Source organism: Triticum aestivum, chromosome 2A (assembly GCF_018294505.1).
Source record: "Triticum aestivum cultivar Chinese Spring chromosome 2A, IWGSC CS RefSeq v2.1, whole genome shotgun sequence".
Lineage (NCBI taxonomy): Eukaryota > Viridiplantae > Streptophyta > Magnoliopsida > Poales > Poaceae > Triticum > Triticum aestivum.
Window position 1 is genome coordinate 179,147,963 of NC_057797.1, and position 72,089 is coordinate 179,220,051.

The 72,089-nt window shown below is 44.9% G+C and overlaps 1 non-coding gene across 1 annotated transcript; it reads left to right on the forward strand.

Annotated features, from left to right (window-relative positions):
* The first annotated feature begins 36,307 nt into the window (after positions 1 to 36,307).
* LOC123038412 (small nucleolar RNA SNORD96 family) lies at positions 36,308 to 36,399 on the forward strand. Its single transcript, XR_006417857.1, has one exon. It is a non-coding gene; the product is annotated as a small nucleolar RNA SNORD96 family (small nucleolar RNA).
* Positions 36,400 to 72,089: the final 35,690 nt, after the last annotated feature.

Here is a 72,089-nt window from a genome sequence, read left to right on the forward strand (position 1 = left end):
ACTAAGGAAAACAGCAAAGCTAAAAGTGATGGTGATACGATACCGGGGCACTCCCCCAAGCTTGGCAGTTGCCAAGGGGAGTTCCCATACCAGATACTCAGTTCTTCTTTGTTGGTGAAGAAGGTGATGGTTTTGTTGATGGCGTAGGCTTGTTCCTTAATTTGCGCTTGCGGGCAGAATTTTGGTCCCTTAGGTCATTTATCTCCTGCTCCAGGCTCAGTATCTTTTTGCATAATTCCTGTTTGTTTTCCTGCAAGAGGTGAAAAGGGATAAACTCGATCTTAGGTTTCTTTACTCTATCCGGGAGGCTTGACTTTTTGAACTCCACATGCATGTCCCCAGGTTGAGGTAGTGGGACTTCATCTTCTTCTGAGCTCGTCTCCTCCTTTCCCTTGGGTTCATAGTCCTCTTCTTCTTCCGTAGTCCAACCATAATGCTCCACATCCCCAAAGACCTTAGGATCTCCAAGGTAATCAGCCACATAGCTTTCTCCTTCCGAATCCTGGGACAACATGTTGCTCTAATCTGCAGCAGGACAGCTCGAAACAAAGACGGGAGATATTTGCGTGATACGGTGGTCAAAACCTTCGGGAGATTATATAATGAATTTTTACCGACTAAAAGAAGTATCGTGCAAGAAAACGGAGTACGGAAAGCGCACGAGGTGCCCACGAGGCAAGGGGCGCGCCCAGGGGGTAGGGCGCGCCTCCCACCCTCATGGAAGCCTCGTGTCCTTCCCGGACTGCTTCTTATTTTCCTATTTTTCTAAATATTCCAAAACAGAGAAAAATTGCCATTAAAACTGTTTTGGACTCGGTTTACTTACCGTACCATGTACCTATTCCTTTTCGGAGTCTGAAACGTTCCGGAAAGTGTCCCTTATGTATTCCTCCGGGGTTATGGTTTCAGTAATATTAGTTTCAACATTTATAGGATTACCTGAGATATAATGTTTAATTCTTTGACCGTTCACCACCTTCGGATTTGTGCCTTCGAAGTTGTTGATTTTTATGGCACCGGAACAATAGACCTCCTCGATAACGTAAGGAACTTCCCATTTAGATAGAAGTTTGTCTGCAAAAAAAATCTTAAACGAGAGTTGTATAGCAATACATAATCACCTACGTTGAACTCACGCTTTTGTATCCTTTTATCATGCCATATTTTAACTTTTTCTTTAAACAGCTTGGCATTTTCATAAGCTTGGGTTCTCCATTCATCAAGTGAGCTAATGTCAAATAACCTCTTCTCACCGGCAAGTTTGAAGTCATAGTTGAGCTCTTTAATGGCCCAATATGCCTTATGTTCTAGTTCAAGAGGTAAGTGACATGCTTTACCATAAACCATTTTATACGAAGACATACCCATAGGATTTTTATATGCAGTTCTATAGGCCCATAATGCATCATCAAGTTTCTTGGACCAATTCTTTCTAGATCTATTAACAGTCTTTTGCAAAATTCATTTGAGCTCTCTGTTACTCAATTCTACTTGACCGCTAGTCTGTGGGTGATAAGGAGATGCAATTCTATGATTAACGTCATACTTAGCAAGCATTTTACGAAAGGCACCATGAATAAAATGTGAACCACCACCGGTCATTAAATATCTATGGACTCCAAACCTTGGGAAATAACTTCTTTAAGCATCTTAATAGAGGTGTTATGACCAGCACTACTAGTTGGAATAGCTTCTACCCACTTAGTAATGTAATCAACAGCAACTAAAATATGTGTATACCCATTAGAGGAAGGAAAAGGTCCCATATAATCAAAGCCCCAAACATCAAATTGTTCAATAACAAGTGAATAATTCATAGGCATTTCTTGACGTCTACTAATATTACACAATTCTTTGGCATTCATCACAAGACAAGATAAACTTACGGGCATCCTTGAAGAGAGTAGGCCAATAAAAACCGGATTGCAATACCTTATGTGCAGTTTTATCTCCAGCATGGTGTCCTCCATAAGCCTCGGAGTGACATTTGCGTAGGATTTGTTCTTGTTCATGCTCAGGTGCACAACGTCTAATAATACCATCTACTCCTTCTTTATAAAGATGTGGGTCATCCCAAAAGTAATGTCTCAAATCATAGAAGAACTTTTTCTTTTACTGGTATGTGAAACTAGGTGGTATGAATTTAGCAACAATATAATTAGCATAATCAGCATACCATGGAGCAGTTCGAGAAGCATTTATGACATTTAGTTGTTCATTAGTAAAGCTATCATCAATAGGTAGTGGGTCATCAAGAACATTCACTAACCTAGACAAGTTGTCTGCAACGGGGTTCTCAGCTCCCTTTCTATCGATGATATGCAAATCAAATTCTTATAGCAAGAGAACCCATCTAATAAGTCTAGGTTTAGCATCTTTCTTTTCCATAAGGTATTTAATAGCAGCATGATCAGTGTGAATAGTTACTTTAGAATCAACAATATAAGGTCTGAACTTATCACAAGCAAAAACAACTGCTAAAAATTGTCTAGGCATTGTCTAGAGTTTTACTAGCATATTGAATAACATTTAATTTCTTATCAACTCTTTGCCCTAGAACAACACCTATAGCATAATCACTAGCATCACACATACTTTCAAAGGGTAAATTCCAATCAGGTGGCTGAACAATAGGTGCAGAAATCAATGCTTTCTTAAGTATTTCAAATGCTTCTACACAATCATCATCAAAGACAAAAGGAATATCTTTTTGTAACAGATTAGTCAGAGGCCGAGAATTTTTTGAGAAGGCCTTAATGAACCTCCTATAAAAACCAGCGTGACCGAGGAAGCTTCTTATACCTTTGATGTCCTTGGGACACGGCATCTTTTCAATAGCATCAACTTTAGCTTTATCAACTTCAATGTCTCTTTTAGAAATTTTATGCCCCAAGACAATACCTTCATTAACCATAAAGTGACATTTCTCCCAATTCAGAACAAGATTAGTTTCTTCACATCTCTGCAAAACTCGCTCAAGGTTGCTTAAGCAATCATCAAAAGAGGATCCATAAATGGAGAAATCATCCATGAAAACCTCACATATCTTTTCACAAAAGTCAGAGAATATAGCCATCATGCATCTTTGAAAGGTAGCAGGTGCATTACATAAACCAAAAGGCATACGTCTATAAGCAAAAGTACCGAAAGGGCAAGTAAAAGTGGCCTTTGATTGATCATCAGCTGAGACGGGTATTTGAGAGAAACCAGAGTAACCATCTAGAAAACAAAAATGTGTATGTTTGGATAATCTTTCTAGCATTTGATCAATAAAAGGTAAGGGGTAATGATCTTTTTAGTAGCCTTATTTAATTTGCGGAAATCAATTACCATCCTATAACCTGTAATAATTCTTTGCGGAATCAATTCACCTTTATCATTAGGAACAACAGTAATACCTCCCTTCTTAGGGACACAATGGACAGGACTTACCCACTTACTATCAGCAACGGGAAAAAGTATATCTGCCTCAAGGAGCTTTAATATTTCCTTTCTTACCACTTCTTTCATCTTAGGATTCAGCCATCGTTGATGATCAATAACTGGTTTGGCGTCTTCCTCCAAATTTATTTTGTGTTGACATAGAGTGGGACTAATGCCCTTAAGATCATCAAGAGTATATCCAAAAGCAGCACGGTGCTTCTTCAGAGTTTTCAATAATTTCTCTTCCTCCTTCTCTAAAAGGTTAGCACTAATAATAACAGGATATATTTTCTTTTCATCAAGATAAGCATATTTAAGAGTATCAGGTAATAGTTTAAGCTCAAACACGGGATCACCCTTGGGTGGAGAAGGATCCCCTAGGATTTAAATAGGAAAGTTGTGTTTCGGAATAGGTTCCTGTTTAAAGAATACTTCATCTATTTTCCTTCTTTCATTCATGAACATATCATTTTCATGGTCTAGCAAATATTGTTCTAATGGATCAGTAGGAGGCATGGCAATAGAAGCAAGACCAATAGTTTCATCTTTACTAGGCAATTCTTTATCATGGGGTTGTCTACGAAATTTAGAAAAATAAACTCATGAGAGATATCCCCTAAACCAATAGAAATAATATCCTTATTGCAGTCTATCTTAGAATTAACAGTGTTCAAGAAGGGTCTACCAAATATAATGGGACAAAAGCTATCGTGTGGGGAACCCATAACAAGAAAATCAGCAGGATATTTAACCTTCCCACACAAGACTTCAACGTCTCTAACAATCCCAATTGGTGAAATAGTATCTCTATTAGCAAGCTTAATGGTAACATCAATACCTTCTATTTCAGCTGGTGCAATATCATGCATAATCTCTTTGTATAAGGAAATAGGTATTGCACTAGCACTAGCACCCATATCACATAAGCCATGATAACAATGATCTCCTATTTTAACAGAAATAACAGGCATGCCTACGACAGGTGTATGTTTATCTTTAGCACCAAGTTTAGCAATTCTACCAGTCTCATCACAAAAGTAAATAACCTGCCCATCTATCGGCCAAGAGATCTTTAACCATATTAACATTAGGTTCAAATTTAACTTGCTCAGGGGTTTAGGTGTCTTAATATTGCTTTTGTTGACCACATTTGAAGCTTTAGCATGATTCTTTATTCTAACAGGGAAATGTGGTTTCTCAACATAAGCAGAAGGAACAGTAGGATCATTATAAGTGATAGTCTTTTCTTCAACTTTAATAGGTGCAACTACTTTTACTTCAATGGGAGGATTATATTTAAACCACTTCTCCTTGGGGAGATCAACATGAGTAGAAAAGGATTCACAGAAAGAAGCTACTATCTCAGAGTCAAGTCCATATTTAGTGCTAAATTTACGGAAAACATCGGTTTCAATAAAAGGTTTAACACAATCAAACTTAGGTGTTATACCTGACTCTTTACCTTCGTCGAGATCCCAATCTTCAGAGTTGTGTTTAATTCTCTCCAATAAATTCCATTTGTATTCAATAGTCTTCATCATAAAGGAACCAGTACAAGAAGTATCGAGCATGGAGCGATTGTTGTCAGAAAGCCGAGCATAAAATTTTTGAATAATCATTTCTCTTAAGAGCTCATTATTGGGGCATGAATATAACATTGACTTAAGTCTCCCCCAAGCTTGAGCAATGCTTTCTCCTTTGCGAGTTCAAAAATTATATATATAATTACGATCACGATGAACAAGATGCATAGGATAAAACTTCTGATGGAATTCCAATTTCAACCATTTGTAGTCCCATGATCCCATATCATCACATAGCCTATACCATGTCAATGCATCTCCCTTCAAAGATAAAGGGAAGACCTTATTCTTGATAACATCATCGGGCACACCTGCAAGCTTAAATAATCCACAAACTTCATCCACATAGATTAAGTGTAAGTTGGGATGCAATGTTCCATCTCCTGCAAAAGGATTAGCTAGCAGTTTCTCTATCATACCCTAAGGAATTTCAAAGTAAACATTTTCATTTTCAGTAGGTTGAGTAGGTTGAGGAGCAACTATTTGCTCTACTGGTTGAGGTGAAGATACCCCGAACAAGCCCCTCAAAGGATTACTTTCCATAGTAACAAGTGACAGTAAATTTCAGCATACTATATAAACTTTTCCTTACCAAATTCCACCTACCAAAGGCGCTTCACTCCCCGGAAACGGCACCAGAAAAGAGTCTTGATGACCCACAAGTGTAGGGGATCTATCATAGCTTTTCGATCAGTAAGAGTGTTGAACCCAACGAGGAGCAGAAGGAAATGATAAGCAGTTTTCAGTAAGGTATTCTCTGCAAGCACTGAAATTATCGGTAACAGATAGTTTTGTGATAAGGTAATTTGTAATGAGTAGCAAGTAATGAAAGTAAATAAGGTGCAGCAAGATGGCCCAATCCTTTTCATAGCAAAGGACAAGCCTGGAAAAACTCTTATATGATGTAAAGCGCTTCCGAGGACACATGGGAATTATCGTCAAGCTAGTTTTCATCACGATCATATGATTCACGTTCGGTACTTTGATAATCTGATATGTGGGTGGACCGGTGCTTGGGTACTATCCTTACTTGGACAAGCATCCCACTTATGATTAACCCCTATTGCAAGCATCCTCAACTACAACAGAAGTATTAAGGTAAACCTAACCATAGCATGAAACATATGGATCCAAAGCAGCCCCTTATGAAGCAATGCATAAACTAGGGTTTAAGCTTCTGTCACTCTAGCAACCCATCATATACTTATTACTTACCAATGCCTCCCTCTAGGCCCAAACAATGGTGAAGTGTCATGTATTCGCCGTTCACATGACACCACTAGAGGGATGACAACATGCATCTCATCAAAATATCGAACGAATACCAAATTCACATGACTACTAATAGCAAGACTTCTCCCATGTCCTCAGGAACAAACGTAACTACTCACAAAGCATATTCATGTTCATAATCAGAGGGGTATTCATATGCATAATGGATCTGAACATATGATCTTCCACCAAGTAAACCAACTAGCATCAACTACAAGGAGTAATCAACACTACTATCAACCCACAGGTACCAATCTGAGGTTTGGATACAAAGATTGGATACAAGAGATGAACTAGGGTTGGAGAGGAGATGGTGCTGGTGAAGATGTTGATGGAGATTGACCCCCTCCCAATGAGAGGATCGTTGGTGACGACGATGGTGATGATTTGCCCCTCACGGAGGGAAGTTTCCCCGGCAGAATAGCTCCGCCAGAGCCCTAGATTGGTTCCGCCAAGGTTCCGCCTCGTGGCGGCGGAGTCTCGTCCTGAAAGCTTGCTTATGATTTTTTCCTCGACGAAAGACTTCATATAGCAGAAGATGGGCATCGGAGGGCCACCAGTGGGCCCACAAGGCAGGGGGCGCGCCCAAGGGGGTAGGGCGCGCCCCCACCCTCGTGGATGGTGGGTGGACCCCCTCTGGTACTTCTTGCGCTCAGTATTTTTTATATATTCTGGAAATAACTTCTGTGAAGTTTCAGGACTTTTAGAGTTGTGTAGAATAGGTCTCTAATATTTGCTCCTTTTCCAGCCCAGAATCCCAGCTGCCGGCATTCTCCCTCTTCATGTAAACCTTGTAAGATAAGAGAGAATAGGCATAAGTATTGTGACATAATGTGTAATAACAGCCCATAATGCAATAAATATCGATATAAAAGCATGATGCAAAATGGACGTATCAGGGAAACGTGTCCCCCTTGTGGGTGAAACGATAATCACTGCCTATTTTCGCCTTGTATTTTGTTCTACGGGCAACATGGAATGACAGGATATCTGTGCTGAAATTTAAACTTATTCAGGGTTCGTTTGGCCTTTTTATACACTAATTGAGTTTCCTAGGCATTTAATGTTCATAATTCAAATCTGAACTTCAAATACATGCTCCAGTTCACCAAAATGGCTAGAACAATTATACATGTGTCTTTGGGTGCATGTTTAGGTCCCATGCCAGGAATGGGAATGAATTACAACCACACTGGCGTCCTGGCTCGTCCTCAAACATTTGGAATCCCGGTTTTTATATCCCCGTTAATCCTAAACTCACTAGAAAGTCATGAAAGTTGGCATTGTGTCACGTCATGGCACATATATGTCGTGGCAAAAACATTGTCCAATTTGGGCCAAGCTTTATTACAAACCTCTTATGAATCGGAGCTTCTCTCAAAGAAGCCTCGTGGTTCCGATAGGGAAACATTTTCCCCTTGTGGGCGATACGTAATCACTGCCTCTTTTCGCCTTGTATTTTCTTCTATGGGCAACATGAAATGACATGATATATGTGCTAAAATTTAAACTTATTCAGGGTTCGTTTGGCGTTTTTATACACTAATTGAGTTTCCTAGGCATTTAATGTCCATAATTCAAATATGAACTTCAAATACATGCTCCAGATCACCAGAATGGCTAGAAAAATTATGCATGTGTCCTTGGGTGCCTGTTTAGGTCCCATGCCAGGAATGGGAATGAATTACAACCATATCGGCGTCCTGCCTCGTCCTCAAACATTTGGAATCTCGGTTTTTAAATCCCCGTAAATCCTAAACTCACCAGAAATTCATGAAAGTTGGCATGGTGTCACGTCATGGCACATATATGTCGTGGTAAAAACATTACCAATTTGGACCAAGATTTATTACAAACCTCTTACAAACCGGAGCTTCTCTCAAAGAAGCCTCATGGTTCTGATAGGGAAACGTGTTCCCCTTGTGGTGAAACATAATGACTGCCTCTTTCGCCTTGTATTTTCTTCTACAGGTAACATGGAACAACAAGATATCAATGCTGAAATTTAAACTTATTCAGGGTTCATTTGGCCTTTTTATACACCAACTGAGTTTCCTAGGCATTTAATGTCCATAATTCAAATCTGAACTACAAATACATGCTCTAGTTCACCAAAATGGCTAGAAAAATTATACATGTGTCCTTGGGTGCATGTTTAGGACCCATGCTAGGAATCGGAATGAATTACAACTATACCGGCGTCCTGGCTCATCCTCAAACATTTGGAATCTCAGTTTTTAAATCCCCATAAATCCCAAACTCACCAAAAAGTCATCAAAGGTGGCATGGTGTCACATCATGGCACATATATGTCATGGTAAAAACATTGCCAATTTGGGCCAAGCTTTATTACAAACCTCTTACAAACCGGAGCCTGTCGCAAGAACCCTCGAGGTTTCGATAGGGAAACGTGTCCCCTTGTGGCGAAACGATAATCGCTCCCTCTTCTAGCCTTCAATTTTCTTCTCCACGCAACACAGAAAAACAGGAGATTCATGCTGAACTTCGAAATTATTTAGGGTTTGTTTGACCTTTTTTATTTATTAATTGAGTTTTCTAGGCATTTAATGTCCATAATTCAAATCCGAATTACAAATACATGCTCAAGTGCACCAAAATGGCTAGAAAAAATGTCCATGTGTCCTTGGGGTGCATGTTTAGGTCCCATGGAACGAATGGGAATGAGTTCAACCATCTCGCCGTCCTGGCTTGGCCACAAACATTGCGAATCTCGGTTTTTAAATCTCTATAAATCCAAAACTCACCAGGAAATCATGAAACTTGGCATGGTGTTACTACGTGGTACATATAATTGTCCAATTTGAGCGAAGCTATATTACAAGCCTCTTACAAACCCAAACTTCTCGCAACCCTCGTGGTTCCGGTAGGGAAACATGCCCCCTCATAGTCCATAATTCAAATTTGAACTAAGAGCACATGCTCCAGTGAAGCAAAATGGTTGGGAAATCGTACATGTGTCATTGGGTGCATGTTTAGGTCTCATTTAAGGAATGGGAATGAATTACAAGCTTCTTGTCATCTTGGAACATTGAGAATCTTGGTTTTTAAATCCTAGTAAATTGAAACTCACCGAAAAAACATGAAACTTGGCATGGTTTCATGACATGGCACATATATGTCATGGTAAAAAATCGTCTAGTTTGAGACAAGGTGCACACATTAATAGCCAACGAAGTCCTTTTTGAAACAAATAGCTGACACATTAATATCACAAAAAGTTGTATTATATGAACCGTGTCAAAATTTAACCATACTCGGTGGCATGCGTGCAGCTGTTTGATTAGATGGGACGAGTGTAAGAAGTTCGCTGTGCAGGCTCGACGAGACGCGTGCGAGCAGTCCGCCATGCAGGCTCGACAGGACGCATGCATCCTGTCCACCTCGCAGGCTCGACAGGACTCGTGCGAGTAGCAAGGCTGCCCATGCTCATTAGGAAGCAAGCTCTTTGACTTCCATCCACCAGCCGTCGCCCGCCTTGCTCACAACTTCTCCATTAATGGGTTAACTAAAGCACCTGGATGGAGGGTGTTTGCTTGTGATCCCATGGCAACATTTGCTTTCTTCGTGTTTTCAACTCGTATTCCAGCCTAATTTAAATTGCCACATAGGCACCGGATAATTCGACGACAAATAAAATGGCAACGGATAATACAACGACAAATTTACAATGGCGCAGATAATAATTCTCTTACATATTTCGGATAATTTAAAATGCCACATGCGGCAAAGCCCGGAAGACACGGGGGCAAGAGAAGAAGGAAATCGCAGACAACGATCTGGGTCACTACTGTCTCTACTCGTCGATGGATCCCGGGCGATGACATCCTCCAGCTCCTTCTTCAATTCCTCACGACTTTGCTTGAAAGCAGCCACGGATTCCTCCACCTCCTGCTCGCGCTCGATTCGGAGCTTCCTCAAGTCACCTATCAGTTCCTCGACGACCGCTGTCAGGGTCATCCCCGAGGCACTTCTCTGCTCATGCAGCATCTTCCAGCCGGCGGCCTCCTCCTCCTCGGTGAGCGCCTTGAGGAGCTTCGCATTGTCACCCATGAGTTGCTCGACAAGGCTGGTCGCCTTGTCAACCGAGGCATCGCTGATCTCGAGCAGCTTCATCAAGCCGTCGACCAGCTCCTACTGCTTAATGAGGCCATCGAGAATGTCATCGTCACCGGCCAAGGACTTCAGCAATGCTAGCTTGTCGTGATCGCTAACGCGGCGAGTGCACTTGTGAGAGCCCTCATGTTCCCGTGAGAGCTCGTTCGAGGGATCTGCGGCATGCCGGGACATCTCTGATGCGGCTGCCGCTTCACGGCGGGACCTCTCTAGTGCACCCGCGGCCTTGGTCTTTGTTGCCTGGTTATATGTCCACCCGAAACTCCTCCTACTGTTCATGGCGGAATGACTTGATAGGAAAGACCAGTTTTGTGGGTGATGAGGAGATGAACTGTGAAGTAATTTTCGAGTGGGTAGTTTTTATAGCCCGGTGCTAAGTGTGAACACATATTAGTTTGATCAGTGTGAACACATATTAGTTTGTTCGGTGTGAACACATATTAGTTTGATATGTGTGAACAGATTTGCAATTACTTATTGCGTTGTAATCTGCAATGTGACGAGAAACAAAGTCAAAATTTATTGATGGTTCTAGGCCTACAATGGAAATGGTTAATAATTGACTTACAAATTCAGGATAATTTAAAATGCCACATGCGGCAAGGCAAAAATCACTCACGACCTACTTATGCATACAATTATAATAAAATATAGGCTAAAAGGCTGAGCCGACAGCCTTCCGACGACGGTCTTCTCAGACTCCATGAACGCATATCACCCTTGCGGCCATTCATTATGTGTAACTTACTAATCATCGCACATGATTACTAGCAGACGCATCGTGTGTGATACTACTAGCCACCGCAAGCAACTAGTTTGCATTTTTCAAAGTTTTTTGTACAAACAGAATCGCACACAAACTTACTATAGTAACCATCTGTGTTATAATTTCTCATCGCAAACAGTTCATCCGAGTGGGTTGTTTGCTCCGTATCACACACATCTTGTTGACATGAATCGTTTGTGTTCTTTTGGCTCATCTCAAATGCTGCATATCACACACATCTTGTTAAATTGAACCATTTATGTTCTCTTCCCTAATCGAAAACAGTTTGTCCGAGTGAACTGTATGCCGTATATCACACACGCCTTGATCTGGCTAACCATTTCTGTTGCATTCCCTAATAGCACACAGTTCATCAGAGCGAATTGTATGTCGTATATCACACACACATTGATATGGATGCCTGTTTCTGTTGTTCTGCCTCATCACAAACAGTTCTGCTGGATCAACCATATGCCCAACATCGCACACGTAACTAAAATCTGTACCGTGTTTGATGTCTCCACCATCGCAAACGTCTTCCATATTTTTTGATGGTTTTTTACATCCTAGTTTGCGATTAGTGCATCACACATAGTTTTGTTAAAGGGTCTCTGATCGTAGTGTCGCGGTAGCAGCATCCTGTAGTAGTGCATGCATATAAGAATTCAGAAAAGACTCAAATAATATTCATAGATAATCTGATCATAAATCCACAATTCATCGGCTCTCGACAAACATACCGAAAAGGAATATTACATCGGATAGAACTCGAAGAACATCGAGGAGAACATGGTATTGAAGATCATAGAGAGAGAAGAAACCATCTAGCCACTAGCTATGGACCCGTAGGTCTGTGGTAAACTACTCACACTTCACTGGAAGGGCAATAGAGTTGATGTAGATGCCCTCTGTGATCGAATACCCCTCTAGCAGGGTGCCGGAAAAAGGCCCCAAGATGGGATCTCACGGGAACAGAGGCTTGCGGCGGATGAAAATTATTTTTGTGGATGCTTCTGGTGGTTTGGGAATATTTTAGGATTTATAGAGCTGAGATTGTGGTCGGTGGACTCCCGATGGGCCCACAAGCATGCCCCCCTAGGGTGTGCCCTGAGGGCTTGTGGTGCCCTCGGGACTCTTCTGGACTCACTGGTACAGCGACGTGCTATACAAACGGTTTTTAATCCCTTTTCACGACAGCATTTGGAACCGTCGCCAAGTGAGTGTGGGCGATAGGGGGGGTCCTTCCCACACGACCCAGAAATCATCGGGGATAGGCCCTCGTGGGACACAGGCTGGGGTCGTGTGCGATCGGGCGAGGCTTCGAAACCCAATCATTTCCGTAAGTATGTACATCCCACATGGTAATCCAAGAAAAACATTTCCGTAGGTATGTACATCCCACACAGTGAATCCCAGAAAATCATTTCCATAGGTATGTACATCCCACACGGTGAATCCCAGACAATCATTTCCGTAGGTATGTACATCCCACACGGTGAATCCTAGAAAAAAATTTCCGTAGGTATGTATATCACACACAGTTCTTTGTGTGGAAACGTTTGTGCAAGGTGGCCTAACGCAAACAGTTCGCTGTCGGAAGCCGTGTGTGATTGTTAGTTGATCGAACATGCCTACTTTCTAGAAACCGTGCGGTTTGTTTAACTTCATCGCCCATGGTGTTGTCTGAGTAACCGTCTGCAATAGAAAACCCCAATAAGCAGGGTAATTAGCATATTATTGATAATCCATGTACTAATAAAACTGATCTTTCTTATAAAACACGCCAGATATTTCATATCCGTATAAAAGCAACCAGGATTTCATAATCAAATTACATCAGATAGCTTTGGCACTCAGTTATGCCATTACACAACAGCACCAAGTTTCACATGTAGCATCAAAAACCTTTGGAAAGTAGCATCATACACGTTAAATAGACAGATGAATCTCATCTGGGAAACTGCAGAAGCGGAAGGCAAATATTGAGCCTTCAGTGATGTTGAATGTCTTTGCAACTTTAGGCCAGTGGCTATGGATAATTGCCTGCCCAACCTTCGTCCTCTTCAGAAAGACTTCAATATTGTACCGTGGGTGTTGAATGAATACCTTCCTCACCTCTTGACCATGCAGGTGGTTTGAGAGGCAATCATTGGTGAACTGCTTTGAAAAGTACTGAAAACAAAGCTATGCATAAATCATTGTTGTAGATTTTGAACTGGCGCAAGGGGTAAAAACAAGGTAAAAGAGTCGGTACCATCCTATAGTTGACTGATGTCTTCTTCATTGTGTGAACAAAGATCTTGCTGTTATTTGTTGCAAGTTTCTTCATCCTAACAATCTTTCTGAGTTTCTTGACTTGACTGATATTCATGGACATCTCATTTCCCCATATGCAAAATGGGTCGAACAGTGGGTCTAAGCCTCTGACAGCAGGACCTACATGTGCAAGAACAAATTGTAAGAAACCTAAATATTAGAGTGATTCCTGCAATTGCACAATAATGTGCTAGTAGCCAAAGGACCCTGCTTGAACAAACCTCGATGGTAAACCGCAGTGTCTCCCATTGTTTCCCCGCAACACACATAAGGAAGATCTTGATCAGGTTAACTGAGAGTTGCCATACTATTAGTAGAATATGTATTGAGTACAGCGAAATTTGATTGGTCTCACATGCATAACAATACAAAATTGTACCCAGAGCAAATGAAAATCAAATTGCAGAACTGAACCAAACAGTTAAATGGACAGTAGACCAAATGAACCAAAATAGTTAACTGAGCACGACATTGCAGAACAGAAACATGTACTAGAAGATAAGACAGTTAACAAAACAAAGAATGCTTGAGAACAGTACTACGAAATGTAGCAATTGTTGGACCGAAGTGTTAACTAAACACTACATTTCAAAGGACCAAACTGTTAACTGAACATCAGATTGCATATTAACATTACAGAGGACAAATCACTAGAAGGCACTGGCAGTGGCCTCGAGAAAACAACACGAACTGTATTTTAAAGTAGACAACCGCGTGGCTGTGTCGACGATGGCCTCGAAGACGAGGTGCTCCTCCAAGATCTGGCGGTCGACACGCATGGCAGCCATAGCGACCTCGTGCGCGCGTGCGGCCGCATGCTATTGAGCTCCACGTTATACTGCATGTAAAATGGCTGTGGGCGACGCTCAATTGGAGGAGGGGGCAGTGATTTCGGTGGAAGGTGTTGCGCCGTCAGTCGGGGCATGCGGGACGGGAAAGGAGGAGGATGGTGTGGGTGGGATGTGGATTACCTGACCATATCGACGAGGCCGCGCAGCAAGAAGAACTGTCAGCGTCGAGGAGACCGCGCAGTAAGAAGAAGGGTCGCCGGCGAAGAGGCGGCGCTGCAAGAACAAGGGTCACCGGCGAATAGGCGGTGCTGCAAGAAGAAGGGTCGCCGGCGAGGAGGCTGCGCTGCAAGAAGAAGGGTAGCCGGCAAGGAGGCGGCGCTGCAAGAAGAAGGATCGCCGGCGAGGAGGCTGAGCTGCCAGTAAGCAGCAATGAAGGATTAAACTTGGAAAGCAAAGAGGAATAGTGGAAATGTGGCTTTTGGTAGGAGGGAGGGGTCGGGGAGATAGATATTTCTACGGTGGCAAAAAAATTCACTCGGTGCCGCGGGAAACTAGCGCGCAAGTGTGGTTCAAGCGGGGGCGGTGGACTGTAGATGACAAAGCTTCCTACGTAAGCCAGACAAGACGGTGCGCCAAGATATTTTATATCGCATCCCACACGAATCTTTCAAGTAAACAATTTGTGGTATACCTGATTTTTTTTCATTATGTTTTGAAAGAAAAAATGGTGTTATGGAGGGAAAGGATGGTGTTTTAATTGCTAGAACATTCATGTACAGTGAACATGCAACTAGTACATGAGTGTCGTGTTTAAATTTGGAATTATTCTGGGTTCATTTGGCATTTTTATGCATTAATTGAGTTTCTGCACATTTAATGTGCATAATTCAAATTTGAGCTGCAAGCACATGCTCCAATGCACCAAAGTTTGTTGAAAAATCACATGTGTGTCTTTGGGTGAATTTATAGGTCCCATGGAAGAAATGGGAATGAAATTCAAACATCTGGGCTTGTGGCTCAGCCGAAAAGATTGAGAAACTTGGTTTTTTAATTCCTATAAATCCAAAACATGCCTGAAAATCATGAAACTTGGCATGGTGTCATGACATGGCACCAACATGTTGCAGTAAATTTTTTGGCCGAATTGGGACAAGCTTTGGTGTAAACTTCTTGCAAACCGGAGCTTCCCTCAAGAAGGCTCGTGCTTCCGAGAGGGAACATGTCACCTCCGTGTGCGAAACGAGATACGTACACTGCCTTCTCCCGCCTTAATTTTTTTACGCAGACAGATTAGACCACTAGAAGTAACGTGCTAAATTTTGGAATTATTCCGGGTTCGTTTGGCCTTTTTTATACATTAATTGAGTTTATGCGCATTTAATGTGCATAATTCAAATTTGAACTACGAGCACATTCTCCAGTGCACCAAAGTTGGTTGAAAAATCACATGTGTGTCTCTGGGTGAATTTACAGGTCCCATGCAAGAAATGGGAATGAAATTCAAACTCTGGGCCTTGTGGCTTGGACGAAAAGATTGAGAAACTTGGGTTTCTATTTCCTGTAAATCCAAAACACGCCTGAAAATCATGAAACTTGGCATGGTGTCATGACATGGCACCAACATGTTGCGGTAATTTTTTTGGCCGAATTGGGACAAGCTTTGGTGTAAGCTTCTTGCAAACCGGAGCTTCCCTCAAGAAGGCTCGTGGTTCCGAGAGGAAAGTATCACCTCTGTGTGCGAAATGAGATACGTACACTACCTTCTCCCGCCTTAATTTTTTTACACAAGCAGATTAGACCAAATAAAAGTATCGTGCTAAATTTTGGAATTATTCTGGGTTCGTTTGGCCTTTTTTATACATTAATTGAGTTTATGTGCATTTAATGTGCATAATTCAAATTTGAACTACAAGCACAGGCTCCAGTGCACCAAAGTTGGTTGAAAAATCACATGTGTGTCCTTGGGTGAATTTCTAGGTCCCATGCAAGAAATGAGAATGAAAATCAAACATCTAGGCGTCGTGGCTCGGCCGGAAAGATTGAGAAACTTGGTTTTCTAATTCCTGTAAATCCAGAACACGCCTGAAAATCATGGAACTTGGCATGGTGTCATGACATGGCACCAACATGCTGCGGTAATTTTTTTGGCCGAATTGGGACAAGCTTTCGTGTAAGCTTCTTGCGGAGCTTCCCTCAAGAAGGCTCATGGTTCCAAGAGGGAACGTGTCACCTCCGTGTGCGAAACGAGATACATACACTGCCTTCTCCTGCCTTAATTTTTTTACATAGGCAGATTAGACCAAATAGAAGTATCGTGCTAAATTTTGGAATTATTCCGGGTTCGTTTGGCCTTTTTATACATTAATTGAGTTTCTACGTATTTAATGTGCATAATTCAAATTTAAACCACAATCACAGGCTCTAGTGCACCAAAGTTGGTTGAAAATTCACATGTGTGTCCTTGGGTGAATTTCTAGGTCCCATGCAAGAAATGGGAATGAAATTCAAACATCTGGGCGTCATGGCTCGGCCGAAAAGATTGAGAAACTCGGTTTTTTTAATTCTTGTAAATCCAAAACACGCCTGAAAATCATGAAACTTGGCATGGTGTCATGACATGGCACCAACATGCTACGGTAAATTTTTTGGCCGAATTGGGACAAGCTTTGATGTAAGCTTCTTGCAAACCGGAGCTTCCCTCGAGAAGGCTCGTGGTTCCGAGAGGGAACATGTCACCTCCGTGTGCGAAACGAGATACATACACTACCTTCTCCCGCCTTAATTTTTTACACAGGAAGATTAGACCAAATAGAAGTATCGTGCTAAATTTTGGAATTATTCCGGGTTTGTTTGGCCTTTTTTATACATTAATTGAGTTTTTGCGCATTTAATGTGCATAATTCAAATTTGAACTACAAGCACAGGCTTCGATGCACCAAAGTTGCTTGAAAAATCACATGTGTGTCCTTGTGTGAATTTCTAGGTCCCATGCAAGAAATGGGAATGAAATTTAAACATCTGGGCGTCGTTGCTCGGCCGGAAAGATTGAGAAACTTGTTTTTTTTAATTCCTATAAATCCAAAACACGTCTAAAAATCATGAAACTTGGCATGGTGTCAGGACATGGCACCAACATGATGTGGTAATTTTTCTGTCCGATTTGCGAAGGCGCACATATTAACAATCAACAAAGTCATTTTGGAACAAGTGTTGTCACATTACTAATCGGAAACACAAGTATTATTGAAACCGTGGGTGTTCTACATACCAATTACGTGTCGCCACACGTCCCCTTTTTTATTGTCTAGGAGGTGTTGTGCGGGGTAGCTATTTGAGTACGGGAGGCGTGCGATCAGACCCCTGCGCGTGCTCATCGGGAGGAGAGCCCTTTGAACACTACCCGCCGCGCACCTCCCTCCCAACGTCTCCATTAATGGCGCCCGAGCCCCTGTTCTACGGCGTGCCTATATGTCTGACTTGACTGAGATTTAAGAGAGAAAAATGAAAATCTGAAAAGAAAGTTTTGCACGGATGTTGATGTAAGATCTAACGGACCTATATAGCATCGACTGCGACTTATAGCAAGCATGATGAATATAAGGACGATGACAATGGATAATAATTGTCTTACATATTTAGGAACATAATTAAAAAAAGCCACATGCGGCAACGCCCAAAATACACAAGGGAAAAACAAGAAGGAAGACAACGATCTGGCTCGTTGATCTCTATGTTGCTGCAGGCCACGGGAACTAGTCTCTACGGCGAGTAGCGATGATCTCTCTCTTGTCCTCAAGATGCTCCTTGAGAGCATCCACAAATTCCTCCACCAGACTTCTGCGCTCGATGCAGCATGGCATTCTCGTCCAAAAGTTTCTCGACAATGACGCCGGTCCTCTTCAACAAGGCAGCGGTCTCCTCCTGCTGCTCCGCACTTCTGATAATCTTCGCCCTCAGCAGGTCACGCTCGGCACGGAGCTTCGCATTACTCTCATTTAGTTGCCAGATGACGCCGGCAAAAGAGGCTTTCATGTCATCCTGCAACCTCGCCCAGCCAGAGATCTGATCCATCTGGCTATGGACGATCGCATGCATGCGCTTGTAAGAGTCCTCGCCTGCCCGCGAGACATTTTCCCAGGCTATCGCGGTGCGGGAGGACATCTCTATTGCATTCGCGACGCGGCGGGACATCTCTTCTGGTTTCGGGGCGCGGCCGGCCCAGTCTGCTGCATTGACGGCGCGGCAAGACCTACGTGCTGCTTTAGCGGCGCGACAGGACCTCTGTGCTGCTATGGCCGCGCAGCGGGACATGCCGGCTGCGTTCGCGGCGAGGCGGGACATCTCTCGTGCTTCCGCTTCCATGCTCGCATCTCCCTGGTGGCAATCTCTCGACCCAGAACTCACGCTGGCCATGGCAGACGCAAAGGGAACGATGATGAATGACTTTGTTTTGTGGATGAGCAGCTAAGGAGGAATGTGCAGTCATCTTAGAGTAGTAGTATTTATAACCGAGTAGTAATACGCTCCTAAGTGGGAAATCGTTTAGGTTTTGATTGGTGTGAACAGGTTTGCAATTTGGAATGTGACGGGACGCATGCTCAAAATTTACTGACGGTTATAAGTGTGGCACTACTCCCGGAAGGCGTAACGTGGGCACGCATGCCTTCTCGGCCGCGTACGTGGTGTTTGCACCATAGGGTGCACCACAATAGGCAATGTCAGCACACATCTTGTTCCAACAACCATGTGTGCTCGTTATTACCATCGCGCATGCTTCTTTTAATTAGAATGTGTGTGCCCGTCTAGCGCACACACGTTGATCTATTAACTGTTTCAGTTTGTTGTGGCTAATCGCAAACAGTTCATCCATGTGAAGTGTATGCCATCAATCACAGACACTTTGATCTGGCTGACTCGTTTATGTTATGTTGCCTAATCATAGACAGTTAATCCTTTTGAAGTGTATACCGTCAATCACACACACCTTGATCTGGCTGACCATTTCTTTTGTGTTGCCTAATCACAAACAGTTCATCCGAGGGAACCGTATGCTGTATATCGCACACGCCTTCATCAGGCTGCCCATTTCTTTTGTTCCGCCTCATCGCAAACAGTTCATTGGATTGAACCATATGCCCTGCATCGCACACGTAACTAAAATCTGAACCGTGTTTGATGGCTCCGCCATCGCTAATGTTTTGCACCTTTTTTGACGGTTCTTTTACACCACCGTTTGCGATTATTGCATCGCACACAGTTTTGTCGAAGGGTCTCTGATCGTAGTGTCGCGTTAGCAGCATCCTGTAGTAGTGCCTCCTCCCCAAGTCTGTTGGGTGTTTCTGGTCCAAGAAACATCATTGCGGAAGTTTTATTTCGTTTGGACTCAGTTTGATACTCCTTTTCTGTAAAACTCAAAACAAGGAAAAAAACAGAAACTAGCACTAGGCTCTAGGCTCTAGGTTAATGGGTTAGTCCCAAAAATAATATAAAATAGCATATTAATGCATATTGAACATCCAAAACAGATAATATAATAGCATGGAACAATAAAAAATTATAGATACGTTGGAGACGTATCAAGCGTCTCAATCTATCTCTATAGATCTTGATGCCTAATATGAAAGCAGCTTCTCCTAGGTCCTTCATTGAAAAACTCTTGTTCAAATATTCCTTCATATTTTCCAAAAGTTCTATATTGTTTCCAATCAACAATATGTCATCCACATATAATATTAGAAACGCTATAGAGCTCCCACTCACTTTCTTGTAAATACAAGATTGTCCAAAAACTTGTATAAACCCAAACGCTTTGATCACCTCATCAAAGCAAAGATTCCAACTCCGAGATGCTTGCACCAGTCCATAAATGGATCGTTTTAGGTTCAAGCTTTTCTGGCTGAAGCCTTTTGACATAACCATCGCAACCCCAAACCTTAAGAAACGACAACTTAGGTTTCTTGCCAAACCTCAGTTCATACGGTGTTGTCTCCACAGACTTAGATGGTTCCCTATTTAAAGTGACTGCAGTTATCTCTAACGCATAACCCCAAAATGATAGTCGCAAATCGGCAAGAGACATCATAGAACGCACCATATCCAATAGGGTACGATTACGACATTCGGACACACCATTGCGTTGTGGTTTTCCAGCTGGTGTCAACTATGAAAAAATTCCACGTTGTTTTAATTGATTGCCAAACTCATAACTCAGATACTCCCCCCCTCGATCAGATTGTAGGAATTTAATCTTCTTGTTACGATGATCCTCAACTTCACTCTGAAATTGCTTGAACTTTCCAAACGTCTCAGACTTGTGCTTCATTAAGTAAATATACCCATATCTACTCAAATCATCGGTGAAGGTGGGAAAGTAATGATATCCACTACACGCGTCAATTCTCATTGGACCGCACACATCACTATGTATGATTTTCAACAAGTCACTTGCCCGTTCCATTGTTCCGGAAAATAGGGTCATAGTCATCTTGCCCAGGAGGCATGGTTCGCATGTGTCAAGTGATTCAAAATCAAGTGACTCCAAAAGTCCATCAGCATGGAGTTTCTTCATGCGCTTTAGACCAATATGACCTAAGCGGCAGTTCCACAAGAAAGTGGTATTATCATTATCAACTCTACATCTTTTTTCATCCATGTTATGAACATGTGTATCATCACTATTGAGATTCAATAAGAATAAGCCCCTCACAATGGGTGCATGACTATAAAAGATGTTACCCATATAAATAGAACAACCATTATTCTCTTATTTAAATGAGTAACCATCTCGCACTAAACAAGATCCAAATATAATGTTCATGCTCAACACAGGCACTAAATAACAATTATTCAGGTTCATCACTAATCCCGATGGTAATCGAAGAGCGAGCGTGCCGACAGCGATCACATCAACCTTGGAACCATTTCGCACATGCATCATCACTTCGTCCTTCGCCAGCCTCCATCTATTCCATAGTTCCTGCTTTGAGTTGCAAATGTGAGCAACTGAACCGGTATCAAATACCCAGGCACTACAACGAGAGTTGGTAAGGTACACATCTATAACATGTATATCATATATACCTTTGTTGACGTTGGCCCCCTTCTTGTCAGCCAGATACTTGGGGCAGTTTCGCTTCCAGTGGCCAGTTCCCTTGCAATAGAAGCACCCAGTCTCTAGCTTGGGTCCAGCCTTGGGTTTCTGCATGGGAGGAGCAACTGCTTTGTCACCTTTCTTGAAGTTTCCCTTCTTTCCCTTGCCTTTATTGAAACTAGTGGTTTTATTCACCATCAACACTTGATGCTCCTTCTGGATGTCTAACTCAGAGACTTTCAGCATCGTGAATAGTTCGGAGACTAACTTGTTCATCCCTTGCATGTTATAGTTCAACACAAAGCTCTTGTAGCTAGGTGATAGCGATTAAGTAACTCTGTCAGTGACAGCCTCTGGCGGGAGCTCAACTCCCAACTCAGCCAGACGGTTGTAATACCCAGACATTCTGAGTATGTTCTCACTGATAGACCCGTTCTCCTCCATCTTGCAGGCATAGAATTTATCAGAGGTCTCATACCTCTCGATCCGGGCATTCTTCTAAAAGATAAACTTCAACTCCTGGAACATCTCATATGCTCCATGACGTTCAAAACGCCTTTGTAGTCCCAGTTCTAAGCCATAAGAATGCCACACTAAACTATTGAGTAGTCATCAATACATGACTGCCACGCGTTCACAATGTACACAGTCGCTGGAGGGGGTGGCATACCAAGCGGTGCATCAAGGACATTAGACTTTTGGCCAGCCATGAGGATAATCCTCAGATTATAGGCCCACTCTACAATGTTGCTTGAATCATCTTTCAGCTTAACTTTATCTAGGAATGCATTGAAATTCAAGGGAGCTACTGCACGAGCCATTGATCTACAAAATAATTTGCAAAGATAGTTTAGACTATTGTTCATGATAAATGAGTTCAATTAATCATATTACTTAAGAACTCCCACTCAAATCAACATCCCTCCGGTTGTCTGAGTGTAACACGATCCAAATTCACCAACCCAAGTCCGATCATCACATGAGATGAGGTGGTTTCAAAGGTGAACATCTCCATGTTGATCATATCTACTATATGACTCGTGTTTGACCTTTCGGTCTCTTGTGTTCCGAACCATGTCTGTACGTGCTAGGCTCATCAAGTTTAACCCAAGTGTTCCGCATGTGCAAAACTAGCTTGCACCCGTTGTATGCGAACGTAGAGTCTATGACATCCGATCATCACGTGGTGCTTCGAAACGATGAACTTTTGCAACAGTGCACACTTGGGGAGAACACAATTTTTATCTTGAAATTTTAGTGAGGGGTCACCTTATAATGCTACCATCATCCTAAGCAAAATAAGATTCATAAAAGGATTAACATCACATGAAAATCATAAGTGACATGATATGTCCATCATCTTGTGCTTTTGATCTCCATCTCCAAAGTACCGGTATGATCTCCATCGTCACCGGCAAGAGACCATGATCTCCATCATCGTGTCATCATCGGGGTTGTCACGCCAACCATGCTTCTACAACTATTGCTACCATTTAGCGATAAAGTAAAGCATTACATAGCGCTTAATGATTGACACACATGTCATACAATAATTAAGAAAACCCTACGGCTCCTGCCGGTTGCCATATTCATCGACACGCAAGTCGTGATAAACTATACAAAACATGATCGTCTCATACGTCAAATATATCTCATCATGTCTTTGGCCATATCATATCACAACATACCCTCAAAAACAAGTTAGACGTCCTCTAATTTATTGTTGCATGTTTTACGTGGCTGCTATGGGTATCTAGCAAGAACGATTCTTACCTACACAAAGCCACAATGGTGTATGCAAGTTGCTATCTATTTAACCTTCTATAAGGACCACCTTTGTCGAATCCGATTCAACTAAGGTGGGAGAGACAGACACCCGACAGCCATCTTTATGCAACAAGTTGCATGTCAGTCGATGGAACCGGACTCATGTACGTGGACATGTAAAGTTGGTCTCGGCCGCTTCATCCCACAATACCGTTGAATCAAGAAAATACCAAGGAAGGAAGCAATGTGAATATCAACACCCACAAACTCCTTCGTGTTCTACTCGTGATGTCATCTACGCAAGACCTAGCTCATGATGCCACTGTAGGGGAACGTTGCATGGGAAACAAAAAATTTCCTACGCTCACCAAGATCAATCTAGGGGATGAACATCTACGAGATGAGATATTGCATCTACATACCCTTGTAGATCGCTAAGCAGAAGCGTTAAGAAGCGTGGTTGATGCAGTAGAACATCTTCACGATCCAATCACGATCCGTCCCGCAAATTCCCGATCCAAGTGCCAAACGGATGGCACCTCCGTGTTCAATAGACATACGGCTTGGTGACGCCCTCACCTCCTCGATCTAGCGAGCGAAGGTGAAGTAGTAGCTTGAGTCCTCCGGTAGCACGACTGCGTGATGCAGTGGTGGTGGAAAATCTCGCCAGAGCTTCGCTAAGTTGTGTGGAGAGAAGATGGACTACGAGGGAGAGGGAGGGCAGCGCCGTGGCATATATGGGCTGTGGCTGCCCTCCCTCTACCCCTCTATATATAGGGGGGAGGGAGGAGGAGGGGCGCCATAGGGTTTCCCCTATGGGGGAGGGGGCGGCCACCATAGATGGGGGTGCCCCTAGGGAAACCCTAGAGTGGCTTGCCCCCGAAGCCAGGTGGAGGCAGCCCTAGGGGGCACCCCACCTCCCCTGGTGATCCTGGAAAGGGGTGAGGGGGCGCACACCCCTTAGTGGGCTAGTGTGCTCCCTCCCCTTGGCCCATGAGGCCCCCAACACTTGTCGGGGCCCCCGAAACCCTTGGTTCTCCTGGTCATTACCCGGTACCCCCGGAACACTTCTGGACTCCGATTCCCTTCGTCCTATATATCGATCTTCACCTCCAGACCATTCCGGAGTTCCTCTTCATGTTCGAGATCTCATCCGGGACTCCAAACAACCTTCGGTTACCACCATAACAAGTCAATTAGACTTATATCGTCACCAAACATTAAGTGTGTATACCCTGCGGGTTCGAGAACTATGCAGACATGACTGAGACACCTCTATGGCCAATAACCAATAGCGGGACCTGGATATCTGATACGTCTCCAACATATCTATAATTTTTTTTATTGTTCCATGTTGTTATACTATCATTCTTGGATGTTTTATAATTATTTTATAGCAACTTTATTTCATTTTTTGGGACTAACCTATTGACATAGTGCCCAGTGCCAGTTGTTGTATTTTGCTTGTTTTTTACTTCGCCGAAAATCAATGCCAAACGGAGTCCAAACACAGCGAAACATTTTGGAGAATTTTTCTGGGCCAGAAGACACATGATGGGACAAAGAAGTACCAGAGGGATGCCCTAAGAGGGGCACAACCCACCTGGGCGCGCCTAGGGGCCCAGGCACGCCCTAGTGGATTGTGCCCACCTCGCCGGCCTCCCACACTGCCTCTTTGCTCTATAAATACCCCAATATTCCAAACACCCCAGGGGAGTCGACGAAACACAATTCCAGCCACCGCAAGTTCCAGAAACCACAGATCCAATCTAGACACCATCTCGGAGGTGTTCATCATCCTCATTGGTGCCTCTCCAATGATGTGTGAGTAGTTCATTGTAGACCTACGGGTCCGTACTTAGTAGCTAGATGGCTTCCTATCTCTCTTTCGATTCTCAATACAATGATATCTTGGAGATCTATTTGATGTAACTCTTTTTGCGGTGTGTTTGTTGGGATCCGATGAACTTTGAGTTTATGGTCAGATCTATGTTTTTATCCATGAAAGTTATTTGAGTCTTTTGATCTCTAGTGTGCATGATTACTTATAGCCTCGTATTTCTTCTTCGAATCTTTGGTTTAGTTAGGCCGACTATATTCATTTTTCTTGCCATGGGAAGAGGTGCTTTTTGATGGGTTCGATCTTACGGTGCTCAATCCCTGTGACAGAAGGGGAAATGACAAATATGTATCGTTGCTATTAAGGATAAAAAGATGGGGTCTATTCCTACAAGAATAGATTTAGTCTACATCATGTCATTGTTCTTATTGCATTACTCCATTTCTCTATGAACTTAATACACTAGATGCATGCTGGATACCGGTCGATGTGTGGAGTAATAGTAGTAGATGCAGGCAGGAGTCGGTCTACTAATCTTGGATGTGATGCCTATATAATGATCATTGCCTCGATATCATCATAATTATTTGAAGTTCTATCAATTGCCCAACAGTAATTTTTATACCCACAGTATGCTATTTTTCTCGAGAGAAGCCACTAGTGAAATCTACGGCCCCCGGGTCTCTTCTCTATCATATTTGCCTTCGAGATCTATTTTTATTTGCTTTTATTTTCAGATCTATTAATCCAAACAACCAAAAATACCTTGCTGCAATTTATTATTATTTATTTTATCTCGCGTTCCCGCGAGATCTATTTATCCAATCTACTATGATTTTACCTATCTTTTACCCGGGAGTGATTGAAAACCCCTCTTTTACGTTGGGTTGCAAGTATTTGTTCTTTTTGTGTAGGTGTCGTTTACATAGTGTTGCGTGGTTCTCGTACTGGTCCGAAAACCTTGGTCTCGTCACTGAGGGAAATACCTATCGTGGTTGTGTTGCATCATCCCTTACTCTTTGGGGAAATATCGACGTAATTCAAGCCGCATGAAAAGGAATTTCTGGCGCCATTGCCAGACAGACATCATCAGCATCTATCAGGTTCCTAATCACAAACCTCATCTCCTTGCAATTTACATTATTTGCCATTTGCATCTCATTTTCATCTCCCCCACTTCACGAAAAAATGCCGTTTTATTTGCCCTCTTTTTCATTTGCCTTTTTCTCGTTAGATCTCTTGTTTGCTACTTTGCTTGTGTTGCCATGTTTCTTCTATTTGCTTGCATCTTTTATTGCTAAAAATCTATTGATATGGATCCTCATCCACTTGCTAATATTTTCAAAATATCCAATTATGATGAATCAATTGATAGTGAATTGTGTTCACTAGATTATCTTTATGAAGTTTTGCTTGAGATTCATGAATCTGAAAATTGTGATGAAGTGTTAAATGAAGAAATTTATAAAGTGATTCATGATAGCTCCTTGAATGAAAACATGATTGCAATGATGTTATTATGAATTCTATTAATGTCAATTGTGTTAGTGATATGGAAAACCCCAATCTTGGGGATGCTAATTTTGATATGTCCACTACTTATTGCAATGATCATGATTGAGGTGATTCTTCTATGATCTTGAAAATTTATTTAAGCCTCACGATGAATATGAAATTGATAATAATGTTTTCAATATTATTGAAAGTGGGTTTGTAAGAGTGTCAACTCTAGGGAAAAAGAATCCCGCATATTTGGAGAGTTTTCAATCTTATGATTTTTTAATAAAAGTGGGTTTGGAGAGGTCATGAATTTATTTGATGATAATCCCACTATTTTGAAAGAGTGTCAACTTTGCATGCATGTGGATCATGATGAGAAAAATTTATATGATAGCTACATTGTTGAATTTGATTATGATCCTACCTATAATTATTATGATAGAGGGAAATATGGTTGTAGAAATTTTCATGTTACTAAATTACCTCTTGTTGTGTTGAGATTTTCAATGTCGTATTCTTCTTCTTTGCATATGTTAGATGTTTCTTGTCTTGATAATTTGTTTGCTTATAAACTTCCTATGCAAAGGAAGTATGTTAGATTTAAATTTGTTTGTCATATATTTCATGATGATCTTTTTGTGTTTCAGTTCTCATCTTTCGTGTGAGCATCATTGAAATCTTATGCCTAGCTAGGGGCGTAAAATGATAACGCTTGTTGGGAGGCAACCCAATGAATAAAATTTATTTTTGTCTTTTATTTCCGTTCTTGAGTGTTTTCACAATTATTCTACTGTTATGGTTGTGTTTTTCATGTTTTAATTAGTGTTTGTGCCAAGCAAAGCCTTCGGGATCATGTTGGGTGATGGTTGATTTGATCTTGTAGAAAAACAGAAATTTTTGCGTCCAGTAAAACAATTTTAATTTTTAACAGAAGCACGATAAAATCCTGATTTTTTATAAAAGATTGTTGTACAAATTTCCTATGTTTTCCTAATTTTTCAGAATTTTTGGAGTTACAGAAGTATATGAAGTTTTCAGATTACTACAGACTATTCTGTTTTTGACAGATTCTGTTTTCTTTGCATTGTGTGCTTATTTTGATGAATGTATGGTTTGTATTGGAGGGTATAAGCTATAGAAAAGTTGGAATACAGTAGATATAATGTAAAAATAAAATATGAATGGGTTTGCAAAAATACTTAGAGTAGTGATTTGCTTTGTTATACTAACGGATCTCACGAAGGTTTTGTTGAGTTTTGTGTGATTGAAGTTTTCAAGTTTTGGGTGAGATCACAATGGATGAAGGAATAAGGAGTAAGAATATCCTAAGCTTGGGGATGCCCATGTCATCCCAAGCTATTATCTAATAGAGAAGCAAGCAACTAAGCCTGGGGATGCCCGAGTGGAATCCCCTCTTTCTTCTAACGACCATCGGTATTTTACTTGGACCTATATTTTTATTCGTCACATATCATGAGTTTTGCTTGGAGCGTCTTGTATTATATGAGTCTTTGCTTGTTTTGCTTTATGTTTTCATCTATACTTGCTGGACACAGCTATTTGATAGAGCCAAAACTATGCTATGATTTGTTAAGAATTGCTCTCTATGCTTCACTTAAATCTTTTTGAGCTATGGAATTGCTCTAGTGCTTCACTTATATCTTTTTTAGCACTTTGTGCTTTAGTATTTTTGAAGAAAATGCTCTCATGCTTCACTCAGATTTATTTGAGAGTTAGTAAAAAATTTAGAACTTCTCTCATGCCTCACTTAAATTATTTTGAGAGAACAAAAAATTTATGGTCATGTTCTTTACTTAGATTTGTTTGAGCTATCAAAAAGAAACATATGAAACTAGTCCCAAAGTGATAGATATTAAAAAGGGATATAATAAAAACTTTCATGAAGATCATTGGACAAAATAAACTTGATTCTTTGTAATATTTTTGTGATATGATGATATAATATGTGGGCCATGTTAATGAGTAATTATGCTTTAGTAAGAATATTGATGTTAAGGTTTGTGATTCCCTATGCGAGCATGAAAGTCAATAGTTATGCAATGAAATTATATCCTGCTTATGGTGAATTATTCGGTGTTAGTTATGGTTAATGCTCGCTTATGAGATTTTTCGTTTCTTGGTTGGATGCTTCTCAATCTTTTGCTAGCCTTCACTTGCACTAAGTATGGTCACTGCTTGTGCATCCAAAATCCTTAAACCAGTTTTGCCATATGAGTCCACTATACCTACCTATATGTGGTATTCTTTTGCCGTTTCTAAGCAAATTTGTATGTGCCATCTCTAATCTTCAAAATAAATTTCCTTTTTGCGTGCTCATACCGCTCATGAAACGGTAGGGGGTGGCTGATATTTTTCCATGCTAGATATGTTATTCTCAAGATGAGTATTTATTCACTTGTCATTGCACGAGAGTACGCCAAAGATATTAGGGATGCCTAGTCCCGAAATGAAAAATGAATTTAATTTATGTTGTCAAATAATAAATTCCTTGGAAAGTGTTGGTATGGATGGCACCCGTGGATTCGGTTAGCCGTGGAATATGAAAGTATGGTGAAAAAAGGAATAAAGTTTATTTCTATCTGGGAACCACCTATGATATATCTAGCGTGGAAAGTATTGGGAACTACTCGATCATTTTGTTGACAGGAAAAGCATGCAACCCAAAATGTTTTTATATCTATATTTTTCGCTTTGAGCTCTCGCACCTCTACACCTACTTCCCTCTGCGAAGGGCCTTTCTATTACTTTATGCAATTTTTATTTTTATTTGAGTCTCCATCTTCCCCTATAAAGCACCAACTAAGGGGCACTATGATCGTACATGAGATTGGGTGTAGCTAATATGCGAGTGTGTTTCAAGAATGGATCAATGATTGAGCATAATGGGCTAGGGATAACTTGCTTTAGTGTTGATATTTTGGAAGACATGGTTGCTTGTTGATATGCTTGAGTATTGGAGTTTTCATGTCAAAACTAGACTATTGCTTTGAATCATATAAAAGTCCAAATGTCCATGCTACAAAGAAATAAATATGTGATGAATATGTTAGGCAGCATTCCACATCAAAAAATCTGTTTTTATCATTTACCTACTCGAGGGCGAGCTGAAATTAAGTTTGGGGATGCTGCTACGTCTCCAACATATCTATAATTTTTGATTGCTCCATGCTGTTATACTATCATTTTTGGATGTTTTACAATCATTTTATAGCAACTTTATATCATTTTTTGGGACTAACCTATTGACATAGTGCCTAGTGCCAGTTGTTGTTTTTTGCTTGTTTTTTACTTCGCAGAAAATCAATACCAAACGGAGTCCAAACGCGGCGAAACTTTTTGGAGAATTTATCTGGGCCAAAAGACACAAGATCGGCCAAAGAAGTACTAGAGGGGTACGCTGAGGGGGGCACAACCCACCCGGGCGGCCGTGGGCCCCCAGACGCGCCCAGGTGGGTTGTGCCCACCTCGGTGGCCTCCCTCGCCGCCTCTTTGCTCTATAAATACCCCAATATTCTGAAAACCCTAGGGGAGTCGACAAAACACAATTCCAGCCACCGCAAGTTCCAGAAACCAAAGATCCAATCTAGACACCATCACGAAGGGGTTCATCATCCTCATTGGTGCCTCTCCGATGATGCGTGAGTAGTTCATTATAGACCTACGGGTCCATAGTTAGTAGCTAGATGGCTTCCTATCTCTCTTTCGATTCTCAATACAATGATATATTGGAGATCTATTTGATGTAACTCTTTTTGTGGTGTGTTTGTTGGATCCGATGAACTTTGAGTTTATGGTCAGATCTTTGTTATTATCCATGAAAGTTATTTGAGTCTTTTGATCTCTTATATGCATGATTACTTATAGCCTGGTATTTCTTCTTCGAATCTTTGGTTTAGATAAGTCGACTAGATCGATTTTTCTTGCCATGGGAAGAGGTGCTTTGTGATGGGTTCGATCTTACAGTGCTCAATCCCAATGACAGAAGGGGAAATGACACGTATGTATTGTTGCTATTAAGGAAAACAAGATGGGATCTATTCCTACATGAATATATCTTGTCAACATCATGTCATCATTCTTATTGCATTACTCCGTTTCTCCATGAACTTAATACACTAGATCAGTGCTGGATAGCGGTCGATGTGTGGAGTAATAGTAGTAGATGCAGGCAGGAGTCGGTGTACTAATATTGGACATGATGCCTATATAATGATCATTGCCTGTATAACGTCATAATTATTTCAAGTTCTATCAATTTCCCAAGAGTAATTTGTTTACCCACCGTATGCTATTTTTCTCGAGAGAAGCCACTAGTGAAATCTACAGCCCCCTGGTCTCTTCTTTGTCATATTTGCGTTCGAGATCTATTTTCATTCGCTTTTATTTTCAGATCTATTATGCAAAAACCCAAAAATACCTTGCTGCAATTTATTATTATTTATTTTATCTCGCATTCTCGTGATATCTATTTATCCAATCTACTACAATTTTACATATCTTCTACCCGGGAGGGATTGACAACCCCTCTTTTATGTCGGGTTGCAAGTAGTTGTTCTTTGTGTGTAGGTGCCGTTCACGTAGTGCTGCGTGGTTCTCCTACTGGTTCGATAACCTTGGTCTCATCACTAAGGGAAATACCTACCATAGTTGTGCAGCATCATCCCTTACTCTTTGGGGAAATACCGATGTAGTTCAGGCCGCATCAATGTCCATATTGGTTCCTACATATTCTACGAAGATCTTTATCGGTTGAACCTTGATGTTAAGGATTCAGATAATCCCATATGCAGTTCCCTTTTTCTATCGATATGTTACTTGCCCGAGATTCAATCGTCGGTATCACCATACCTAGTTCAATCTCATTGTCGGCAAGTCTCTTTACTCGTTCTGTAATACAATATCCCGTGGCTAACCCATTAGTCACATTGCTTGCAAGCTCATTGTGATGATGTATTACCGAGTGGGCCCTGAGATACCTCTTCGTCACACAGAGTGATAAACCCCAGTCTTTATCCATGCCAACTCAACAGACACCCTCAGAGATACCTGTAGAGCACCTTTATAGTCACCCAGTTACGTTGCAATGTTTGGTACACATAAGGTACTCCTCCGGTGCCAGTGAGTTGCATGAGCTCATGGTCATAGAAACATATACTTGACATGCAGAAAATGATAGCAATAAACTTGACATGATCATATGCTACATTCATAGTTTGGGTCTTGCCCATCACATCATTCTCCTAATGATGTAGTCCCGTTATCAAATGACAACTCATGTCTATGACTAGGAAACCATAGCCATCTTTGATCGACGGGCAAGTCCAATAGAGGCTCACTAGGGACATGTTGTTGTCTATGTATCCACACATGCATTTGAGTTTCCGATCAATACAATTATAGCATGGATAATAAACATTATCATGAACAAGGAAATATATAATAATAACCACTTTATTCTTGGCTCTAGGGCATATTTCCAACAACTATCGATTGTATCGGTGGTATAAGCCATGGAGAAGTTATAATACAGTAGCTACAATGCAAAAACAAAATATGAATGGTTTTGTAGCGATACTTAAAGTAGTTATTTGCATTAGTATACAATCGGGTCTTATCGAGCTTCCTATTGAGTTTTATGTGGATGAAGTGTTCAAAGATAGAGGAGGTCTCGATATGGGGAGAAGGAGGAGAGGCAAGAGTTCAAGCTTGGGGATGCCCAATGCACTCCAAGTAAATATTCAACGAGACTCAAGCGTCTAATCTTGGGGATGCCCCGGAAGGCATCCCATCTTTCTTCAACAAGTACTGGTATGTTTCGGTTTTCGTTTCATTCATGTGATATGCGTAAATCTTGGAGCGTCTTTTGTGTTTAGTTTTCATTTTTCTTTTATGCACCATCTTGGTATGAGATAGTCCTTGGTTGATTTATAGAATGCTCATTGCACTTCACTTATATATTTTAGTATGGCTTTATAGAATGCTTCATTTGCTTCACTTATATCATTTGAAGTTCGGATTGCCTATTTCTCTTCACATTGAAAACCGTTAATTGTAGAATACTCTTTTGCTTCACTTATATTCATTAGAGCATGATCTTTTGTAGAAAGAATTAACCTATCATGCTTCACTTATATCTATTTAGAGGAGTCAACGGGAATTGGTCATTTGCATGGTTAGTCATAAAATCCTACATAAAACTTATGGATCACTGAATATGATATGTTTGATTCTTTGCAATAGTTTTGCGATATAGAGATGGAATATGTGGGAGGTACTAGTAAACGGTTGTGGTTAGTAAAAATATTGGTGTTAAGGCTTGTGATTCCCGAAGCATCCACGTATAGTCTCTCATTATGGTATGAAATTAGAGCATGATTTATTATTGATTGTCTTTCTTTACGTGGAGGTTGTGGGCGCGCGATGGTTAAATCCTACCAACTTCCCCCCTAGGGGCATGCGTAGTAGTACTTTGCTTCGAGGGCTAATAAACTTTTGCAATAAGTATATGAGTTCTTTATGACTAATGTGAGTCCATGGCTTATACGCACTCTTACCTTTTCGCAATTTGCTAGCCTCTTTGGGACCGTGCATTGCCCTTTCTCACCTTCAGACATGGTGCAAACTTCACGGGTGCATCCAAACCCCGTGATATGATACGCTCTATCACACATGAGCCTTATTATATCTTCCTCATAATAGCCACCATACCTACCTATTATGGCATTTCCATAGCCATTCCGAGATATATTTCCATGCAACTTCCATCGCTTACATTTTAATGACTTGATTGTAAGATACCTAGCATGATATTTCCATGGCTTGTCCGTTTTTTGATATCTCTGCTACGCTAGATCATTGCACATCATGGTACACTGCCAGAAGCATTCATATAGAGTCATAATTTGTTCTATGCATCGAGTTGTAAGTAAATATAAGTGTGATGATCATCATTATTCATTATTAGAGCATGTCCTAGTGAAGAAAGGATGATGGAGACTATGGTTCCCCCACAAGTCGGGATGAGACACCAGACAAAAAGAAAAAAAAGGGAAATAAAAAAAGAGAAAAAAGTGAGGCCAAAAAGAGCCTAGGAAAAAGAAATAAAAAATGATGAGAGAAGAAGAGAGAAGGGGCATGCAAATACCACACTTGTGCTTCAGAGTAGCACCATGTTTTTCATATGGAGAGTCTCCTATGTTGCCAGTTTCATATACTAGTGGTAATTTTTCATTATAGAGTTTGATGCACACCCACTTAGTTTCAGTCTGAGCTTTCATACACTTATAGCTCTTAGTGCATCTGTTGCATGGCAATCCCTACCCCTCGCCTTAATATCGATTGGTGGGCATATCCATAGCCCGTTGATTAGCCGCGTCGATGTGAGACTTTCTTACTTTTTGTCTTCTCCAAATTAATCTCTACCACCGTATTCTATTCCACCCATAGCGATATATCCATGCATTGCGCTCATGTATTGCTTGGGAGTTAAAAAAAGCTGAAGCGCATTAAAAAGTATGAACCGATTTCTTGGCTGACACTAGGGTAGTACATGATAAATACTTTGTGTTAAGAAGATGAAGCATGACAAGACTATATGACTTGGGATAGCGTTCTTTCGCATCGATATTTTGAAATACATGATTGTTTGTTGGGATGTCTGAGTATTGATGTCTTTATGTCAAATTAGAGTGTTATTTTGAATCACTAGTGTCTTAATATTCATGACATGATTAGATATATGATCAAGATTATGCCAGGTAGCATTCCACTTCAAACATTATCGTTTCAATCATTTACCTACTCGAGGACGAGCAAGAATTACCTTGGGGATGCTGATACGTCTCCATCGTATTTATAATTTTTTATTGTTTCATGCCAGTATTATACAACTTTCACATACTTTTGACAACAATTTATATGATCTATTGGACTAACATATTGATCTAGTGCCCAGTGCTAGTTTCTGTTTGTTGCATGTTTTTATTTCACAGAATATCCATATCAAATGAAGTCCAAATACAATAAAAATTTATGGAGAATTATTTTGGAACATATGTAATTTTTGAGAGGTGGGATCATCACAAACGGAGGCCCACCGCCTCCACCACCCACCAGGGTGTGTCGGGCACCCCCTAGCGTGCCCAGGTGTCTTGTGGGCTCCCCTTAAGTCGGTTGGGGCTCTTCTTCAGGCGCAAGAAATAATTTTTTTGGAAAAGATCTTGTAAAAATTTCAGCGCAATCGGAGTTACGGATCTCCGGGAATTTAAGAGTCGGTGTAGGGCCAGAAAATAGGAACGTGAAATAGAGGAGAACATAGGGATAGATCCAATCTCGGAGGGGCTCCCGCCCCTCCGCCGCCATGGAGGCCATGGACCAGAGGGGGACCCTCCTCCCATCTAGGGGGGAGGTCAAGGAATAAGAAGAAGAAGGGGGCTCTCTCCCCCTCGATGACCCACAAGTATAGGGGATCAATCGTAGTCCTTTCGATAAGTAAGAGTGTCGAACCCAATGAGGAGTAGAATGAAATGAAAAGTGGTTTTCAACAAGGTATTCTCTGCAAGCACTGAAATTAGAAGTAATGAGTAGTTTGATAGCAAGATAATTTGCAACGAGCAAGTAACGATAGTAGTAACAAAGGTGTAGCAAGGTAGCCCAATCCTTTTGAGGCAAAGGACAGGCCAAAACGGTCTCTTATGATAAGCAAAGCGTTCTTGAGGGTACACCATAATTTTATCTAGTCACTTTCATCATGTTGGTTTGATTTGTGTTCGCTACTTTGATAATTTGATATGTGGATGGACCGGTGCTTAGGTGTTGTTCTTACCTGAACAAACCTCCTACTTATGATTAACCCCCTCACAAGCATCCGCAACTATGAGAAAAGTTGTCGTCAGCTAGCTCTTTGCCGTCAACTAGCGGACAACATAGAAGCTTTGTCGTCGGCTAGCAGACGGCAAAGAGGGAGGGTGGACCACTAGTGAGAACCACCTAACGGCCACTTTCTTTGTCGTCTGCTAGCTGAAGACAAAGCTTCTTTGCCGTCCGCGAGCAGACGACAAAGAAAGTGGCAACCTAACGGTCATTTCCCCCCGGCCCCACCCCACTAGCTACGCTCTTTGTCGTTTGCTAGTAGACGGCAAAGAAATTAAACCTAACTAAAAAACGGTCAGCCCCGCACCCCACCCCTCTCTCTCCCTTACCTCACCGGCACCACCCCAACGCCCCCGAGCCCCCACTGGCCCGTGCCCCCGACCCCCACCGCCCAGACGCCCGCGCCACCCCGATGCCCGCGCCACCCCGACGCCCTCGCCGCCCCGACCCCCCGCCGCCCCAACGCCCTCGCCGCCCGCGCCACCCCGACACCCTCGCCGCCCGCGCCACCCCGACGCACCCGCCACCCGCACCACCCCTACGCCCTCGCTGACCCGACGCCCTCGCCGCCCCAACGCCCTCGCCGGCCCGGCGCCCCGCCGTCCTGATGCCCTAGCCACCCCGACACCCCGCCACCCCGGTGCCCCGTCGACCCACTCTGGTGAGCTCCCCCCTATTTTTTTCTATTTTTTCTACTGCTAGTAATTAGGTTTACTGTTAGTTTCTTTTTTTCTACTGCTACTAATTAGTTTAGTTAGTACTGTTAGTTAGGTTAGTTTGATTTTCTAGGTTAGTTTGATTTTCTAAGTTGGCTAGGTTAGTTATCTTTAGACTAGGTTAGTGTCACTCATGTCTTCTTTTGTCAGATTTTGTTTTCTGTAGTAATTTAAGTTCTGTTTTGTTGCCTTGTTTGTTTGAGTTTGTGTTTATTTTTGTCCGGTGATGAAAAACCTATTCATCATACCATCTTTAGCGACTGATTGGTCGTTGTGCGCCCATGCTGTCATTCTACAATTCTAAGGACAAATTGAACATCTTAGCGTAATTTTTCTGAGTACTTCTGAAGTTATGCTATGACGATCTGCAATTCTGATGTCCACATTGATGTCTACTGTTCTTCTTGTAGACGTTGTTGGGCCTCCAAGTGCAAAGGTTTGTAGGACAGTAGCAAATTTCCATCAAGTGGATGGCCTAAGGTTTATTAATTCGTGGGAGGCATAGGATGAAGATGGTCTCTCTCAAACAACCCTGCAACCAAATAACAAAGAGTCTCTTGTGTCCCCAACACACCCAATACAATGGAAAATTGTATAGGTGCGCTAGTTCAGCGAAGAGATGGTGATACAAGTGCAATATGGATGGTAGATATAGGTTTTTGTAACATGAAAATATAAAGACAGCCAAATCATAAAAGTGAGCGAAAACGGTATTGCAATGCGTTGAAGCAAGGCCTAGGGTTCATACTTTCACTAGTGCAAGTTCTCTCAACAAGGATAACATAATTAGATCATATAATTATCCCTCAACATGCAACAAAGAGTCACTCCAAAGTCACTAATAGCAGAGAAAAAAGGAAGAGATTATTGTAGGGTACGAAACCACCTCAAAGTTATTTTTCCCATCAATCCATTGGGCTATTCCTATAAGTGTCACAAACAGCCCTAGAGTTTGTGGTAAAATAACACCTTAAGACACAAATCAACCAAAACCCTAATATCACCTAGATACTCCAATGTCAGCTCAAGTATCTGTGGGTATGATTATACGATATGCATCACACAATCTCAGATTCATCTATTCAACCAACACAAAGAACTTCAAAGAGTGCCCCAAAGTTTCTACCGGAGAATCAAGACGAAAACATGTGCCAACCCCTATGCATAAGTTCACAAGGTCACAAAACTCGCAAGTTGATCACCAAAACATACATCAAGTGGATCACGTGAATATCCCATTGTCACCATAGATAAGCACATGCAAGACATACATCAAGTGTTCTCAAATCCTTAAAGACTCAATCCGATAAGATAACTTCAAAGGGAAAACTCAATTAATCACAAGGAGATAGAGGGGGAGAAACATCATAAGATCCAACTATAATAGCAAAGCTCGCGGTACATCAAGATCGTTCCATATCAAGAACACGAGAGAGAGATAAAACATATAGATACTGGAACATACCCTCAGCCCCGAGGGTGAACTACCCCCTCCTCGTCATGGAGAGCGCCGGGATGATGAAGATGGCCACCGGTGATGGATCCCCCTCCGGCAGGGTGCCGGAACAGGGTCCCGATTGGTTTTTGGTGGCTATAGAGGCTTGTGGTAGCGGAACTCCCGATCTAGGTTATTTTCTGGAGGTTTCTGTATTTGTAGGAATTTTTGGCGTCGGTCTCACGTCAGGGGGGGTCTCCGAGTCATCCACGAGATAGGGGGGCGCGCCCAGGGGGTAGGGCACGCCCTCCACCCTCATGGATGGCTCGGGACTCTTCTGGTCCCAACTCTTTTACTCCGGGGGCTTCTTTTGGTCCATAAAAAATCATCAAAAATTGGCACGTCAATTGGACTCCGTTTGGTATTCCTTTTATGTAAAACTCAAAAACAAGGAAAAAAACAAAAACTGGCACTGGGCTCTAGTTTAATAGGTTAGTCCCAAAAATCATATAAAATAGCATATAAATGCATATAAAACATCCAAGATGGATAATATAATAGCATGGAACAATCAAAAAGTATAGATATGTTGGAGACATATCACACATTGGCTATGCCGTAATTTTGGAGACTGAATTTTATGGCGAAATGTTAATCGGCCTAGAACTTTTCAAATGGGCTATCCTTTTGGTGGATCTTGAGTTGCATACTGCTACTTGTTTGATCATAAGCATAATCCTATCTACCTAGAAAGCATTGGCTGGCGGCTCAACCATTTGTTATGAAACTCTTTAAATATTCTTATTTGAACTCAGGAATATATGTAACATTTCTGGTTGATTTTTCTTTCCTAATTGGAGATTGTTGTTTGTGGATCTCGGAGATGACTTGTGATGTTAAAAAGTAGTGGCCTCATTCATACATTGATGAGATCTATATTATCACTCTTAGTGATCTGTCCGACAACATATCCAACTTTTTTATGTTTGTGTTTTTGGTGATATTTCTGTTATCTAGACACAAATGTTCATAAATTGTTTATTTGCTTTGATCTTTGTTGTTAATTTTTGGTTTAAAATCTTTCTCTATGAAGAGAGTACAAGCAGATCTTTGTTGTTATCTGGACACTTTTGCTTTGATCTTTAGACTAGGTTAGTTAGGTTGGTTAGGTTAATTAGCTTGTAGGTTAGTTAGGTTAGTTTTGTTAACCAGATCTAGTTTTAGTTTTACTAATTTCTACTCCTAGAAAACAACCATGTAAATGATTAGGATTAGGATTAGGATGCATATGCATCCCTTTTCTTTTGTTTCTTGAAAATCAGAAAAGAAAAAGAAAAGGCAGGTTTATTCATCATTTTCAATTAGTTGGCTAATGGTTTCTAGAATTATTTGACCATGGGCATGGACAGGTAGCAACTAGGAAAGGTAGAATTTTTGCATAAAGGGTTTTTGATGGATTTGACCAATATTTTGAACATGAACGTGTGTTGAAACTCTTATATATGGACAATATATATCCAATGAGCATCCCTAAATTTTCCCAAATATTTTTGAAACACTAAAATAATTTTAACCTATTAAAGACCATTTCTGGCCTTAAGAAAAAGCCTTTAATTAGTTCGTTAGTTATTTTTTAGGTTAATTACTTAGTTAGTTAATTTTTTTAGGTGTTGTTTTCACCCACCAAATTTTTCATTATGTTGTACTAATTTCGTTTACTCTTTGTCATTGCAAGTGTTGACAGATGGTGGGCGCAGGTCGAGAGTGCCCCGAGCCTCCTTCCTCGGCGCATGCTAGGAGGGGTGGCTATATTGCACCCCAGCAGCTTCGAAGAGCGCTCTTAGACAGCATGACGACACCGGCGAGTGCTTCTTCTTCGCCCGGGAGAGGTTGGGGGAAGACGAAGAGGGGTGGAGCTAGAGGTGGACGTGGCGGCGGGAGAGGTAGGAAGCCTGTTGTGCCTTCCTTGCCTCCACCCCTAGCTGTTTCTCCAGACCACCGGAGTGCTCCGTCTCAGGTGGACCCGTCAGACTTGGACCCGTCTCGGACTCCGGTCCACGAGCCTCGGGCTGACGAGCCTCGGGCCCCAGAGTCTTCGTCCCACGAGACTCAGGCCCCGGAGTCTTTGTCCCACGAGACTTCGGCCCCGGAGTCTTCGTCCCACATGACTCTGGAGACTAGTGGCCATGTTGATGGCAAGGAGACCTGGTCTGATGATAGTTTTAGCGAGGGCGAGCTGGTTGAGTAGGGTAAGAAGGTCTACCAGCATGGTGGTACGAAGCTCCCGGTCGTGTCGGCGACCCGCGATCAGAGGTGGTTGATTGAGCCTAACGGGGAGAAGTAAGTGCATTTACTCTTTTTTAACCTTTGTCCTTCATGTATCTTCAAATTAATATCTAATGTGTTGGCCTTGTCATACTACAGGGGTTGGATATACGTGTCTACAGGACCAACCAGGTCCTTGGTGTGCTTTGCCAGCACCACTTCCCGGGGTGGGTCACGTTGCCCGGTGAGGGTCAGGTTCCATAGCTAGCACTGAGCTGGGAGCTGTACGTGGCTGCCCGAGCCCCGCCGGAGGAGAGGGTCGACGGTGTCTTGTGTGAGATGGTGGCCGACATTGTGAGGCAGCGGTTTTGGGTAATTTCCCCTTTATAGAATTAAAAATCAACATTACCTAGTGATTGTACTAATCAGTGTTGTCTTGTTCGATTGCAAACCTTCTACAAGTGTTCTGATGAACACGAGGCGGAGGCGGCTAGGGTTCTCGAAGCCGAGTGCAAGCGCCTACTTCAGAACTTACAGCGTGAGGCTAGGGTGCAGGCTGTTCGAGACTACTACACCTCGACTAACATTAGGAGGTCCAAGAAGAAGTGTCGTGGCAAGTATATGAGTAAGGAGAAGTACATGAAGGTAATTACCTATTCTTAAGGCCTTGTACTTAGTTTCCTTGATTTCTTTCATATGCGTAGCGCTGAAATTTCTCTTTGCCAAACTTAGGTGCCCCCGAGATGGTGTGCGGATAGGATGGACTGTTGAGAGGCGTTGGTGGATGAGTGGTGCTCTCCCCAATGCCTAGCCGAACACAACAAGGCTAGGAATAAGCATGCCCAAATGCGAGGTGTGCCACACCATCAAGGGAGCTCCAACCTATTTGAGTACGAGGATCACTGGGTATGTGGTTTGAGCCCTTAACGATTCATGCAATTTCATTCTCCAAGCTAGCTTGAGCCCTTAACTAATATGTTGTTCCTCTATTTTAGGTGAAACACAACAAGAAGGACATGCCACCGATGTACAACCTTTATGCCATGGACCATACTGCCCCGTCCAAGAAGGCCAAGGCATTCTCTAAGGACAACCTCGATCATCTACAGAGCTTCACCAACATCTCCTCCCACAACAAGCTCGTGAGGTACAAAGACTTTGGGAGTGCGACAAAAGGGGATGACTTCAACCCGATCCAGAGTCCTTTTGATACAGAGCTCGTGATGCTATCTGGCGAGGGGAGGAAACATGGCTCGGTAGCCATTGGGGATGGGCTGATACGTATAGAAGTCACCCGGAGATCAAGAAGCACCATGCGAGGTCTCTTCCTGATATACCGCCTCGACCACGGCCAGTGGAGCTCTCCATCGAGGCTAGGGCCCAGGAGCTTCTGGCGGAGGCAAACAGGCAGGCTAAGCAAAGGGAGATCAAGCTGGAGGAGAGGACAACTAGTCTGTTGGAGGCGGAGAGGAACCGGAACGACGCGTCTCACCGGGCCCTATACGAGCTCCTCGTGGTAAGTTTCTCCTACATATTAGCCAAATCATGCTCGTAATGTTTGTTTCATTACTAAGTAATATGACTGACTCATGAAAACAAAATGTGCAGTCTGTGTGCGAGAAAAACGGTCAGACCCCTCCGCCAATGCCCCAGATTGCTATAGCGGACACAGTGAGTTTCATTTGAATGTCCATTAGTTACTAGTATTCACATTTTAGTTTCATCATGCTAACGAGACATTGCAAATGATCTTTGGTGCAGCATGCCTCCCGGCAAGCATCGACCGATCCTTCTCTGTCTCGCACTGGCGCAAACCAGACCCCGACCGATCCTTCTTCGTCTGGCACTGGCGCAAACCCGACCGATCCTTCACCTCCGTGATGCCTGTAAGTTTTCTCTAGTGTTTTGCTTACAAAATGCATAAAGACCTAGACTTAGCTCCTAAAGGATCTGTACTTAGCTTTGTTTCCTCCGAAATGACCTAAGTAAGCTCTAATATGCTTACTTACCTAAGTTTGCTTAATAATGACATACACTTAGCTTACATATGTAAAAATGGCATAATTAGCTTACTTAGGTTTTAAAAAATGGCATAGTTAGCTTATTTTCCTCGAAAATGACATAATAAGCCTAATTAGCTCCAAAATGATCAATTTTACCTAAGTTAGCTCCAAAATGACCTAAGTTAGCTCTAAAATGCTAAATTAGCTCTAATATGCTTAGTTACCTGGGTTAGCTCAATAAAGACCTATAATTAGCTTACTTATGTCCAAATTGGCATAATATGCTTAGTTAACTCAAAAATGGCATAATAAGCTAGGTTAGCTCCAAAATGACCAAAGTTTACCTAGGTTAGCTCCAATATGATCCATTTTACCTAGGTTAGCTCCAATATGATCCATTTTACCTAGCTTAGCTCTAAAATGACCTACACACTTAGCATTTTTTACCTAACTTAGCTAAAAATGGCATTTTTTCCTACCTTAGTTAGAAGAAGAAGAAGATAAAGAAGAGGAGAGGAGACTAAGAAAGAGTAGATAAATTCTAGTTCTTCTTCTTCTTTTTCTAGCTAGCCTTCTTCTTCTAACTTTCTTCTTTCCCAATTTGCAGATTTGCTTTAGATGAGGAGCTTGCTTTCATGGAGTCTACTCTTTTTGTTTTGATTTTCCACGATGAACTTTGTTGGAGGAAAATTCTTATTGATATGTAATGTTGGAAACTTGTTGGATATGTGTTGTTACAAACTTGTTGGATATGTTATCGGATGTGTTGGAAACTTGTTGGATATTGATACGTCTCCAATGCATCTATAATTTTTGATTGCTCCATGCTATATTATCTACTGTTTTGAATGTTCATGGGCTTTATTATACACTTTTATATCATTTTCGGGACTAACCTATTAACCCAGAGCCCAGTGCCAGTTTCTGTTTTTACCCTGTTTTAGGGTTTCGAAGAAGAGGAAAATCAAACGGAGTCCAATTGACTTGAAACTTCACGGAACTCATTTTTGGAAGGAAAGAAACCCAGAAGACTTGGAGTGCACGTCGGGGGACCTACGAGGAGGCCACGAGGCAGGGGGAGCGCCCTCCACCCTCGTGGGCCCCTCATGGCCCCCTTGACGTACTTCTTCCGCCTATATATCTCCATATACCCTAAAACTTCCGACGAAGAGAATAGATCGGGAGTTCCGCCGCCAGAAGCCTCCGTAGCCACCGAAAGCCAATCTAGACCCATTCCGGCACCCTGTCGGAGGGGGCAATCCCTCTCCGGTGGCCATCTTCATCATCTCGGTGCTCTCCATGACGAGGAGGGAGTAGTTCTCCCTCGGGGATGAGGGTATGTACCAGTAGTTATGTGTTTGATCTCTCTCTCTCGTGTTCTTGATTTGGCATGATCTTGATGTATCGCGAGCTTTGCTATTATAGTTGGATCTTATGTTTCTCCTCCCCCTCTACTCTCTTGTAATGAATCGAGTTTCCCCTTTGAAGTTATCTTATCGGATTGAGTCTTTAAAGATTTGAGAACACTTGATGTATGTCTTGTCGTGCGTATCTGTGGTGACAATGGGATACCACGTGATTCACTTGATGTATGTTTTGGTGATCAACTTGCGGGTTCCGCCCATGAACCTATGCATAGGGGTTGGCACACGTTTTCGTCGTGATTCTCCGGTAGAAACTTTGGGGCACTCTTTGAGGTCCTATGTGTTGGTTGAATAGATGAATCTGAGATTGTGTGATGCATATCGTATAATCATACCCACAGATACTTGAGGTGACATTGGAGTATCTAGGTGACATTAGGGTTTTGGTTGATTTGTGTCTTAAGGTGTTATTCTAGTACGAACTCTAGGGCTGTTTGTGACACTTATAGGAATAGCCCAACGGATTGATTGGAAAGAATAACTTTGAGGTGGTTTCCTACCCTACCATAATCTCTTTGTTCGTTCTCCGCTATTAGTGACTTTGGAGTGACTCTTCGTTGCATGTTGAGGGATAGTTATGTGATCCAATTATGTTAGTATTGTTGAGGGAACTTACACTAGCGAAAGTATGAACCCTATGCCTTGTTTCAACGCATTGCAATACCGTTTACGCTCACTTTTATTATTAGTTACCTTACTGTTTTTATATTTTCAGATTACAAATACCTTTATCTACCATCCATATACCACTTGTATCACCATCTCTTCGCCGAACTAATGCACCTATACAATTTACCATTGTATTGGGTGTGTTGGGGACACAAGAGACTCTTTGTTATTTGGTTGCAGGGTTGCTTGAGAGAGACCATCTTCATCCTGCGCCTCCTACGGATTGATAAACCTTAGGTCATCCACTTGAGGGAAATTTTCTACTGTCCTACAAACCTCTGCACTTGGAGCCCCAACAACGTCTACAAGAAGAAGGTTGTGTAGTAGACATCAGATATGCTTGTCTATATATATCTTCAAATGTTTATGTATGTATATATATATATGTGAAATTCTATGAAATTGAATGAATTTAAGAAAAAACAAAAAAATAGGGGCTATACAGGCTCTTTGCCGTCTGCTAGCAGACGACAAAGAGCTTTGCCATCAGCCAGCAGACGGCAAAGCTACCACGTGGCAGCTACCTGTGAAACCTGGGGCACTGGCTGGCCTATTTGGTTACTTTGCCATTTGCTGACAGACGGCAAAGACCGTTGGACCTTTCCCGTCTGGCAGCGTATGGCATAGAATGCCACGTGGTAGCACCTGGGGGCTGGCCTATTTGGTTACTTTGTCATCCACTGGCAGACGACAAAGATGCAATGGTCTTTGTCGTGTGCCAACGGACGGCAAAGCACGTCGTTAACCCCCTAACAGACCTAACCTGCCGCGTGTGTCGTCCAGGCTATTTGTCGTCTGCTAGCGGACGACAAAGACCGTTTCATCTTTGTCGTCCGCCAGCAGACGGCAAAGAGCCCTTCGTCGTAGCCTAGTCATGCCTTTGCCGTCAGCCATGGCAGATGGCAAAGTGCCTGATTCCTGTAGTGCCACCTCCTCCTCCACCCACCAGGGCGCGCCGGGCACCCCTTGGCACGCCCAAGTGTCTTGTGGGCTCCCCTTAAGTCGGTTGGGGCTCTTCTTCTGGTGCAAGAAATATAAATTTTGGAAAAGATCATGTAAAAATTTCAACACAATCAAAGTTAGGATCTCCAGGAATTTAAGAATTAGTGAAGGGCCAGAAAATAGGAACGTGAAATAGAGGAGAATAGATGGATAGATCCAATCTTGGAGGGGCTCCCGCCCCTCTGTCGCCATGGAGGCATTGGACTAGAGGGGACCCTCCTCCCATCTAGGGGGGAGGTCAAGGAAGAAGAAGAAGGGGGGCTCTCTCCCCCTTGATGACACACAATTATAGGGGATCAATCGTAGTCCTTTCGATAAGTAAGAGTGCCGAACCCAACGAGTGTCGGCGTTCTGGGAACGGGGGTCCCCAGACTTGCCTGCCTGCGGCCTGTGGCGTGGCTCAAGCGGGGGCCCAGCGCGGCCCATCTTCATCAGCTCAAGCTCAAGACCCTCGCGAGGGGCCAAGCCTCGCGGGGCGGACGACAGGAAGCTTCCTCAGAGCCAGCCTCATCAGGCAGGCTCGCGAGGAGGCGGAGAGATCAAGGCAGGGGTACCTCGCGAGGAACCCGTGACGCAAACCATGACGATCGAGACCAGGCGGGCACCAGGCGGGCGCCGGCCTGTGCAGTGTCCTTGTTTCCCCTTTGGTGCAAAGGGGGCAAGCACAGGCCAAGGCATTAGGCAAAGGTTACCATTCCGGTGCAACAAGACCAAGACCAGCCGGACGGCAGGATGGAGGTCACCGTGGAGCCTAGGATGGCGTCATCACCAGTGCTTTTGGCAGCCGAAGACCACCTTTGGTCAGGATAACTTGTACTAGATGGTCCCCTTCGAAATGGCCAATTGTTGGCGCCCTTCCCGCTCATTATTTGGGGAGAGGCCCAGGGCCTCTATAAAAAGAGCTAGCCACCACACAAGGAGGGGACGACGGCTGGAAATCTGGTAGAACCATAGCAAAGAGAGAGGAAGAGGCGACTGAACTCACCCTAGCAGTTCATCGCACCAGCTCAAGAACACCTCTCGCGAGGCTGTTCTTCCCTTGTACTGTCCATCATCAGCCCCAGAGGCAATCCACCACACCACACACTGGAGTAGGGTATTACACCACAACGGTGGCCCGAACCAGTATAAACATCGTGTCCCTTGTGTTGTTCATCATTTTCATCTTAGTTCGCACGAGAGGATCGGACGTAGACCGGTAGGGGAGAGATCTCCACGCGCCGCCGACGAAACTGGTCCTCACTTTGCTGCGCGACAGCCTCGGCGTCATCGACCCTCTGTTGAAGAAGAAGCTGCTCGGCCCGGGAAGAGGACAGCTCCGCCTGTGCCGCGCCGAGGGCGGCTGCGGAGGAGTCCGCACGCCGCATTGCTTTGGTCAGTTTGGCCCTGAGGGCTGCGGTCCTGCCCTCGGCCTCGGCCTTGATCAGCCCCAACCTCGTCCCGTGTTCGCGCTCGAGGGCCGAGCGAGCTTCCGCCACGCGGCGATCGACTTCTTCCTGGGCTTGGGCTTCGTGCGCGGCAACGTCATCCTCCGCCTGGGCCACCAGGCGCTCCCTCGTCTCCAACCGCTCAAGGTCAAGGTTGCGCTCGGCGGCCTCCAGCATCAGCACCTCCTCGCGCTTCAGAAGCTCCACCCGGTCGACAGAGGCCGCCCCCATCGACTCAAGGGCCGCCTGGCGCAATTCCACTTGCTGCTCCAGGGAGTTGCTCCAGGCTTGGAGCTCCCGTGCGCACTCCTCCGCATCCTTGCGCCACCGGTCTGCCTCCCGAGCCTCCTCAACGGCCAGGGAGCAGGCCTCCCGCGAAGCTGCCAGCGACGCCTCAGCCTTCACGTTGTCAAGATCACGTTGATGACGCGCGAGGGCTACGGCAACCTTTAGTTTGCACTTCTCCTCAGCAAGGCGCAAACCTTCGGCCTCGAGGCGCGCATCCTCGTCAGCAAGCTCTGCCCCGATCCGGCTCACCGCATCCGCCGCCCCCTGGAGGAACTCTTCACGAAGGGCACGACGCTCCCGAGCATGCCTGAGCACCTCTTCCACATCACCCTCTTCCGCTGGAGCATGCAGAGGGCCCGGGGCGGTAAGCCCCCTCCACGCATGGGGCAGGGGGTAGCCGTCGCCGGATGGACCGCCCTGAGAGTCCGGCCCGGCGTTGATCCATCCATGGAGGAGGAGCCAAGGACAGACCTCAGCCATTCGCCTTCTATGACCAGAGAAGGGGCATGGGGCAAGCCTGACGCGCCCCAAGAAGACTCGCGAAGAAAGGGCATCGGGCGAGCAAGCTCGAGGCGCCCTATGGAGCAGATCACTCCACCAACCGGTCCAGCGGCGAGGGCGCCACCTGAGCTCGGCGGACCCGGAGCCAGCAAAGGGGGCGAAGCTGCGGGGGCTGGCTCCTGGGTCGATTCGACGGACTCAGCAAGGCGGGACCTGAAGGGCCACGATCAGCCACAAGGATAATAGAGCAAGTGAGCAGGGAAAGAAGAAGGCTTACTCGTCCATGGCAAAGTACTTCTTGCACTTCAACAAGCGGCAAGGGCGGTCGTTGCCGCCTGAGGCCTCCTTCCTCTTGCGAAGGGCCTCGAAGTCTACATGAAACCGACCCAAGCGCCTGGGGCGGGGGTCGGCCTGGGGCGCAGAAGAAGCCTCAAGATTGTCGGCGCCGGAGGAGTCAGCTTTGGGGGCACCGTCGGGCGTCGCCTCGCGAAGAACAGCTGGGGGCTCGGAGCCCCGACCTTAGGAGCCGAAGGCCAAAACCCTGCATCAACCACCGCCCAGGGCGGGCCTCGGGATATGCCGCCTTCGAGGCTTCACGCGGCGCCACCACCTCGACATCAGCCACCTCAGCTCCCGCCGGCTCTCTTCCCGCTCTGTCGCCTGGGGAGGGACCGCTGTGCGCGGCGGGGGGAGCAACCACGACAACTTGGTTCTCGCGTGGCCCCGTGAGGCCAGCCGGGCGCAGCCCCCACTTGTCGAAGCTAGGCATCTGCTTCACGAAATCGGCCCTGCCGGAACAAAGGTACATAAGGACGCCACCGCTCCGTAGGCTGCTTGGGGAAGGATCACCAGTCAAGACCGAATCACCGTCTGCAGCACTTCGGGCGCCAAATCCTCCTCCTGAAGCCGCATGCGGTCTTTGCGCCCCGCAAAGTCCCACATCCGGCGAGAGTGGCGCTGGAGAGGAGCAATGCGACACAGAAGGAACTCCCTCATCACCTTGGGCACTGTCACATTGTGCGCCCTCAAACTTTCGAAGCGGCGCCAGACAAAAGCGAGCCGGGGGCTCGCGAGCGGTTCATGACCCCAGCCTGGGTTGGGAACAGCAGGCAAGGTCGGGTGCGAGAGCAAGGGGCTGGGCACCCCGACGTCCATGTACAGCCACCGCTCTTTGAACCTGGCCTGAGAAGGCGGAAGGCCGAAGTCAATCCCTGAAGCAGCCGTCTCAGGCACGGCGAAGAAGCTTACACACCCCGAGCACTGAGTGGGATCGCTCAGGCGCAAGGAGAAGAAGTGGCGCATCAGGGCAACAGAAGGAGGGATGCCTATCATTGCCTCGCACACGAAAGCAAAGACGGCCAAGAGGGTAATGGACTCCAGCCCGAGGTGCATCATGTGGATCTGATAATGGGAGAGCACAACATTGAAGAAAGCAGAAAATGGGGGAACCAGATGCGCCCATAGGGCGTCGGCGAAGAATCGGACCTCCGTGACGGTCCTAGCAAGAAAGGCGCGGGATGCGGGCCAAACTGTGGTCCAGCCGCACTCGTTGAAGATGGAAGCGAGGGCGGAGTGGACCTTGTCCAAGGCCTCCGGGTTGAGTATGATTGACCGATCGACGGCGGGAGCCGCCGCTGGAAGTGCGCAGGACGAAGGCGCGGGCTTCTTCCCCCTTCCCTTCTTTGTCGGCGCCATGGCGTTGGGGAAGGGGAAGAGATCAAGCCAGATTGGCGGCGGAGGTTGGAGCTCAGAGAAGAGGAAAGATAGGAGGCGAGCGGGCAGCCAAAGGAGGAACAACTGTGTGCAACTACGGGTCCGCTTAGCCGGGCGCGTAGCAAGGCGTCGTGAGAAGTGCAGACACCCACGCCCAATCAACCGCCACACGGCGCCCAAGGCCGTAGGCTGTTAGGGCCCGCGGCGCTTCGCGCTTGCCCCTTTGCTTCTCTACTAAGCCAAGCCCACGCGCGCCTTGGGCATGGGGGCTACTATCAGCGTTCTGGGAACGGGGGTCCCCAGACTTGCCTGCCTGCGGCATGGCTCAAGTGGGGGCCCAGCGCGGCCCATCCTCATTAGCTCAAGCTCAAGACCCTCGCGAGGGGCCAAGCCTCGCGGGGCGGATGACAGGAAGCTTCCTCAGAGGCAGCCTCATCAGGCAGGCTCGCGAGGAGGCGGAGAGATCAAGGCAGGGGTACCTCACGAGAAACCCATGACACAAGCCATGACGATCAAGACCAGGCGGGCGCCAGGTGGGCGCCGGCCTGTGCAGTGTCCTTGTTTTCCCTTTGGTGCAAAGGGGGCAAGCACAGGACAAGGCATCAGGCAAAGGTTACCATTCTGATGCAACGAGACCAAGACCGTGGAGCCCAGGACGGTGTCATCGCCAGTGCTTTTGGCAGCCGAAGACCACCTTTGGTCAGGATAACTTGTATTAGATGTTCCCCTTTGAAATGGCCAATTGTTGGCGCCCTTCCCGCTCATTATTTGGGGAGAGGCCCAGGGCCTCTATAAATAGAGCTAGCCACCACACAAGGAGGGGACGACGGCTGGAAATCTAGTAGAACCATAGCAAAGAGAGAGGAAGAGGAGACTGAACTCACCCTAGCAGTTCATCGCACCAGCTCAAGAACCCCTCTCGCGAGGCTGTTCTTCCCTTGTACTGTCCATCATCAGCCCCAGAGGCAATCCACCACACCACACACTGGAGTAGGGTATTACACCACAACGGTGGCCCGAACCAGTATAAACATCGTGTCCCTTGTGTTGTTCATCATTTTCATCTTAGTTCGCACGAGAGGATCGGACGTAGATCGGTAGGGGAGAGATCTCCGTGTGCACCCCAGTGTTCGAACCTCAAGGGTCTGCCGGAACCCGAAACCCAACATTTGGCGCGCCAGGTAGGGGTGCGCTGGAGTCCTTCTTCCTCTGCGTCGCGTTCCGCCGCTTCTCCACCCAGATGTCAAGCAACCCGGATGCCAACACCAACCGCTGGGCGGCGTGGCCCGCCCACACCATGTCGCCGCCTCAGGGCAACCTCAACCTTGCGCCTCAGGGCACTGCGGGGGCGCGGGCGACGCGGCCAGACGCCGCTTGCCCTCACGCCACGGCAGGTGCGGGCCACAGCAAGGGCCTCGAACCACGGCAGAATAACTTTGAGGTGGTTTCCTACCCTACCATAATATCTTCGTTCGTTCTCCACTATTAGTGAATTTGGATTGACTCTTTGTTGCATGTTCAGGGATAGTTATGTGATCCAATTATGTTAGTATTGTTGAGGGAACTTACACTAGCGAAAGTATGAACCCTAGGCCTTGTTTCAATGCATTGCAATACCGTTTATGCTCACTTTTATCATTAGTTACCTTGCTATTTTTATATTTTCATATTACAAATACCTTTATCTACCATCCATATACCACTTGTATCACCATCTCTTCGCCGAACTAGTGCACCTATACAATTTACCATTGTATTGGGTGTGTTGGGGACACAAGAGACTCTTTGTTATTTGGTTGCAGGGTTGCTTGAGAGAGACCATCTTCATCCTACGCCTCCTATGGATTGATAAACCTTAGGTCATCCACTTTAGGGAAATTTGCTACTGTCCTACAAACCTCTGCACTTGGAGGCCCAACAACGTCTACAAGAAGAACGTTGTGTAGTAGACATCAAGCTCTTTTCTAGCGCCGTTGCCGGGGAGGTTAGCGCTTGAAGGTATATATTTAGATCTTGCAATCGAGTCTTTTAGTTTCTTGTTTTATCACTAGTTTAGTTTATAAAGAAAACTACAAAAAATGGAATTGAGTTTGTCTCATACGCTTCACCTTTTTAATATCTTTCGTGAGTATGATGGAAAGGATAATTGTGCTCAAGTGCTAGAATAAGAAATCTATAAAATGTTTGGCACTAAATATTTGAATGATGAGCATGATTGCAATGTTGTTAGTACGAATTCTTTGAATATCCATGATACTAATGATGATTGCACTAGTTATGATGAAAATGTCTCCTATAAACATGTCAATTTTTGTGGAGTGCATTGGGTTTGTAAGTACACACCAAATAGGGAAGATAGATATTGCAAGAGGCATAATAAGTACTTAGAAACTGAATTGTTGCAAGAAAGTCTTGATGATTGTGCTGAAAAATTCAATATTTTTCGCGCCCCTTGTGAACTTTGCAATGAACATGGTCATTTAAATCTCCAATGCAAATTGTTTCATGACCGAATCGTATCCAAAAATTATGATAATTTGATTACCCTTGAGCATCATAAAGAGCTTAGTCTTCTTTTGGGGTATGAGGAAATGAAACGTATAACTAAGCATATTACAAAGTTTAATCTTGATAGAGTTCTTGATTTTGATCTAGAGAAAATTTATATGTATTGTGCGGTGAATTGTATTGAAAATCCTTATATTGCCAATTACATAAAGAAAAAAAGCAAATAGAAGATGAAGAGAATACTAATGAAAGGGAAGAGACTTCCCAATATCCTTCTATTATTTCTTATGATGAATCAGGTAATGAGGAGCCTCCTATTCAACCAATCTCATTAATAAGGAGCTCCAAAAAGAGGATTGAACCCACACATGATGTGGTGAAGAAGAAGAAAAGCAAAAGGAAGAGAGGTAAAAAGATATCTCTCCCAAATAATGCTTCTCCTATTACTATTGTTCCTCATGAAAATATAATTGTGGAAGATAATGATACTTCCTATGATCTTGAAAATCTTTCTGGCACTTGCTTGGAAGAATATGATAATTGCTATTCTATTGGTGCTATCCATACTATTAATGATGAGAGTGATTATGCTTATGATATGAAAAGTCCCAAGCTTGGGGATGCTATGTTTGATGAAGATAATGTTTTTGACAATATATTTGCTGCAATTAATGTTTGCCCCAAGCTTGGGGATGTTACATTTAATGAAGATGATATTTTTTTAGTCTCCCATGTTTTGATATGCAAATTTATAATGATGATAGCATGCCTCCTACTTATGATGATTATTGTGATGATACTTATGCTATAAAAAGTAGTGATTATATTTATAAAACTTTTCATGATTATGGTTACCCCTTTTCTGAACATTATTCTTTTAATGTGGAAACAATTTATAGTATCCGAGTTTCTTATGATACTCCCACTATTCCGAATGAGAAGAATTTTGATTATGTGGAGAGTAATAAAAATTCTATGCTTATGCATCATGAAAGTAATGCCTTATGTGATAGCTATATTGTTGAATTCATTCATGATGCTACTGAAAATTATTATGAGGGAGGAATATATGCTTGTAGGAATTGCAATAATATCAAGTTTCCTCTCTATGTGCTTAAAATTTTGAAGTTATGCTTGTTCTACCTTCCTATGCAAGTTGATTCTTGTTCCCATAAGTTGTTTGCTCACAAAATCCCTATGCATAGGAAGTATGTTAGACTTAAATGTGATACTCATATTCTTCATGATGCTCTCTTTATGTTACAATTCTTATCCTTTATGAGAGCATCATTGAAATCATCGTGCCTAGCTAGGGGCGTTAAACGATAGCGCTTGTTGGGAGGCAACCCAATTTTACTTTTGTCCCTTACTTTTTGCTCCTGTTTAGTAATAAATAATTCATCTAGCCTCTGTTTAGATGTGGTTTTATGTGTTTAATTAGTGTTTGTGCCAAGTAGAACCGTTGGGAAGACTTGGGGAAAGTCTTGTTGATCATGCTGTAAAGAACAGAAACTTTAGCGCTCACGAGAATTGCTGCCATTTTTATTTGGAGAGTGTTATTTAGTTAATTATTTTTGAAGATGATTAACAGATAAATTCCTCACTCCCATAAATTTATTTTAGAATTTTTGAGGTTCCAGATCTTGCGCTAGCTACAGATTACTACAGACTGTTCTGTTTTTAACAGATTCTGTTTTTCGTGTGTTGTTTGCTTATTTTGATGAATCTATGGCTAGTAAAATAGTTTATAAACCATAGAGAAGTTGTAATACAGTAGGTATAACACTCATATAAATAAAGAATGAGTTCATTACAGTACATTGAAGTGGTCTTTGTTTTCTTTCGCTAACGGAGCTCACGAGTTTTTCTACTTTAAGTTTTGTGTTGTGAAGTTTTCAAGTTTTGAGTAAAGATTTGATGGATTATGGAACAAGGAGTGGCAAGAGCCTAAGATTGGGGATTCCCAAGGCACCCCAAGGTAATATTCAAGGATAGCCAAGAGCCTAAGCTTGGGGATGCCCCAGAAGGCATCCCCTCTTTCGTCTTCGTTCATCGGTAACTTTACTTGGAGCTATATTTTTATTCGCCATATGATATGTGTTTTGCTTGGAGCGTAAATTTATTTTGTTAGGATTTTATTGCTGTTGTTTATAACAATGTTTTTCATCTTTTATTTCAATAAAAGTGGCATTGATAGTCTTTACTATGCCTATGTTACAAGTCTTCATGTTGCTGTTTGAAAACAGAAAGTTTACCACGGTTGCAATAATTCCCTAGAAAAATCAGAATGTGATAAAATGTTGAAACCTTTTGCATATTAAGATCTGATAAATTTACTACAATGGGAATTTTCTTTCATAATTTTTGGAGCTAGGGAAGTATGGATGTTGCTGCATTCTCTACAGACTGTCCTGTTTAGGCAGATTGCTGTTATGTTTGCATTGTTTGCATATGGTTGCTTCTTTAATGATTCTATTTGAGGATAGGACTATTAAATATGTAGAGACATTTAGTATGCAATGTTGAATAATAATTTTATTTATTTTCTACAGTAGAGTATGATAAGGTTTTTGCAATGGTTTATACTAACTTATCTCACGAGTCCTTGTTGAGTTTTGTGTGGATGAAGCTTTTGAGATTTAGGGAGACCGTGATATGAGAGGAATTAAGGAGACACAAAAGCTCAAGCTTGGGGATGCCCAATGCAGCCCAAGATAATATTTCAAGAAGTCTGAAGCGCCTAAGCTTGGGGATGCCAGCCGGGGCATCCCACCTTTCTTCTTCAACAATTATCGGTTAGTTTTGGTTGATCCTAAGTTTTTGCTTCTTCACATGATGTTTGCCATTCTTAGAATGTCATTTTATTTTGCTTTGCTTGCTGTTTGAATAGAATACCAAGATCTGAAATTATTAAATGTTAGAGAGTCTTCACATAGTTGCATAATTATTCGACTACTCATTGATCTTCACTTATATCTTTCGGAGTAGTTTGTCATTTGCTCTAGTGCTTCACTTATATATTTTAGAGCATGGTGGTAATTTTATTTTGAAGAAATAGATGAACTCTCATGCTTCACTTAGATTATTTTGAGAGTCTTAAATAGCATGGTAATTTCCTTAAAATCCTAATATGCTAGGTATTCAAGAATAATAAAATTATCTTATGAGTGTGTTGAATACTAAGAGAAGTTTGATACTTGATGATTGTTTTGAGATATGAGGTAATAATATCAAAGTCGTGCTAGTTGAGTAGTTGTGAATTTGAGGAATACTTGTGTTGAAGTTTTCAAGTCCCATAGCATGCACGTATGGTAAATGTTGTGTAACAAATTTGAAACATGAGGTGTTATTTGATTGTCTTCCTTATGAGTGGCGGTCGGGGACGAGCGATGGTATTTTCCTACCAATCTATCCCCCTAGGAGCATGCGCGTAGTACCGAGGTTTTTGATGACTTGTAGATTTTTGCAATAAGTATGTGAGTTCTTTATGACTAATGTTGAGTCCATGGATTATACGCACTCTCACCCTTCCATCCTTGCTAGCCTCTTCGGTATCGTGCATTGCCCTTTCTCACATTGGGAGTTGGCGCAAACTTCGCCGGTGCATCCAAACCCCGTGATATGATACGCTCTTTCACACATAAACCTCCTTATATCTTCCTTAAAACAGCCACCATACCTACCTATTATGGCATTTCCATAGCCATTCCGAGATATATTGCCATGCAACTTTCCACCACTCCGTTTATTATGACACACATCATCATTGTCATATTGCTTAGCATGATCATGTAGTTGACATAGTATTTGTGGCAAAGCCACCGTTCATAATTCTTTCATACATGTCACTCATTAGTCATTGCACATCCCGGTACACCGCCGGAGGCATTCATATAGAGTCATATTTGTTCTAGTATTGGGTTGTAATCATTGAGTTGTAAATAAATAGAAGTGTGATGATCATCATTTTATAGAGCATTGTCCCAAGTGAGGAATATAAAAAAGGCCATAAAAAGATAAGGCCCCCAAAAAAGAGAAAGGCCATAAAAAGGCCCAAAAAATGAGAGAAAAAGAGAGAAGGGACAATGTTACTATCCTTTTACCACACTTGTGCTTCAAAGTAGCACCATGATCTTCATAGTAGAGAGTCTCTTGTTTTTTCACTTTCATATACTAGTGGGAAATTTTCATTATAGAACTTGGCTTGTATATTCCAACAATGGGCCTCCTCAAGTGCCCTAGGTCTTCATGAGCAAGCAAGTTGGATGCGCACCCACTTAGTTTCTTTTGTTGAGCTTTCATGCATTTATAGATCTAGTGCATCCGTTGCATGGCAATCCCTACTCCTTGCATTAACATCAATCGGTGGGCATCTCCATAGCCCATTGATTAGCCTTGTTGATGTGTGACTTTCTCCTTTTTGTCTTATCCACATAACCCCCCTCATTATATTCTATTCCACCCATAGTGCTATATCCATGGCTCGCGCTCATGTATTGCGTGAAAGTTTATAGGTTTGAGATTACTAAAGTATGAAACAATTGCTTGGCTTGTCATCGAGGTTGTGCATGATGAGAGCATTCCTGTGTGACAAAAATGAAACATGACTAAACTATATGATTTTGTAGGGATGAACTTTCTTTGGCCATGTTATTTTCAGAAGACATAATTGCTTAGTTAGTATGCTTGAAGTATTCTCATTTTTATGCCAATATGAACTTTTGTCTTGAATCTTTCAAATCTGAATATTCATGCCACAATTAAGAAGAATTACATTGAAATTATGCCAAGTAGCACTCCTCATCAAAAATTCAGTTTTTATCATTTACCTACTCGAGGACGAGCAGGAATTAAGCTTGGGGATGCTGATACGTCTCCAACGTATCTATAATTTTTGATTGCTCCATGCTATATTATCTACTGTTTTGAATGTTTATGGGCTTTATTATACACTTTTATATCATTTTTGGGACTAACCTATTAACCCAGAGCCCAGTGCCAGTTTCTGTTTTTACCCTGTTTTAGGGTTTCGAAGAAGAGGAAAATCAAACGGAGCCCAATTGACCTGAAACTTCACGGAACTCATTTTTGGAAGGAAAGAAGCCCAGAAGACTTGGAGTGCACGTCGGGGGACCTACAAGGAGGCCACGAGGCAGGGGGTGCGCCCCCCCCCCCTAGGGCGCGCCCTCCACCCTCGTGGGCCTCTCGTGGCCCCCTAACGTACTTCTTCCGCCTGTATATCTCCATATACCATAAAACTTCTGAGGAAGACAATAGATCGGGAGTTCCGCCGCCAGAAGCCTCCGTAGCCACCGATAGCCAATCTAGACCCGTTCCAGCACCCTGCCGAAGGGGGCAATCCCTCTCCGGTGGCCATCTTCATCATCCCGGTGCTCTCCATGATGAGGAGGGAGTAGTTCTCCCTCGGGGCTGAGGGTATGTACCAGTAGCTATGTGTTTGATCTCTCTCTCTCTCGTGTTCTTGATTTGGCACGATCTTGATGTATCGCGAGCATTGCTATTATAGTTGGATCTTATGTTTATCCTCCCCCTCTACTCTCTTGTAATGAATCGAGTTTCCCCTTTGAAGTTATCTTATCGGATTGAGTCTTTAAAGATTTGAGAACACTTGATGTATGTCTTGTCATGCGTATCTGTGGTGACAATGGGATACCACGTGATTCACTTGATGTATGTTTTGGTGATCAACTTGCGGGTTCCGCCCATGAACCTATGCATAGAGGTTGGCACACGTTTTTGCCGTGATTCTCCGGTAGAAACTTTGGGGCACTCTTTGAGGCTCTATGTGTTGGTTGAATAGATGAATCTGAGATTGTGGGATGCATATCGTATAATCATACCCACGGATACTTGAGGTGACATTGGAGTATCTAGGTGACATTAGGGTTTTGGTTGATTTGTGTCTTAAGGTGTTATTCTAGTACGAACTCTAGGGCTGTTTGTGACACTTATAGGAATAGCCCAGCGGATTGATTGGAAAGAATAACTTTGAGGTGGTTTCCTACCCTACCATAATCTCTTCGTTCGTTCTCCGCTATTAGTGACTTTGGAGTGACTCTTTATTGCATGTTGAGGGATAGTTATGTGATCCAATTATGTTAGTATTGTTGAGGGAACTTACACTAGCGAAAGTATGAACCCTAGGCCTTGTTTCAACGCATTGCAATACCGTTTACGCTCACTTTTATCATTAGTTACCTTGCTGTTTTTATATTTTCAGATTACAAAAACCTTTATCTACCATCCATATACCACTTGTATCACCATCTCTTCGCCGAACTAGTGCACCTATACAATTTACCATTGTATTGGGTGTGTTGGGGACACAAGAGACTCTTTGTTATGTGGTTGCAGGGTTGCTTGAGAGAGACCATCTTCATCCTGCGCCTCCTACGGATTGATAAACCTTAGGTCATCCACTTGAGGGAAATTTGCTACTGTCCTACAAACCTCTGCACTTGGAGGCCCAACAACGTCTACAAGAAGAAGGTTGTGTAGTAGACATCAGATATGCTTGTCTATATATATCTTCAAATGTTTATGTATATATATGTGTGTGTGTGTAATTCTGTGAAATTGAATGAATTTAAGAAAAAACAAAAAAATAGGGGCTATACAGGCTCTTTGCCATCTGCTAGCAGACGACGAAGAGCTTTGCCCTCAGCCAACAGACAGCAAAGCTACCACGTGGCAGCTACCTGTGCAACCTGGGGCACTGGCTGGCCTATTTGGTTACTTTGTCATTTGCTGACAGACGGCAAAGACCGTTGGACCTTTCCCGTCTGGCAGCGTACGGCATAGAATGCCACGTGGTAGCACCTGGGGGCTGGCCTATTTGGTTACTTTGTCGTCCGCTGGTAGACGACAAAGGTGCAATGGTCTTTGTCGTCTGCCAACGGACGGCAAAGCACGTCGTTAACCCCCTAATGGACCTAACCTGCCGCATGTGTCGTCCAGGCTCTTTGTCGTCTGCTAGCGGACGACAAAGACCGTTTCATCTTTGTCGTCCGCCAGCAGACGGCAAAGAGCCCTTCGCCGTAGCCTATTCAGCCGGACCTATTGCTGTCTGCTGGCGGGCGGCAAAGGCATTTGCTGTCTGCTGGCGGGCGGCAAAGGCATTTGCCGTCTGCCAGGCATGCCTTTGCCGTCAGCCATGGCAGATGGCAAAGTGCCCGATTCCTATAGTGCCACCTCCTCCACCACCCACCAAGGCGCGTCGGGCACCCCCTGGCGCGCCCAGGTGTCTTGTGGGGTCCCCTTAAGTCGGTTGGGGCTCTTCTTCCGGTGCAAGAAATATAAATTTTGGAAAAGATCGTGTAAAAATTTCAAATCAATCGAAGTTAGGATCTCCAGGAATTTAAGAATTGGTGAAGGGCTAGAAAATAGGAACGTGAAATAGAGGAGAACAGAGGGATAGATCCAATCTTGGAGGGGCTCCCGCCCCTCTGCCGCCATGGAGGCCATAGACTAGAGGGGGACCCTCCTCCATCTAGGGGGGGAGGTCAAGGAAGAAGAAGAAGGGGGGCTCTCTCCCCCTTGATGACACACAATTATAGGGGATCAATTGTAGTCCTTTCGATAAGTAAGAGTGTCGAACCCAAAGAGTGTCGGCGTTCTGGGAACGGGGGTCCCCAGACTTGCCTGCCTGCGGCCTGCGGCGTGGCTCAAGCGGGGGCCCAGCGCGGCCCATCTTCATCAGCTCAAGCTCAAGACCCTCGCGAGGGGCCAAGCCTCGTGGGGCGGACGACAGGAAGCTTCCTCAGAGGCAGCCTCATCAGGCAGGCTCGCGAGGAGGCGGAGAGATCAAGGCAGGGGTACCTCGCGAGGAACCCGTGACGCAAGCCATGACGATCGAGACCAGGCGGGGCGCCGGCCTGCGCAGTGTCCTTGTTTCCCCTTTGGTGCAAAGGGGGCAAGCACAGGCCAAGGCATCAGGCAAAGGTTACCATTCCGGTGCAACGAGACCAAGACCAGCCGGACGGCAGGACGGAGGTCACTGTGGAGCCCAAGACGGCATCATCGCCAGTGCTTTTGGCAACCGAAGACCACCTTTGGTCAGGATAACTTGTACTAGATGTTCCCCTTCGAAATGGCCAATTGTTGGCGCCCTTCCCGCTCATTATTTGGGGAGAGGCCCAGGGCCTCTATAAATAGAGCTAGCCACCACAGAAGGAGGGGACGACCCTGGAAATCTGGTAGAACCATAGCAGAGAGAGAGGAGAGGCGACTGAACTCACCCTAGCAGTTCATCGCACCAGCTCAAGAACACCTCTCGCGAGGCTGTTCTTCCCTTGTACTGTCCATCATCAGCCCCAGAGGCAATCCACCACACCACACACTGGAGTAGGGTATTACACCACAACGGTGGCCCGAACCAGAATAAACCTCGTGTCTCTTGTGTTGTTCATCATTTTCATCTTAGTTCGCACGAGAGGATCGGACGTAGATCGGTAGGGGAGAGATCTCCGCGCGCACCCCAGTGTTCGAACCTCAAGGGTCTGCCGGAACCCGAAACCCGACATTTGGCGCGCCAGGTAGGGGTGCGCCGGAGTCCTCCTTCCTCCGCGTCGCGTTCCGCCGCTTCTCCACCCAGATGTCAAGCAACCCGGCTGCCAACGCCAACCGCTGGGCGGCGTGGCCCGCCCACGCCGTGTCGTTGTCTCAGGGCGACCTCAACCTTGCGCCTCAGGCAGCTCCCGCTCCGCAGGGCGATGCGGGGCACGGGCGACGCGGCCAGACGCCGCCTGCCCTCACGCCACGGCAGGTGCGGGCCGCAGCAAGGGCCTCGAACCACGCCGCTGCCACGGCGCCATACACCCGACGGGAGCAGGCGAACTCCCGGGCCGCGCTCACGGTGGCCTGAGAGCTACTGCGGTGCCGCTTGCTGGAAGGTGGCCGTGATGTGTTGTTGGAGCGAGTGGTCGAGCTCCTGGACGCCGCCGCCTCAGGAGCGCCCCCTTTCTGCATCCAGCTGCCGCCCTAGATCCAGGACAGGTCACACGATGGCATTATGCACGCCCACGCGATTTCAGGCGGGCCCTAGGGCCGGTCCGGTGCCAACACCTCCGCTGGCACCGGGCGGCAGATCGCGCTGGCCCTTCCCCAGGCCAACAAAGGGATGCGCGTCGCGGCCTTTGGCCTCAGCGGACCACCGCGTCATCACATACAAGGCGACGCCCCAAGCCAGACTGCATGGCATGCGGGGCGCTACAGCGAGGTCCACGAGGTGGTCGCCCCGGAGGCCTATGTACCCCGCCTAGTGGATCAAGCGCGCGAGTTGGAAGAAGGTCACGGCTCGTTCCTCGGGCCCGGCTGGGACGAGGAGGCGCCGGAAGCCGAGCTCTTTCAGGAACCCCAAGAGAGCATCGACAATCGCGCCGACAGCAGCAACTATCGGGTACCACTCATCCGTCGGGAGCAAGCTTACGCTAACCATGGGTCGCAGGAGGTACAGGTCGCCGCAGCGGATGGCTGCCCCAATGCTGCAGCCTCTTATCCCTCGGGAGGAGGGTGCAGGGGGCTGCAGGAAAGGGGCCGAGATCCGGGCTCACCCTCGCGGCGGTCGGGTCAAGATGTTCTCAGGAGGTAGGCCCTCTGCCGGGGAGGTGCCCCATGGCCTACCCCCGGCGGAGGACCCGTGGTCGTCGGGGGAACCGCTGGCGACCGCTCTACCCCATTGGCGTCGTCCTTGGTTTCCGGTCGCCGTCAATGGCGGCAGAGTGAGGCGCAAGGCGGGGCCCTCGTCTGGCGATATGAAGCAAGGCCAGTACCTGTGAAGAAGGCCCAGTGCCTGTGAAGCTTGCCGCCCCGTGAAACTCTCACGTAATAATGAGTGGGGCTGTACACGCCCCGGAGTCTCAGGAGCGCCGGCCTCAGGCCCTGGGGCTCCCTCCCACGCCCAGTGGCAGCACTTAACTCCGCGCTGGTGAGAAGACGTCGAAGACTAGACTAGGTGCCGGACGCGGCTTTTTTGCTTTTCTTCTGCCTTTTTGCTTTTTTGCTTCTTCCTTGTCGGCAAGTTTCTTTGGTTTGGATTTAAGTTGGATTTGAGTTCGAAGCTTGCGTGCATTCGGGGAGGGGGTGTTTAGTCTCGTTCGAGCAATCTCTCGCGTTCTGGTTTCGGATTTACACCCGAAGCTAGCGTCAGCTGCCCCCCCTCACAAGCCCCTCGTGAGCCGGGTCGGGCCAGGCACGCCTACAGCCAGGACCATTGTCTCCGCACCCTCTCCGGAGGTCCTCATCACAGGATCAGCAGGTTAATCGAGGGACGCCGGAGGCGTAGCATCCCCCGCAGGCCCGCTCAGGGCACGCCAGGGCCGGAAGGTAAACGAATCAACCGAACCATCACCGGGCTAGCGACTAAACTCACGCATAACATTGTGCTCACCAGAGTACGGATTACAAATCTTTACATGAGGGGCCTCCCCTCCCAAAATGCTCTTATATTCTTCAGGGCCAAGCCCGAGTCTTCTTCATGCAGGATAAACTGCGGAGACATGCGGTCAGTCGGACATATCACTCACCACGTCTTCTGGGGCGCCCTCGGAAGCGTCACTGGCGTCGTCGACATTGTCACCACCGCCGCCAGCATCCCCATCATCGCCAGGATCGTCCACAATGTCGCCTTCATTGGCGCCCACGACCACGCCGTCGTCATCAGACGCGAAGGCCCTGACGAGGGCGTCCACGTTGTCCTCCACCCACCGCGCCAGGTCACCTCGGACGGCAATGGGCACGGGTGCGATGGCAGCGTCGAAGTCAAAGTGGGGGTCCCTGTCCTGCAGATAGCTAAAGACACGGGAGAAGGCATGCCCGAGCAAGGCTCGGCTCCTCTCTTCGACAAGCCAGCGGGACTTCTCGGACCGGTTCTCCAGAAGCGTCACCACATCAGTGAAAAATTGGAGGTTGTCGCGTAGTTGACCTCGTGCGGCTCCCTAGCAGCAGCCTCGCAGACATAGCACAAAGCTGGGTTGGCCCTCTCTCGGAGCGTTTGAAGCATGGGGGCATGCACATGCTCCAGAACCCGCCGCCGACGAAACTGGTCCTCACTTCGTTGCGCGACGGCCTCGGCGTCATCGACCCTCTATTGAAGAAGAAGCTGCTCGGCCCGGGAAGAGGACAGCTCCGCCTGCGCCGCACCGAGGGCGGCTGCGGAGGAGTCCGCACGCCGCATTGCTTCGGTCAGTTTGGCCCTGAGGGCTGTGGTCCTGCCCTCGGCCTCGGCCTTGATCAGCCCCAACCTCGTCCCGTGTTCGCGCTCGAGGGCCGAGCGAGCTTCCACCATGCGGCGATCGACTTCTTCCTGGGCTCGGGCTTCGTGCGCGGCAACATCATCCTCCGCCTGGGCCACCAGGCGCTCCCTCGTCTCCAACCGCTCAAGGTCAAGGTTGCGCTCGGCGGCCTCCAGCGTCAGCACCTCCTCGCGCTTCAGAAGCTCCACCCAGTCGACAGAGGCCGCCCCCATCGACTCAAGGGCTGCCTGGCATAATTCCACTTGCTGCTCCAGGGAGTTGCTCCAGGCTTGGAGCTCCCGTGCGCGCTCCTCCGCATCCTTGCGCCGCCGGTCTGCCTCCCGAGCCTCCTCAACGGCCAGGGAGCAGGCCTCCCGCGAAGCTGCCAGCGACGCCTCAGCCTTCGCGTTGTCAAGATCACGTTGATGACGCGCGAGGGCTACGGCAACCTTTAGTTTGCACTTCTCCTCAGCAAGGCGCAAACCTTCGGCCTCGAGGCGCGCATCCTCGTCAGCAAGCTCTGCCCCGATCCGGCTCACCGCATCCGCCGCCCCCTGGAGGAACTCTTCACGAAGGGCACGACGCTCCCGAGCACGCCTGAGCACCTCTTCCACATCACCCTCTTCCGCTGGAGCATGCAGAGGGCCCCGGGGCGGTAAGCCCCCTCCAGGCGTGGGGCAGGGGGCTGCCGCCCCAGCCGTCGCCGGATGGACCGCCCTGAGAGTCCGGCCCGGCGTCGATCCACCCACGGAGGAGGAGCCAAGGACAGACCTCAGCCATTCGCCTTCTATGACCAGAGAAGGGGCACGGGGCAAGCCTGACGCGCCCCAAGAAGACTCGCGAAGAAAGGGCATCGGGCGAGCAAGCTCGAGGCGCCCTATGGAGCAGATCACTCCACCAACCGGTCCAGCGGCGAGGGCGCCACCTGAGCTCGGCGGACCCGGAGCCAGCAAAGGGGGCGAAGCTGCGGGGGCTGGCTCCTGGGTCGACTCGACGGACTCAGCAAGGCGGGACCTGAAGGGCCACGATCAGCCACAAGGATAACAGAGCAAGTGAGCAGGGAAAGAAGAAGGCTTACTCGTCCATGGCAAAGTACTTCCTGCGCTTCAACAAGCGGCAAGGGCGGTCGCTGCCGCCTGAGGCCTCCTTCCTCTTGCGAAGGGCCTCGAAGTCTACACGAAACCGACCCAAGCGCCTGGGGCGGGGGTCGGCCTGGGGCGCAGAAGAAGCCTCAGGATTGTCGGCGCCGGAGGAGTCAGCTTTGGGGGCACCGTCGGGCGTCGCCTCGCGAAGAACGGCTGGGGGCCCGGGAGCCCCGGCCTCAGGAGCCGAAGGCCAAAATCCTGCATCAACCGCCGCCCAGGGCGGGCCTCGGGAGATGCCGCCTTCGAGGCTTCACGCGGCGCCACCACCTCGACATCAGCCACCTCAGCTCCCGCCGGCTCTCTTCCCGCTCTGTCGCCTGGGGAGGGACCGCTGTGGGCGGCGGGGGGAGCAACCACGACAACTGGGTTCTCGCGTGGCCCCGTGAGGCCAGCCGGGCGCAGCCCCCACTCGTCGAAGCTGGGCATCTGCTTCACGAAATCGGCCCTGCCGGAAGAAAGGTACAGAAGGACGCCACCGCTCCGTAGGCTGCCTGGGGAAGGATCACCAGTCAAGACCCGAAGCACCGTCCGCAGCACTTCGGGCGCCAAATCCTCCTCCTGAAGCCGCATGCGGTCTCTGCGCCCCGCAAAGTCCCACATCCGGCGAGAGTGGCGCTGGAGAGGAGCAATGCGACACAGAAGGAACTCCCTCACCACCTTGGGCGCTGTCACATTGTGCGCCCTCAAACTTTCGAAGCGGCGCCAGACAAAAGCGAGCCGGGGGCTCGCGAGCGGTTCATGACCCCAGCCTGGGTTGGGAACAGCAGGCAAGGTCGGGTGCGAGAGCAAGGGGCTGGGCACCCCGACGTCCACGTACAGCCACCGCTCTCTGAACCTGGCCTGAGAAGGCGGAAGGCCGAAGTCAATCCCTGAAGCAGCCGTCTCGGGCACGGCGAAGAAGCTTACACACCCCGAGCACTGAGTGGGATCGCTCAGGCGCAAGGAGAAGAAGTGGCGCAGCAGGGCAACAGAAGGAGGGATGCCTATCATCGCCTCGCACACGAAAGCAAAGACGGCCAAGAGGGTAACGGACTCCGGCCCGAGGTGCATCATGTGGATCTAATAATGGGAGAGCACAACATTGAAGAAAGTAGAAAAGGGGGGAACCAGACCCGCCCATAGGACGTCGGCGAAGAATCGGACCTCCGTGACGGTCCTAGCAAGAAAGGCGCAGGATGCGGGCCAAACTGTGGTCCGGCCGCACTCGTTGAAGATGGAAGCGTGGGCGGAGTGGACCTTGTCCAAGGCTTCCGGGTTGAGTATGATTGACCGATCGACGGCGGGGGCCGCCGCTGGAAGTGCGCAGGACGAAGGCGCGGGCTTCTTCCCCCTTCCCTTCTTTGTCGGCGCCATGGCGTTGGGGAAGGGGAAGAGCTCAAGCCGGATTGGCGGCGGAGGTTGGAGCTCAGAGAAGAGGAAAGGTAGGAGGCGAGCGGGCAGCCAAAGGAGGAACAACTGTGTGCAACTACGGGTCCGCTTAGCCGGGCGCGTAGCAAGGCGTCGTGAGAAGTGCAGACACCCACGCCCAATCAACCGCCACACGGCGCCCAAGGCCGTAGGCTGTTAGGGCCCGCGGCGCTTCGCGCTTGCCCCTTTGCTTCTCTACTAAGCCAAGCCCACGCGCGCCTTGGGCATGGGGGCTACTATCAGCGTTCTGGGAACGGGGGTCCCCAGACTTGCCTGCCTGCGGCATGGCTCAAGTGGGGGCCCAGCGCGGCCCATCCTCATTAGCTCAAGCTCAAGACCCTCGCGAGGGGCCAAGCCTCGCGGGGCGGATGACAGGAAGCTTCCTCAGAGGCAGCCTCATCAGGCAGGCTCGCGAGGAGGCGGAGAGATCAAGGCAGGGGTACCTCACGAGAAACCCATGACACAAGCCATGACGATCAAGACCAGGCGGGCGCCAGGTGGGCGCCGGCCTGTGCAGTGTCCTTGTTTTCCCTTTGGTGCAAAGGGGGCAAGCACAGGACAAGGCATCAGGCAAAGGTTACCATTCTGATGCAACGAGACCAAGACCGTGGAGCCCAGGACGGTGTCATCGCCAGTGCTTTTGGCAGCCGAAGACCACCTTTGGTCAGGATAACTTGTATTAGATGTTCCCCTTTGAAATGGCCAATTGTTGGCGCCCTTCCCGCTCATTATTTGGGGAGAGGCCCAGGGCCTCTATAAATAGAGCTAGCCACCACACAAGGAGGGGACGACGGCTGGAAATCTAGTAGAACCATAGCAAAGAGAGAGGAAGAGGAGACTGAACTCACCCTAGCAGTTCATCGCACCAGCTCAAGAACCCCTCTCGCGAGGCTGTTCTTCCCTTGTACTGTCCATCATCAGCCCCAGAGGCAATCCACCACACCACACACTGGAGTAGGGTATTACACCACAACGGTGGCCCGAACCAGTATAAACATCGTGTCCCTTGTGTTGTTCATCATTTTCATCTTAGTTCGCACGAGAGGATCGGACGTAGATCGGTAGGGGAGAGATCTCCGTGCGCACCCCAGTGTTCGAACCTCAAGGGTCTGCCGGAACCCGAAACCCAACATTTGGCGCGCCAGGTAGGGGTGCGCTGGAGTCCTTCTTCCTCTGCGTCGCGTTCCGCCGCTTCTCCACCCAGATGTCAAGCAACCCGGATGCCAACACCAACCGCTGGGCGGCGTGGCCCGCCCACACCATGTCGCCGCCTCAGGGCAACCTCAACCTTGCGCCTCAGGGCACTGCGGGGGCGCGGGCGACGCGGCCAGACGCCGCTTGCCCTCACGCCACGGCAGGTGCGGGCCACAGCAAGGGCCTCGAACCACGGCAGAATAACTTTGAGGTGGTTTCCTACCCTACCATAATATCTTCGTTCGTTCTCCACTATTAGTGAATTTGGATTGACTCTTTGTTGCATGTTCAGGGATAGTTATGTGATCCAATTATGTTAGTATTGTTGAGGGAACTTACACTAGCGAAAGTATGAACCCTAGGCCTTGTTTCAATGCATTGCAATACCGTTTATGCTCACTTTTATCATTAGTTACCTTGCTATTTTTATATTTTCATATTACAAATACCTTTATCTACCATCCATATACCACTTGTATCACCATCTCTTCGCCGAACTAGTGCACCTATACAATTTACCATTGTATTGGGTGTGTTGGGGACACAAGAGACTCTTTGTTATTTGGTTGCAGGGTTGCTTGAGAGAGACCATCTTCATCCTACGCCTCCTATGGATTGATAAACCTTAGGTCATCCACTTTAGGGAAATTTGCTACTGTCCTACAAACCTCTGCACTTGGAGGCCCAACAACGTCTACAAGAAGAACGTTGTGTAGTAGACATCAAGCTCTTTTCTAGCGCCGTTGCCGGGGAGGTTAGCGCTTGAAGGTATATATTTAGATCTTGCAATCGAGTCTTTTAGTTTCTTGTTTTATCACTAGTTTAGTTTATAAAAGAAAACTACAAAAAATGGAATTGAGTTTGTCTCATACGCTTCACCTTTTTAATATCTTTCGTGAGTATGATGGAAAGGATAATTGTGCTCAAGTGCTAGAATAAGAAATCTATAAAATGTTTGGCACTAAATATTTGAATGATGAGCATGATTGCAATGTTGTTAGTACGAATTCTTTGAATATCCATGATACTAATGATGATTGCACTAGTTATGATGAAAATGTCTCCTATAAACATGTCAATTTTTGTGGAGTGCATTGGGTTTGTAAGTACACACCAAATAGAGAAGATAGATATTGCAAGAGGCATAATAAGTACTTAGAAACTGAATTGTTGCAAGAAAGTCTTGATGATTGTGCTGAAAAATTCAATATTTTTCGCGCCCCTTGTGAACTTTGCAATGAACATGGTCATTTAAATCTCCAATGCAAATTGTTTCATGACCGAATCGTATCCAAAAATTATGATAATTTGATTACCCTTGAGCATCATAAAGAGCTTAGTCTTCTTTTGGGGTATGAGGAAATGAAACGTATAACTAAGCATATTACAAAGTTTAATCTTGATAGAGTTCTTGATTTTGATCTAGAGAAAATTTATATGTATTGTGCGGTGAATTGTATTGAAAATCCTTATATTGCCAATTACATAAAGAAAAAAAGCAAATAGAAGATGAAGAGAATACTAATGAAAGGGAAGAGACTTCCCAATATCCTTCTATTATTTCTTATGATGAATCAGGTAATGAGGAGCCTCCTATTCAACCAATCTCATTAATAAGGAGCTCCAAAAAGAGGATTGAACCCACACATGATGTGGTGAAGAAGAAGAAAAGCAAAAGGAAGAGAGGTAAAAAGATATCTCTCCCAAATAATGCTGCTCCTATTACTATTGTTCCTCATGAAAATATAATTGTGGAAGATAATGATACTTCCTATGATCTTGAAAATCTTTCTGGCACTTGCTTGGAAGAATATGATAATTGCTATTCTATTGGTGCTATCCATACTATTAATGATGAGAGTGATTATGCTTATGATATGAAAAGTCCCAAGCTTGGGGATGCTATGTTTGATGAAGATAATGTTTTTGACAATATATTTGCTGCAATTAATGTTTGCCCCAAGCTTGGGGATGTTACATTTAATGAAGATGATATTTTTTTAGTCTCCCATGTTTTGATATGCAAATTTATAATGATGATAGCATGCCTCCTACTTATGATGATTATTGTGATGATACTTATGCTATAAAAAGTAGTGATTATATTTATAAAACTTTTCATGATTATGGTTACCCCTTTTCTGAACATTATTCTTTTAATGTGGAAACAATTTATAGTATCCGAGTTTCTTATGATACTCCCACTATTCCGAATGAGAAGAATTTTGATTATGTGGAGAGTAATAAAAATTCTATGCTTATGCATCATGAAAGTAATGCCTTATGTGATAGCTATATTGTTGAATTCATTCATGATGCTACTGAAAATTATTATGAGGGAGGAATATATGCTTGTAGGAATTGCAATAATATCAAGTTTCCTCTCTATGTGCTTAAAATTTTGAAGTTATGCTTGTTCTACCTTCCTATGCAAGTTGATTCTTGTTCCCATAAGTTGTTTGCTCACAAAATCCCTATGCATAGGAAGTATGTTAGACTTAAATGTGATACTCATATTCTTCATGATGCTCTCTTTATGTTACAATTCTTATCCTTTATGAGAGCATCATTGAAATCATCGTGCCTAGCTAGGGGCGTTAAACGATAGCGCTTGTTGGGAGGCAACCCAATTTTACTTTTGTCCCTTACTTTTTGCTCCTGTTTAGTAATAAATAATTCATCTAGCCTCTGTTTAGATGTGGTTTTATGTGTTTAATTAGTGTTTGTGCCAAGTAGAACCGTTGGGAAGACTTGGGGAAAGTCTTGTTGATCATGCTGTAAAGAACAGAAACTTTAGCGCTCACGAGAATTGCTGCCATTTTTATTTGGAGAGTGTTATTTAGTTAATTATTTTTGAAGATGATTAACAGATAAATTCCTCACTCCCATAAATTTATTTTAGAATTTTTGAGGTTCCAGATCTTGCGCTAGCTACAGATTACTACAGACTGTTCTGTTTTTAACAGATTCTGTTTTTCGTGTGTTGTTTGCTTATTTTGATGAATCTATGGCTAGTAAAATAGTTTATAAACCATAGAGAAGTTGGAATACAGTAGGTATAACACTCATATAAATAAAGAATGAGTTCATTACAGTACATTGAAGTGGTCTTTGTTTTCTTTCGCTAACGGAGCTCACGAGTTTTTCTACTTTAAGTTTTGTGTTGTGAAGTTTTCAAGTTTTGAGTAAAGATTTGATGGATTATGGAACAAGGAGTGGCAAGAGCCTAAGATTGGGGATTCCCAAGGCACCCCAAGGTAATATTCAAGGATAGCCAAGAGCCTAAGCTTGGGGATGCCCCAGAAGGCATCCCCTCTTTCGTCTTCGTTCATCGGTAACTTTACTTGGAGCTATATTTTTATTCGCCATATGATATGTGTTTTGCTTGGAGCGTAAATTTATTTTGTTAGGATTTTATTGCTGTTGTTTATAACAATGTTTTTAATCTTTTATTTCAATAAAAGTGGCATTGATAGTCTTTACTATGCCTATGTTACAAGTCTTCATGTTGCTGTTTGAAAACAGAAAGTTTACCACGGTTGCAATAATTCCCTAGAAAAATCAGAATGTGATAAAATGTTGAAACCTTTTGCATATTAAGATCTGATAAATTTACTACAATGGGAATTTTCTTTCATAATTTTTGGAGCTAGGGAAGTATGGATGTTGCTGCATTCTCTACAGACTGTCCTGTTTAGGCAGATTGCTGTTATGTTTGCATTGTTTGCATATGGTTGCTTCTTTAATGATTCTATTTGAGGATAGGACTATTAAATATGTAGAGACATTTAGTATGCAATGTTGAATAATAATTTTATTTATTTTCTACAGTAGAGTATGATAAGGTTTTTGCAATGGTTTATACTAACTTATCTCACGAGTCCTTGTTGAGTTTTGTGTGGATGAAGCTTTTGAGATTTAGGGAGACCGTGATATGAGAGGAATTAAGGAGACACAAAAGCTCAAGCTTGGGGATGCCCAATGCAGCCCAAGATAATATTTCAAGAAGTCTGAAGCGCCTAAGCTTGGGGATGCCCCGGCTGGCATCCCACCTTTCTTCTTCAACAATTATCGGTTAGTTTTGGTTGATCCTAAGTTTTTGCTTCTTCACATGATGTTTGCCATTCTTAGAATGTCATTTTATTTTGCTTTGCTTGCTGTTTGAATAGAATACCAAGATCTGAAATTATTAAATGTTAGAGAGTCTTCACATAGTTGCATAATTATTCGACTACTCATTGATCTTCACTTATATCTTTCGGAGTAGTTTGTCATTTGCTCTAGTGCTTCACTTATATATTTTAGAGCATGGTGGTAATTTTATTTTGAAGAAATAGATGAACTCTCATGCTTCACTTAGATTATTTTGAGAGTCTTAAATAGCATGGTAATTTCCTTAAAATCCTAATATGCTAGGTATTCAAGAATAATAAAATTATCTTATGAGTGTGTTGAATACTAAGAGAAGTTTGATACTTGATGATTGTTTTGAGATATGAGGTAATAATATCAAAGTCGTGCTAGTTGAGTAGTTGTGAATTTGAGGAATACTTGTGTTGAAGTTTTCAAGTCCCATAGCATGCACGTATGGTAAATGTTGTGTAACAAATTTGAAACATGAGGTGTTATTTGATTGTCTTCCTTATGAGTGGCGGTCGGGGACGAGCGATGGTATTTTCCTACCAATCTATCCCCCTAGGAGCATGCGCGTAGTACCGAGGTTTTTGATGACTTGTAGATTTTTGCAATAAGTATGTGAGTTCTTTATGACTAATGTTGAGTCCATGGATTATACGCACTCTCACCCTTCCATCCTTGCTAGCCTCTTCGGTATCGTGCATTGCCCTTTCTCACATTGAGAGTTGGCGCAAACTTCGCCGGTGCATCCAAACCCCGTGATATGATACGCTCTTTCACACATAAACCTCCTTATATCTTCCTTAAAACAGCCACCATACCTACCTATTATGGCATTTCCATAGCCATTCCGAGATATATTGCCATGCAACTTTCCACCACTCCGTTTATTATGACACACATCATCATTGTCATATTGCTTAGCATGATCATGTAGTTGACATAGTATTTGTGGCAAAGCCACCGTTCATAATTCTTTCATACATGTCACTCATTAGTCATTGCACATCCCGGTACACCGCCGGAGGCATTCATATAGAGTCATATTTGTTCTAGTATTGGGTTGTAATCATTGAGTTGTAAATAAATAGAAGTGTGATGATCATCATTTTATAGAGCATTGTCCCAAGTGAGGAATATAAAAAAGGCCATAAAAAGATAAGGCCCCCAAAAAAGAGAAAGGCCATAAAAAGGCCCAAAAAATGAGAGAAAAAGAGAGAAGGGACAATGTTACTATCCTTTTACCACACTTGTGCTTCAAAGTAGCACCATGATCTTCATAGTAGAGAGTCTCTTGTTTTTTCACTTTCATATACTAGTGGGAAATTTTCATTATAGAACTTGGCTTGTATATTCCAACAATGGGCCTCCTCAAGTGCCCTAGGTCTTCATGAGCAAGCAAGTTGGATGCGCACCCACTTAGTTTCTTTTGTTGAGCTTTCATGCATTTATAGATCTAGTGCATCCGTTGCATGGCAATCCCTACTCCTTGCATTAACATCAATCGGTGGGCATCTCCATAGCCCATTGATTAGCCTTGTTGATGTGTGACTTTCTCCTTTTTGTCTTATCCACATAACCCCCCTCATTATATTCTATTCCACCCATAGTGCTATATCCATGGCTCGC